The following is a 72,089-nucleotide window of genomic DNA, read 5'->3' as shown; positions in this document are numbered from 1 at the left end:
TAGGTCAAAATATTACCAAACGCGATGTTCATTCAAACGTTCTCTTTCTGTCATCATCAGTTGAGGTTAATGAATTTTTGTCTTTCGTAAACAAAACTTTCGCAGGACCCAATTATTCAAGTGTCCAACATGCCAGTGGTAGTCACATAGGAGAGACACCACTTGGTGTTTCAGAATGGCTATCTGCACTAACCATAGGTGAATGTGACTGACTATTTTTCTGGTTGCTCTTGTTTTATCTAACATGTCGTGGCTATCTGCACTAACCATAGGTGAATGTGACTGACTATTTTTTCTGGTTGCTCTTGTTTTATCTAACATGTCGTGGCTATCTGCACTAACCATAGGTGAATGTGACTGACTATTTTTTCTGGTTGCTCTTGTTTTATCTAACATGTCGTGGCTATCTGCACTAACGATAGGTGAATGTGACTGACTATTTTTTCTGGTTGATCTTGTTTTATCTAACATGTCGTTTAAAGTGTCAATTAAGCACACTAAAAGTTAAGCGTGCCTAATTGTATAAATGGCCTCACCACAATTATGTTCATACATGACTATGAAATTTTAGGGTATTCCCATTATAATGTTTGTAGTATATGAACATTATTTATATCGAGATTATAACGATATCTGTAAATCTTTGGAAAGAAGACCGCGTATTGAGGGAACAGAGCAGAGTGTCGAGATGGAAACACTAAGAATATTTTTTTACTTCTGGATCTCTATTGTAAACCTTTTTGCAAGTTCCAAAGACCAGGTTACGTTCTCTCTCACGGATTATGTTTTCATCTAAATCTGCAGTCTGAAGCGATTGTTCACAAAGAGACGGACTCATGATGGGAGAAGACAGCAATTAAAATGCAAATACACGTCAAAATACTTCCATAAGATATCCCTCGAACAAAATTTGTGTTTTCATGAACAGGATAATTTGTAGTTTCTAAAACGATTTTCTAATTGTATATCTGAATTCAAACGTTCAGCAGGGAATGCGTGTGAATTGAATTATCAGATATGACAATACTGCATCTCTTGTTTAGACTGGACATTGGGAACTAATTCGCTGTTGTGGTCTCTTGTACATGACATGTCTTTCAGAGACGCGAAAAAACTATATCATCTGACGGTACCGATTGCCTTTTGTATGTCGGCTTGACCTTACAGATTCTCTGTATCCACGGCCATGAAGGGAATGGCACGGGGGAAACGAATTTTCAATATCTCAATAACATGGTACCAATCAAAAGTAATTCCATCACTCTAAACTGATTTCGACAGTGTTAACACGGATCTTGAAAGGAATATCGAGCAATAATGTTCTCTCAACTAAATTGTCATTTTCTAACGACGAGCAGTGTGAATTTGAGGAAGCATGTTTTAAGCAGAGTGATTGACTGCTGAGTGCGAGAGGTGGGAAAGCCGTGATCACTTGCCAGATAATATGAAGGTTATATTTTCTGACTATTCTGTTGACAACTCAATAATCATCCTTTGACGTCTTTAAGTGAACTCGTTAGAGACGAAGAAAGAAACGCTTTGGAATTCAGTTGTAGATACATCTTCCACATCTGATCGTTTTTCTTTGATGCTGTAGCCACTTGATCAAACGATGTTTCATCTGATGCCTCCTTAATCGAATCAACATGTGACATGGAAACTCTATCTTAGCGTAACCTATTTGTCTTTGGAATTGCAGGATATGTTCATCTAGAAACATCTTGTAGAATAACAGTTATATCTCAGTTGTCATCAACGAATTTGGAAATCATTATGACGAAACTTGTTACGTTTTTAATTGCTTTTTGTGATAGAATTGGCAATATACAATGGAGGATAAACATGGGAGTCACCTATTGGCAGCGTTATCGCAATCTGTCTAAAAGCTTTGGCTCAATCATTAGTTGCAAGCAAGGTGTGTCTCCATTGATACATTATTATTATTTTTATGTACTTGATAGAAATGATGTCCCATTAACAACATCAAGATGTGTATTAATTACACAATAGATAACAATATGAATAGATAACACTTAGTCATTGATTGCACAACAGATCACTCCATGATTCACAACAGCTAATGCAGCAGAAACACCCATTGATTACACACTATACAAACCCCACTATTCACACAGCTAACGCAATAGAGACACCCATTGATTACACAATATGGAAACTCCACTATAACGCAACAGAGACACACAATGATTACACAATAGATATCAACATGATTCACACAGCTAACGCAATAGAGACACACAATGATTACACAATAGATAACAACATGACTCACACAGCTAACGCAATAGAGACACACAATGATTACACAATAGATAACAACATGATTCACACAGCTAACGCAATGGAGACACACAATGATTACACAATAGATAACGCCACGACTCCAAAGCTAATAGATAAACAATAGAGGCGCCCATTAATTACACAGTGGATAACGCGATTCACACAGCTAATACAGTAGATACGCCCAATGGTTACACAACAGATCACTCCATGATTCACACAGCTAATACAGTAGATACGCCCAATGGTTACACAACAGATCACTCCATGATTCACACAGCTAATACAGTAGATACGCCCAATGGTTACACAACAGATCACTCCATGATTCACACAGCTAATACAGTAGATACGCCCAATGGTTACACAACAGATCACTCCATGATTCACACAGCTAATACAGTAGATACGCCCAATGGTTACACAACAGATCACTCCATGATTCACACAGCTAATACAGTAGATACGCCCAATGGTTACACAACAGATCACTCCATGATTCACACAGCTAATACAGTAGATACGCCCAATGGTTACACAACAGATCACTCCATGATTCACACAGCTAATACAGTAGATACGCCCAATGGTTACACAACAGATCACTCCATGATTCACACAGCTAATACAGTAGATACGCCCAATGGTTACACAACAGATCACTCCATGATTCACACAGCTAATACAGTAGATACGCCCAATGGTCACACAACAGATCACTCCATGATTCACACAGCTAATACAGTAGATACGCCCAATGGTTACACAACAGATCACTCCATGATTCACACAGCTAATGCAAAAGAGACATCTATTGATTACACAACAGAAAACGCCATGATCCCAAAGCTAATGTAATAGAGGCGCCCATTGATTACACAGGATACACATGGATAACATGATTCACACATCTAATATCTGTGACCTGATTACAATAAAAGTAATTACACAATAATTAATTACACAATAGGCAAGCCCTTGATTTTCAGAGATTCACGCACCTACTGCACGAGAAGCGTCCATTTGTTTTCACAATAAAGCCTCCCATTTGTCCATTTCCTCCATTCCTACAAGACTCAAGGATGGGATAAGATTCGCTCGTCTTGATTACTATCTTTTGCACCTCTTGGTTATGCAAAGCATCTGTGCCTGGGGTAGCCACTCTACATTAAACTGACTGGCACTGATATAACTAAAAGTCAGTTCAAAGCTTCTTCAATATTACTAATGTCTAAATTACCATCAGCTATAAAATCTTTCTTGCCAAACTGCGCCTCTACGAACTTTTATTTTCCAACCAATCGCCATTCGCCCGGAAGAATGTATGTGACAAAAGCTGTCTGTATTCTGTAACATAATTGTTTACCATTCCGTATCATTAGATTAATTAATAATATCTGAATTTCTGTTCAAAGCTGCTTGAACACTACATGTATCTGAAATGCCATCATCTATAATCCCTTTGACTGTTTCGTCTCATTAGACTTTGAAATAATCAGTACCTTAATCCCCAGCGTGCAAAAGAGTAAGCATTAATGGTGACAGAGATTAACATGTGGCTTTCTGCTGGTTGACCTAAGTCGCCGAGTTTCATCATGGGATCAGTGGCATTTTTATCAAGTATGGCCAGTCAGTTGTAATGGTGAAACTAACCCCACTCTGTTATAAAATGAAGATTTTTCTGTAATGTTTTTCGGTTCGTAATTAAATATGGAATGAGAGCCGATACCCAAGAACCTAAAAGGCTTATACTGTTACGTGAAACCCACAATTACAGTCTGATGAGAAAGCCTGATTTACATAACAGATGTAAGTCAAATATGTTCTTAAATAAGTTTCCATTATGTATTCCTCAAAATCAATGCATGAGCTATCATGTCATCAATTTTCCGTTCAGGGGATACTTCAAATTCTCGGGAGTCATACCCAGTTTTATTTGTTTCCAAGCTGTCAGCTCTAAGAAACATTGTAAGACAATGACAGTAATTCCACATTTTCAAAAGTAGAAGCGACCAAATCCTTTCCACACCCAGATGAAAGCTCTGCCAAAAGGAGAGTCGATTGTACGAGTTTGTATATATCATGAGTATATATATGAGTATATGAGTATGTATATGAGTATATATCATGAGTATATATATGAGTATATGAGTATGTATATGAGTATGTATCATGAGTATATATTTGTTTCAGTAATATTACACTTGTACGATGGTATGTGGACCAGACAAATACAGTGACTGTCAACGTGCGATACGATGACAAAGCATTTGCTTATGAATCACTGTGAAATACCGATGATAAGGGGTGTTCGCAAAAAAAAAGATTAGCGTATCCTGCTCCACGGGTAGCAATCGTCATTAACACTTGCAAAGTCTAGTCAATTGTTCACCTGAAACAGTTCGGGAACGTGTGGTACGTGTGGTACAATTCATAAATGGGAACTGCATCGAAAACAGTGTTTGAAAAAATGTGGATAAACTAATGATGTGAAGTTAGAAAATTCAAAACGAGTACACTTCATCGGCATCTCTGGGGAGAGGTTTTAGGGGTGCAACACTGCAGAGATTACTGAGAATACCCAATAAAACACTTTGCACTATCTAGTCTGTAACAGCAAAAAAAAACGTCCTTTCACAACATGCACTGGGAAATTCATGGTCCCCGTTCTCTTTGATTTTATCTCGATAGAATCTGATTAGAACATCCTAGGGGCTGTGATCGAGTTTGCATTAATCGACGGTGCACTGTCAGATATAGCAACCATTATTGGCCTGTTTGTGGTGTTCCGGTATACAAAGTCTATACAGTTCTCAGTGTCATACATGGACAAGCTAAATGAATATATCCAGTGACTTACAAATGAAACAAAACATCTTCAAAGTTAAAAGAAGGGTAATAAGTGCACGACTAGAAGAGAATCCATTGATTTCATGAACAGGGAGTGTCATTTTTGTAGCAAAAAGAATACAAGTACAACATTTTTCAGAGAATTAAATCTTGCATAAGAGGCGTCGCATCGACATTAAAAGTCGGTACACAAGAATACCAAGTCTGGACTATTCACGAAAGAGATTCTATATATTGTTTAGGGCAAAATTACTGTGAAAGTGATATGAATGCAGCACAAAACATATCGTAGACTTACGCGGCACCGCACTGCATCGCCACGCCACACCGTGGTATATAGGAGTGAAAAGTGTGTCTGCTTGTGTAAGTGTGTGTTTGCACGCGCACATGTTTGTGTGCGTGTGCGTGTGCGTGTGCGTGTGCGTGTGCGTGTGCATGTGCGTGCCCGGTGTCGAGTCAAATGATACGCATTAGTCTTTACCGATTTTTTGTGTATTGTTACGGTTAATAAAAAAAGAAACGTCACAAAATGCAATTTTTAAAAATAATGAATATTTTTTTCTCTGATGATACATCTATGTATACGAAATGGGATCCCAATCTTTCGACTCTGAAATAAGGTTAGCAAAACCCGCTCAAACCCATTCATTCGTCGTGCAAATGACGTTACTGTCAAATCAGGTTTTGCACGTGCAGTCGATCACGTGATCTTCGCATTGAAGTTTACTTCATTTGCATGTGTTTGCATTGACCTCAGGACTTGAAAAAACACTTTTAAATCACAGTTCTAACGGTACTTTAAATGCCACGATTGTCAAGTGTGCAACGTCAACATGTCGTTGGCATGTTGCAAGCAGGAAGATCAGTTATTGACGTCACAAGAGCAACGGGATGCAGCTGACGTACTGTGTATTACTTGCGAGGTCGCATACAGCAAACTGGCGTCACTTCTGATCGCCCAAGGTCGGGTCTTCCACGTGTGACGTCACGAGCAGACGTCAAATCGTCCTAAGTCAACTACGTGACAGATTTCTGCCGGCTACACGAACTAGGGCTGAGATGTTTAGAAGTCAACTGTCCTCACAGACCATTCGAAATTAGTTGCGGGCTGCCAGTCTCCATTCTCGACGTCCATATCGTGGGCCAATATTGACGCCGTTTCGTCAACGTCAACGTTTGCTGTGGGCAAAGCGTTACCTCCAATGGACCCAGAGAGACTGGAATCGAGTCGTCTTTAGCGATGAATCCAGGTTTACCCTCAGATTTCTTTTTTGACTCAGTATAATTTGCTGCGACAAAAGGAATAAGAAATCCCCTCAGAACCAGCAAAATATAACACTGACACGTCTAAAATAGTTAATATTATGTATTGAACAAAGAGCAAGATACAATGATTAACAATACAGCTTTCTAGTACAATGCAACTGAGTCAATTCTAAAGGAATGGGTCACAAATATAATATCAACTCGCCAAAGTTTTCAGTGGAAAACAGTTCTACTAAATCTTTCACAGAGAGCTTCTTGAATGTAGGTCAGCTTTGGCGAGGAGGCAGTCAGATATTGATAAGTCGAATGATGACAGAACTCCAATGTAACTGCAAGTGTAAGTCAGTGTGTGTGTCCCGTCAACATAACAAGAAGCCTTATATAGACACAGTCCCATGAGCATTCCAGCGAAGTATGGAAGATTCGCAATCGGCCGCGTGTTTACCAACAGTCAAAACACACACCAAAGGGAGGCAACTCTAAAGCGCTACCTTAAAGGCGTGCCGCTAAAACACTATTATCGCGATACAAAATGTGACCCATAATAACTATCACGCAAAACTCTTAACATTGTGACCCAGTAATATATATCGCTTATGTTACGGTTACATTATTGTGTTAAGTTTGTCGTGACAAAAGGTGTAAGAAATCCCCTGTGAATCAGCAAAACAGAACAAAGACTAAAACATAAGTCCAAATCATTCAAATATTGTTTATTAAGCAAGGAGAGCAAGTTATACAAAGTCAAAAGTGAATTTCACAATACTGATTTCAAATACAATACAAAAGAGACAAAATCTAAGGCAGTGGGTCACAACATATGTAGCAAACTCACCAAAGTCTTGATATGATAGTGAGAAACAGCTACGCAGAATGTAACAGAACGAGCGGTCAGGCAGCAGTTACGTTGACGGGTATTGATGATGTATACTCCAATGAACGTGTTCATGTTCGTGTCCGTGTCCGTGGTCAAGAACTTTCGAGCACTTACGACCATCGCCACCAACGTTTTAGAGCTCTAGAACACTCTTGGTCTCGTGTGTATGTTTTTGAAAGGGAGGTACTGCCTTAAATAATTTTCTGTAGGAAATGTGACCCATAATAACTGACACTAAAACCTTTAAGATTGTGACCCAATTACAACTACAGCAAAAATAATTGATAACAACTCAAATCGCGGAAAATACACTCTCGTAGCAATATAGTTTGTTCATCAATATAAGGTCGGCACTATTAACATCACTAATGTAACTTAGAATCAAAGAACGATGCCCTAAATAACTTAACAGTGTCAGTATAGTCTTTCTTTCAGTAAGTTTTCTTATGTAACACAGGTTAAACTTTATTAGTACCGTGTAAATTGCTTTTAAGACAGCCATAGCCTGTGTCGTTACATCACTGGAGTGCAATGACGAGGTTCTTTCATGTCCCTGTGGTATAGAATTTATATATACTTGGATCTTGTACATGTCAGTCTGATGTGGTATTTTATATATCGTATGAAACTGAACACCATTTAATCAGGTGTTCTTCAAGTCAGCCTGTGTTAGACAAAGTGAACATATTCTAAGAAAACATGTGTGTCCTGTTGTCGTGTTTCTTGAACGTAGGTCTCCAGAATCATATGCTTGTCGTTACAGGCGACTTAATGGGATTTGCCCAGTGTCTTGAGTGATGGTGTGTCCACAGACACAAATGTCACCATTTACCGACCGCCTCATTCAACTGAGTTGCGGTTGAGTGCGGTGTAAAAGAGCAACTAAGTGACTCCTTATCAAGAGCGCGTGAGCGTAAAATCACACAACGTTATGGTGCATATAATAATACAAGTATATTACACATATATTCCTGGTGTTACATTTCACTTGGTTTGGGCAGGACCTTTGGGTAATAACGGACAGATGTCTGTACAAATGTCCTCATTTGCTTGTGGAAAGTGTCCAAGATGTTTACGAATGCCAGTGTGCATTTAGATGTTGCACACATCCGAAGATATGTCTTGATGGTTTCCTGACCTGAATTGCATCAGTTTTATTTCGGTATATTTTATTTATATTCGGTATATGTAAGATAAAAAACGATGTGCTGAGTTGAGATTATCGCTTTCCGAATCATCATGTTTCAGATGCGCAGAATGTTTTATCTAAACGGAATGATTATTGTTTCTTTGTTAATACCTTGTTGGTAATCTGAGAACAATGTTTTGAAGAAGTATTCATGAACGGTGGATTCTTTGGAAAGTGAACACACGAATGTAAGTGTAGCTAGTAGTACTCACTTCGGTAAATGGTTCTGATTTTGCAAGTACTGTTTACACATGAACTGGTGTATTGTAAAACAAATTGGTAACGTTGTAAAGCTTCTTGTCACGAGTTCAACAAATAATGACACTCCGTGAAAATGGGCGAAGTTTTAACAAAACCTACACCAAAACGCAACTGTCCACATGCACGATATTTGTAAAAGCTTTTCAGCTATTTGATGCATGATCCCCGTACAGTTCATCTGCATAGGGTTTGCAGTTGGTTAACCCAAGTCAGTGGACAAAATCATCTTCGATGTAACCATACATGCGTACATAACATATTAGTGAGTGAGTGCTTTAAGTGAGTGTAAACCTTTGATACCCATGAAGGTCCTGTGGTAGGGTAGGCCTTGAGCAACCCACGCTTTTCCATAAAAAGGCGACTATGCTTGCCGTAAAAAGCGACTAACGGGATCGGTCATTTGATTGTCTGGTCCAGACTCGATTATTTACAGACCAAATTTTCCATATGGCTGAAATATTGCTTAGTGCGGCGTAAAACTAACCTCACTCACTCACTTACTCACTACACCTTTGTTAGGTATATAACCAGATTTGCATCTCAAGTGATACATGTAATATATGTAAGCTGAAAATACATATGTACAATTATAGGATTCGATTGTCAGTCTGTTGCAGTAATCTGCTCCGACCAGAGGAATTTATTCAACAGCATATCCGTAACCGGCATTCTATAAGAGCCATGGCCGTATTCCACATATTCAAGTCAAGAACATGTCTGTCGCCTACGCAGGTAGGTTGTACATCTCCTGTTGTCAGCTATTACGTGCTCCAGTATCCGTAAAACATCGATAACATCGTAATGTTGCTTCCCACTCGCCATGCACGTAGTGCGCTGCCATCCTCCCATTGTGCTTTGTGAGTAATGGTGGCATGTCACAATGACAGGTCTGAAAGTCAGTTGGCCATTACATAAAAGCAAAACACTGAAATCTCAGTTCCGTTACACCTCCAGAACATCTTGAAGGTCAGTTTCCAATTTCTTACATCTCAAAACACCATTTTTTGCAATATCTTTTTTCTACGAAAGAAACAGTAAACTCGGACGCACTTGAAAGGGTAAAAGTATAATGGTCATTTAGGTTTTAGGCTTCAAATGCATATGGATTATAATTTGAGATGCTTGCAGGAAAATGTGATCAGATTTATGACATTTAAACATAATAGTCAGTAAATGCATATTTGGAATGTATTGTGAAAGTATTGTGAAAGTCTCACAATCGTGATCTCTTCCGATATTTCTGACATCTACCAAAATATCTGTACTCCGTCTACCTGTCCATGAACATGTATACAAATAAACTTTTGTGTGAAGCTATAACAACGTTGTTCCCTTCTACAGGTTATGCTTATATCATTTATACCTCATTTTATACCGTATTGTCCACTATAGTTAAACTGTTTCAGATTTAATTACTAGATTACTAGTCTTAAAATGATATCTATGACATACCAGTGATTTTAGTGTTCTTCGTCAACAGGGTAATAGTTTCTAATTTTCATGATACACAAAGGAATTATGATTTGTTCTCGTCACGATATGGCTGCAATATTGCCTGTGTGACGATAACTGTTAACTCACTCACTCCACAAAAGGGTCGGTTTTCCTAACAAATTCCGGGTACATGCATTCGTTTGTGATCAGATTACTTGCTAATAATCACATGTTATATACATACCGTCAGAACCAAATATCTTAAGGAATGGAATACATACGACAAGCGAGATTTAAGGATATTAGCCTTTGTTGTTCATCAGGATCAAGCATACACTCCGAGACGTGGTATTATACACCATAAATAGTTGACATCCTTAAATCTCGCTTTTCATAAGGTCAGTAGTTACTTCTTTTATCGTATTAACTGCTTAGAGTCAGAAAAATAGCTTGTCTCCTAAAGATCACCAAAACGACATAAAGCAATGTAAGGTGATTCGATTTGCTAACTGATTTTATCTTTTGATACTGTTGAACCTGAGTCTATTTCAATGTGTTTCTATTTCTATTTGACCTCCAGGTCAAAATAAATACCGTTTTGTTTGTGAAGGCAACAACATCTTAAATTAGTATATATCTAATGCTAACTGCGACCTGGTCTAGACATATTAAAGGAAATATGAGAGTTAAATGACTTTGTAAGTAAGTCGAAGTTCAATCTCATTAACATATTTCTGTAATAAACACAAGTGTTAAATATCCTATCCATTCGTCTTCAGCATTTTGATCTATGAGCAAAAGAATTTGTGGAGAAGCTAGCTTTCTCGTGAGCGAGTGGCTTTTTTAATTTATTTATTTTGATATTATATAACGCTATAACTACTACCCAACCAACCTAACAAGGCCTTTGTACCTCCGCTAGAGCAGTCTTCTGTGTATATTGGATCTGGGTTTGATTCCCAGACCGACCCTAGTTACAGTTCTATCAGTAACATTAATGTGCTAGTGGGTTTTACTGAACTGGTAAAATTCTACGACCTGCTTCAAAGGAACCTTCATTCTCTATCTTCCACATAAACCAAAAGATCGCGATACTTTTTCGGTTTAACCAACGGGTGCTTGTGGCAGTTTCATTCTCCCTATTTATTCCTTACAGAATTCAAATATACTCGTAGTCCTGATTGTAACGTGTTTAGAAATGTACATTCAGCTGGTATCAGATTAAATTATGTTCAGCGATTTACAATAATTAAACACAGTTTCCCTAGCTGAAAAAAAGAAATGCGTCTCAGAACAGATGCTGCCAACTGCTCATAGGATTGCCTGCCCACGAATCATGGTTTACAAGTTGCATTTCATGATCCCTCGCAATGAGCACGGCACGAAGAAAGTTTCCTTTAATATAACTTCATTTCGAAGCTTGATTGATGTTTATGATATGTGAGAAAGGTTATGTGTCGCAGTCCTAGCCATGTTATCAAACGGTGGCATTTTAAACCTGTAAATAGACCTACAAAATCCTTTCCACAACAGAAGACTCAGCTGAAGGATGACAACATCTTATGGGTATCAAACTCAGCTGACTGGGAGCGTATCTTGTCCCACCAGTGGTACCACTGCAAACAAGTGCGTAGACATGTCACTTGTTTACCTGAAAAATCACGGAAACGTATGAAACACAGGAACAAATGATATAAATGTGACTAGGTTAACATACCGTATATATACGTAAAATGCACGGGAAAATATGACACTTGGAAGATGTATGATCGGTTGGTTTGTACGCTTTTTGTTTTGACACCGTAGTATTCCAGCAAGAGCATCGACCAGATGTTACGGATAGGAATTTGCCGTGACAAACGATGTAAGAAACCCCCTGTGAACCAGCAAAACAGAACAAAGACAAACCTAAAACATTTAGATATTGTATTATTTTGCAACGAGATCAAGGTATACAGAGTCACAAGTCAATTCCACAATACCGTTTTCATAAAATACAAATAAAATACAAGTGATACACAATGTAAGGCAATGGGTCACAAAATATAATATAGCAAGCTCACCAAAGTCTTAGTGCGAGAGATAAACAGTCATGCAGAATGTAACTCAGCGATCGGTCTGACAGCAGGTAATGCAGATCAAACGTTGGTTGCGATTGATGATGATACTCCAGTGAATATGAATGTGTGTGTCCCCCCTCCAACTCGGCAACTAGCATTATGCATATATACTCAGTCATTTCCCGAAAGCTCGGGCACATACGACCATCGCCAACATTGTAGAAATCTCTAGCAGCCTTCCGGAAGTACCAATAGAAAACCAAGGGCTGATAATTTCCGGACAGCCTGGTACCAAAATCATAAAAATGCTGGCCATCTATTATACGAAATGTGACCCATCATAATTATTCAAAACACTAAACGTTGTAACCCAATAATAATTATAACTTAATTAATGACAAAATATACAGAAAATACACACTCGTAACACTGTGCAGTTGGAACCGATGACATGTATCAACCAAGTCAAGCAGCCTGACAGTCCGATCCCTTTAGCCTTTTCCTACAAGCATGAAAGCTAAAGACCAATCCTTACCCGGACCTGTACGGGTAATAAATGTTTGACTCACTGGGATACACTATAAACAGAAGCGTAGCATGCATAAATTATAATGCAAGCATATGATATTCATATCATATACTGTGCATATGATCCAAGGTTACATATTGTAAGGTATGCATTGATAGAGGGGAACACATGACAAAAATATGTTAGAGGTATCACAAACATTGTCAAAAAATGATCATTCTCCCGTTTGTATTCAACACCACACACTGGTGTATACGTTAACTACAATTAGACATCAGAAACATCATCAAATATCACACACATCGCCATCAAATATCACTGTCAAATATCACAAACATCACTGTCAAATGTCAGTATTAAATATAACAAACATCATCATCAAATAACATAGCATAGCATAGCATATTTATATAGCGCACATATCCACGCACTAGTGCATGCTCAAGGCGCTGGTATTTTCCCCTTCATCACCGGATGTCAATCTCAACCGCACATCGTATTTCAATCTCAACTCCCTGCCTCTAGGCGCACCGAGTTTATCGTGTCTCTCTCATCCTAACGAGGTACCCAATTCACAGCTGGGTGGACTGGAACACGGAGTCACAGTACTTTGTCCAAGTTTACATCACGTTGCTGTACCCTCAACTAGGTGTATGCACGTATTAATGAGGCCACCATCTGGTCATATACCAACGGATTCGTGGGTTCTTTTAAGTGCGCAGGGTTGTGTACTGTACACTAGGGGTTGTGACAACACTGAAAGAGTCTACGCACAAAGTTGACTCCAAGGTTTTTGCACAAACATCATTGTCAGATATCACAAACGTCAACATCAAATATCACAAACGTCACTATTAAATATCACCAAATATCACCAACATCACCATTAAGCTTTCTCCTGTTTTTGTTCACTATCAAACGTGTGTATACGCTCTTATCCGTTCATGCCTCTCATGAGGTGTGAGCCACATTCACTGTAAACAGAACATCGAGATTTCATGGTCTTCGTAAAATTAAAATACTGTTTTCATATAGATTCAATGGGTGAGCACCTGTGAAATACGACGATGAACGACATAGTACTCAATCGTGGATGACTGACCACTGCAGTTAAATTTGATGAACACTACAAGGAATGTCTACCACCGGTGAACTCCGACTCTCAGTCGTGGTATTTGAATGACGTGCTTAAGGCATAGATCGATGACCTTATAATCGCTAGCTTTATGCGTGGTCAGATACAGTATCTCACATTGCAGGCGTGTTCGATGTGCTGGTAATTTACTGGAGCAATCTCCAAACACACGTTTTCCTCAAATACTTCGATTTTATACATTTTTTATTCACGTATCATACAAATCTGGGTAATTGCTCTTTTCTCTCATGTCAATATCACATCAGATTTGGAGGGTTTCCCCACAGTCATTCCATGGCCATAATTGATTAACTATCAGGGGATCGGACCTAACTCATTATCTTATTCATTTTATATCTCAACCCATATAAAACAAGCTTATAACAGTGTGCGTGTTGTTTGCATTTGAGTGTTCTTCAAACTATGTATTTGTGAATCCACCGCTGTTCTTGACTAATGTCAAAGGTACAATTAAGATTAAACGAGCTTGTGCGCCTCTCTCTCGTATAGGCAAAGATTGAAATGAATGATTCCTCTGAAACAAAGTCATACATACACACGCATAAACACACCCATGCATGCGTACACACATGCGTACAAACACCCCTGCAAAAGCCCATACACAAAGACACGCACACACAGACTCACACATCTACGTGTGCACATACTCATGTACAAACATTCGTGCATAAACACACACCAATGCATGCACAAATACATGCAAACTAACAGCCCTGCAAAAACCCATACAAAAATGACCACCCTTGTTGAATGAATTATGAAAATGAAAACAGTAGAAACTAAAAACAAAACTCACCGAGAAGGGTGCTTCTTCCAGCGACGCCATGTTTTGATGTGTGAGTTTCAAAACGCGACCGACAAATCACGGAACTGAGCCGAGAAATCTCCGAAGGTGGCTGATCTTGTTTCAAGTATTACCGACATTGTTTCCGATAGAGGCGTTGTGTTTCTGTTATTACCGCTAAACTTCCGATATCGTTGCAATTGTTTTGCGAGTGGGATGCCTTTGTTTACATTTGAGATGCAATTCCTTCAAATTTGCCGTAATTCCTTCCATTACTTAGGGTGGCCTGATACACATCTATGCATATCCACACAGTTACAGACACTCATGCATAAACACACACCTATTCACGCACGCACATATGACCATAAACACACGCAAACACACACCTATGTGTACACACGACCATCCGCACGGATACCCAGTTGAACACATGTATAGACACACAGAGACACACACACGCACAACACACACACATACACACACAAACATGCACAACTGCATCCTTATGGAACAATAAACCTCTTTAGCAATAAAAGATGCGTGTATGTTAAATGTTACTTACTGGTATTGACAAACCTAAATCCAGCCATCAGTGAACCCCGATGCAGTCACTATATCGTGAGTTCATCAATGCTCTCATGTCTTAACATCGAGTCTCCCACTGGCACTTTCTCTGAATGATTTCGTAACGTTTCGATGAATATGACATGTCACTTAACGAAAGCTGAATAGTAATAATGAGGAACTGGCATGTAGTCCCATTGATCTATTACGTAAATAACACCGAGACACGATCTCTGGTCACCTCTGCTGCCATTCACTCGGTTTGTTATTCAACACGTGTTACGTGGTTGTGGCCCTTGGACGTCCAGTGACCTTCAATCTTGTCCAAATCCATTTCAAATTAGCTATGTCAAAACCACCCGCACACGTTTCTATATTTTGCAACTGTGAATTCCAGTCCAAGAGGCTCCTTATAATCAGCAGCAATCAGCAGCAATCGGCATTTTTGTCGAAATGGTCTTCTAAAAAGAATGTTCGGGAGATTTCAGTGTGTGACTTTATTGATTTTGTAACTGCACCAACCGAGAACGTGCAAAAGAAAAATGGAAACGTTAGAAAACGGGTAACACCGTAGCATTTATGGCACACAGTATTTGCCGTCCTTTCAATTATATCTAATCCCTGGAAATAACTCTTATGTGTTTACGAATCTGTCAAATATTGTCCCTAGTATGGTGATCTACCTTCAGTTGTTAGCAATAGTCCACTTTTATATTGTATATTGTCCTCCATAGATAACATGTTTTAGGTCTAATTACTAGTTTTGCATTCTTTTCTGAGATATTCTTATTATTTTACTGTCCTTTGTCGACAGGTTTTTATAATACACATATATTCCATTTCTGTGTTATGTTCCCGTCACGATATGGCTGAAATATTGTCGATGTGACGTTAAATATTAACTCACCCACTCATTCAAGTATTGAAAATATAAGATGGCGTCGAAATGGTATCCTTTCCCTGCGGTTGCTTCCGTTATAAACAAATTGTCATGGCAAGAGGTTTTAACAGTCATGGAAGTAGTGAGTGAGATATTGGTTGATTGAGCATGATTTTACTGTGCTTTCAGCAATATTCCAGCACTATCATGGCAGGGGAGTTCTTTTAAATTCTGGCTTAGTCTTTCTATCATCACCAGCAACTGAAGGGATAGCGTAAATCCAGCTGGGGTCCATGCAGGTAGCAAAAGTGATGTAAGTCCCCATGCTCCCTAAAATGGTGATCTACCGTCAGTTGTTCGTGATGTATAGCTCGTGTGTTATGTACGTTTGCCCAAATTAGTTTTAATTTTCCATACTAGTTTTTATTGTAACTGTGATATTCTAGTTGTTTTAATGTCCTTTGACGACAGCTTTTTATAATATATATACCTCTTTCAATATCAATCATGTTCTCGTCATGTAATGGCTGCACCATTGCCAATGTGAATCTTAAACGTTTTAACCACGAGGCGACCCAAAGGTTCAGCTTTGAAATGAACATATAACCAGACATACTCACTCACTCGAACCTGTTTGGAGTTGGGAGTTGATTGGATCAATTGGTCAGATCAGATGATTTGGTTGAGACCTATTGTTGCGTTAACTGACGGTCATCACATGATGTTCTGGTCCATACTTGATGTACATACCTGTGTCACGTTACTCAGTTGTTTAGGAGTGTGGCGTTACATTATCAAAGGAACCAGTCACCTGCGAGTAATATTAGGGCAATTAGCACTTGTCTTTATTAGGCGAATATGTTAATAGGATTAAACGTCTACTTACTGTTGATTAACTTTCTATGCAATGCCACTGACAGACTCATATTTCTTATTAAATGTCTAGACAATGTACGTAAAAGTTAGCATTTGATATATATCTATATATTTGTTGCCTTAACAAACAAAGCGGTATTTTGGCCAGGAGGTCTTACATCAAAATAGATCAGTCTGTCAGCCATCATCCACGTTCAAGTGCAACCGTGTCACATTAAAATCAGTCAACAAATCTAATCAACATACGTAATTTATATTTCTTGTGCATTGGTGACACAAATATGCACCCATGTGGGGAATCGAACCCCTGTGTTTGGTGTGACGAGCGGTGATCTAACCATTAGGCTACTGAAACACCCCACTATGAAAATACATTACATACATAACTGTATACGTGAAAGTCCAGCCCAGGTCCTACCAAAAGTCATACTGAACTATGACGTCAAGCTATCGCATACATACAATGTACTCCTGGTTACTGTGTCCTGTAAATCTATAACTGTATAACATATACATACAATGTACTCCTGGTTACTGTGTCCTGTAAATCTATAACTGTACAACATATACATACAATGTACTACTGGTTACTGTGTCCTGTAAATCTATAACTGTATAACATATACATACAATGTACTACTGGTTACTGTGTCCTGTAAATCTATAACTGTATAACATATACATACAATGTACTACTGGTTACTGTGTCCTGTAAATCTATAACTGTATAACATATACATACAATGTACTCCTGGTTACTGTGTCCTGTAAATCTATAACTGTATAACATATACATACAATGTACTACTGGTTACTGTGTCCTGTAAATCTATAACTGTATAACATATACATACAATGTACTCCTGGTTACTGTGTCCTGTAAATCTATAACTGTATAACATATACATACAATGTACTCCTGGTTACTGTGTCCTGTAAATCTATAACTGTATAACATATACATACAATGTACTACTGGTTACTGTGTCCTGTAAATCTATAACTGTATAACATATACATACAATGTACTACTGGTTACTGTGTCCTGTAAATCTATAACTGTATAACATATACATACAATGTACTACTGGTTACTGTGTCCTGTAAATCTATAACTGTATAACATATACATACAATGTACTACTGGTTACTGTGTCCTGTAAATCTATAACTGTATAACATATACATACAATGTACTACTGGTTACTGTGTCCTGTAAATCTATAACTGTATAACATATACATACAATGTACTACTGGTTACTGTGTCCTGTAAATCTATAACTGTATAACATACACATACAATGTACTACTGGTTACTGTGTCCTGTAAATCTATAACTGTATAACATACACATACAATGTACTACTGGTTACTGTGTCCTGTAAATCTATAACTGTATAACATATACATACAATGTACTACTGGTTACTGTGTCCTGTAAATCTATAACTGTATAACATACACATACAATGTACTTCTGGTTACTGTGTCCTGTAAATCTATAACTGTATAACATATACATACAATGTACTACTGGTTACTGTGTCCTGTAAATCTATAACTGTATAACATATACATACAATGTACTACTGGTTACTGTGTCCTGTAAATCTATAACTGTATAACATATACATACAATGTACTACTGGTTACTGTGTCCTGTAAATCTATAACTGTATAACATATACATACAATGTACTCCTGGTTACTGTGTCCTGTAAATCTATAACTGTATAACATATACATACAATGTACTCCTGGTTACTGTGTCCTGTAAATCTATAACTGTATAACATATACATACAATGTACTCCTGGTTACTGTGTCCTGTAAATCTATAACTGTATAACATATACATACAATGTACTACTGGTTACTGTGTCCTGTAAATCTATAACTGTATAACATATACATACAATGTACTACTGGTTACTGTGTCCTGTAAATCTATAACTGTATAACATATGCATACAATGTACTACTGGTTACTGTGTCCTGTAAATCTATAACTGTATAACATATACATACAATGTACTACTGGTTACTGTGTCCTGTAAATCTATAACTGTATAACATATGCATACAATGTACTACTGGTTACTGTGTCCTGTAAATCTATAACTGTATAACATATGCATACAATGTACTACTGGTTACTGTGTCCTGTAAATCTATAACTGTATAACATATACATACAATATACTACTGGTTAGTGTGTCCTGTAAGGATGAAAATACAATGACGTCCTTAAAAGTAGCCAGAGTCAAGATTGTTTCAGGAGTGAAGTACAGTAGCCAACGTCAAACGTTACCCCTTTTTTGCATATCGTCCCTTTTTGGGGACGGGTTCCCTCCCATTGATAACAGCTTGCAGTGTAGACGTGAATGAAGCTGAGTAAACTGTTTAGTGGTTGAACCATTCACCTCCAGATCAACCTCTTCAATCTTAAATTGAATCTTTCAGTTTAAAAGCTTTAATGGAATACAATGAAACTGGCTTTTATATGCAGATACATGTATTAACAAATTGAAACTTGGGCATTTAATGCGCATTCTTGATCCCATATAATGCTTCCTGATGAACTAAACATCATAGTTGCTGGATGTACTCCGAAGTCCTCTGCCGGGGAATAATAATTAAATGTTTTCTATTCATGAGCTTCAAAAAACTCTTAAAGATTCTCAGGATACAGAAACCCTTTTAAATATTTTTGATAGTATTTGGACGTCAGTGGAATTTCCTTCTTCATGGCTTGATGCTATCACTGTTGCAGTTCCTTAACTTGGACGTGACCGTACCGATCCTTCAAATTATCGACAAATTTCCATAACAAGCTGCGTTTGGAAAACCATGGCACGCATGACTAGTAACTGATTAGTTTGGCTTTCAGAAACCAATATTTTATTAATGATCTACTTACTGGCACACAATGTGATTTATGTAAGAAACAAAAGGTTTACACCATTTAGTGTGACATACTAAGAAACAAGTACCCAAGGTCCTTCACTTCCTCTAGATGTGTGTACCTAACACTGTAAAATATCCCCGAACCCATACTTTACATATGTGAAGAACAGTAGAGGTCTTAGGAATACATGCATACATACATAGCAGTGTAAAAAGGTATGGAAAATTTTCTTTACTGGAAAAATGACACCTCATTCCTTTCATTGCTTGCCAAAAGAAACCAGCTCACAAAACTTGATGAAAATCTAAGACCCTATGCATAAATAGGTTAACTCTCTCTTTTCAAAAATTGCTCTGGAACTCGGAAAGGTGAGCATAACTGATTCATTCGTATGTGTATTCACTGAACACTTGCGAGCATTGACCTTTAATGGAGCCTGCTGAATGTATGTAAAAAGCTGACATGAATCAAATGGTTGGATACTGAGTTTAAAAAATTTGACCAAGAACAAGTGCTCGCCCCTGAGTTCTAGATACTGACAGTACAGTGGTGGAACAATTCGTTTTGAGGCATAACTGATAAAACTAGTTGTTAAGGACGAAATCATGTTTCTGTGGCCATGGAAACACATTGCTGTCGACAATCCAGTGCATAATAGTCTATTATTTTGATGACGCACGGGGGTTGTGAATAGTGGTATAACTTATTGACACGTTCCATTTGCTGAACGATGACAATGTCCAAAGGAGAGACCTTTTAATGGGTCTCAACGCAACAGGTTGCCGAGTAGAAATGTTGGCGCTGCGCATGATACACGCACAAGTGATTAATTACATGAGCTCCTGTCATTATTCGTGACAAGATTCTTGAGAGGAAATTAGAAGTTGTTGAATATGGAAGACAAGGATATGTTTGGCAACCTCTTTATCTTGTATAGCCAGAAGTAGTCCTGAAACGTCGATATGCAATAAAACGGAAGCTGATAAACCTGTTTTTATATCATTCGTACATAAGGTGATCTTTTAGATATATTTTGTGAAACATCTAACACGTGTCTCATTATTACACTTTTCTATCGGACACTATTTCAGATTTCGTTATAAAAATAAGTGACTGTATGGTTATTTTCAGTTTTTGTTTTGAAAATATCCACAAAACTCATTTTCGAATCAGAAATATTCTGACATGTGTCAGTGATTCAGAAGAAATTGGCTAACATTTATCCCACTGTCTCAATAACTCACATTTTGTTGGTATCATTTACACATACATTGGCCTTCAATTATGGCTCTGTCCAATTTATGCAAAAGCCTATTATAAGACGCCTTTCAGCTCCTTGAACCGATAGATCCGATCCTACTCACCCAGCAGTATAACCGGTCATGCCTCTCTCGTTAACCATTCTTGACAAACAGTGTTGTTATCGCCCATGAATGGAGGTCCCTTCACCTAACAAATCATCCCATCAAATTAACGTACTGTCAGTTTCCTAGTATCGTTCATCATGGTCTATCCAACAAGCCAAATACACACGTTGTAAAGGTTATTTGAAGGATTGCAAATCACGTCTTGATTGAAATGAAACATTAGTGTCTGGATGAACGATCGGAACATCCCATTCCAATTTAACTTATTAAACACACTTGATATGATTTGAACATCTCTCATCTTTAAGTAACTCCCTAGTGTTGGAAGGATGGTTTATCTATGCAAGATTCTGTGTTGGACAGATAATTACATACAAAAAAAAAATTTCATATATTGCTTCAAATGAAAATGTTTGACAATGTCAAATTCTAAGAAAGCATAAAAAGCATATGTAATATGCAAAATTTTCCTACACAAACAAATTTCAGATTTTTGTCAAAATTAATTGTAATCTATGTAATAGAACAAAGCTGCGTTTCAAGATCCCAATATCCCTAAACATCCTACCTTTTTTATATTAGATACGAAATAAGTAGTGAAATAATGTTAAAAAATACCTTTTCCCAACTTGAAAACACGGTTCGTCTGGTCTCTACATTATGTTGGCTGAGTAGATTAAGAACAGTGTTGCGAAACAGCACAGGAAAGTAGATAAACCAGAGCCTAGACAATGATTTATTTGTGCCATCCCAATTGGCTTTGTATAGATTCCGAATACATAGTGAACCGCTCATGATAATTACTTTAGCTGCCCATGGGTCGGCGTTCCCTGGCCAAACAACATCAGTCCCTATGTAGAAGCACAGTTAGCGTCCTTCAGTAGCATCATTAGTGTTAATGAGAGGATTTCCCTACTGCCAGTGTGTTCTACTCCCTGACCAGAACCTATTATGGATGAGGATAGCCCGTAATAGGTAGCTTAACTCTTCACACTAAGACTAGGTAGCCTGGCCAGAGGTTCTAGGGCACTCACTGACCCGAAAGATTATATACAGGAAATATGTTGCAGCTTGTGTGTGGTATTACCATTGTCATAGCAAATATTTGTCATCATCCGACTTGTCAACATTCAGGGACTTGGTTAAGCTTTCCGAATGTTTCGTGGTAAACATATGCATGTGGACAACACATTTCTAGATCTCCTGTATAATTTTTAAAAAAATGACGACCAATCAACTTTATATATTTTGACATGTAAATATTCCACGTATTTTTCGGGTGAGGGCTAGGTGTATCTACCAACCTAAAACACACGGGCGTGATAACGTCATCATCTTTTGATGCCATTTTGAAGTTTTAATATCAAGTACTTACTTTCAATCTTCAATACCAGAACGAATATGCGCATAAATGCTCGTATATTACCTCACAGTGTCAGTGGTCAGTCCGTGGGACAGTGGCAAAAGAGTTCCAGTTAGACCTAGAAGTTAAGACAATGACCTAAATATCATTTAGACAAAATATGACAACAGTTAATATTTCTTTAATTATTTATTTGTCAGCGAATACCTTTAGCGGCTGTCCATCGGCCCGCCCGTCCCAGTATCTCCCCTTTATCAAAGGGAGGCTACTCTGGTTATTCATGTTAGTTTAGAGCGTGCTTGTAAGTAGAGTGCGCTTGTATTATCCTTTCACTTTGTGACTCAGATATGCAAATAGTGAGAAAATAAAACATGATAATATTAGGCAGGATATTCGCCTTTTCCATTTGTTTAATTCCCGAAAAGACTACAATCCACAGATGTCTATCAGGACAGGTGTGTGAACTTGTATCAAGCACGTTCTCGGTAAATGTCTTTGCAAATTTTATTGCCAAAATTGTGGAAGGCCACCCAAGCCCACGGGATCGGGTCGTGAGGCTCGCTAACTTAGTTGACACATGTCATCGTACCCCAATTACGTAGATCGATGCTCATGCTGTTGACCTGTGGACTTTCTGGTTCAGAGTCGATAATCAACTGACTGCTGCCGTGAGGCTGGAATATTGTCGAGTGCGGCGTAAAACTAGATTCACTTACTCAACGTCAGCTCCGATCCAGTGATCAGCAGCATGAGCATTCATCAGTTGAAAACCGATGACATGTGTCAACCAAGTTAGCCTGACCACTACATCCCACGAATCTCCTCTTACGACAAGGTCACGATGTGGCTGAAATATTGCCGATGTGACGTTAAATTTTAACTCTCTCACTCTTACTACAAGCCTGGGTTGCTGAAAATCAATTCTAACCCGGGTGTTCACGGGTCCCTTGAATATGTCACGAATGAGGTACGATTTACGTATGCCGCATGTGCCAGCGGCAGCATATGAGCAGGGCAATGACGGTCTATTTATAAAAAGGTATCATTGTTCTTAGTACTAAATTTATGTTCCTTATTGTTCCTTATTGTATTAAAGGGTAATACTATGATATCCGTGATTATTACTCGTGACTTAGCACGGGTGTACACTGATTTTAGCACTGCTGAAGCAATATCCATTGTGGATACATCAGCAATGGACTTTGTAGAAATGTGGCAAATGGAACTCTGGTCTTCGACGCGATTAGAAACTTGGCTACCCTACTGTCCGTAATATAATATTACTGGAATTTATGGGAATGAATATTAATGTAACATTTCTAATACTGCTTTAAATAATGTTATAGGGAAGATGAAATAGAAGTGAAACAGATATCAGTTCAATCAATAATTTATCTTGGAATACACTGTACAATTTGTCAAACAAATCAACAAAGCACAAGTATAAGGTTCTTGACACGGCTCATTGTATTCTCTATAGTAGCTGCTTTCAACTGACATCGCAACATGATGGCAACCTGTAAATATTCAGTCTGGATGACACACCCGGTGACAGATAGAATGAACACATATGCGCTGAATCACGCCAGTGATCCTCACCACCACAACCCTTTAAGTTGCATCTGCAGAGCATGCTTTGCTTGGACGAATTCTAATTCCATTTTGGCCATGGTTATAGTAGCAACACATGCTTTATTTTCACTGTGACAATTTCTTGATTTGAGCAAGATATGCAGAAAACGGTTTGACGAAGGAAACTTTCCCAAACCGCTTTTGAACATGAACACATGCTTTTCAAATGCACATTGGGTTCTCTCAGTTCAAAATAACATAGCATTGGACGACGGCCAAAAGTAAATCCATCACAAATTATAGGGGTAATATGTCATAGTGGCATTTTAGAATCTAGAAACAATGATGCAGATGAAGTAATGTATCAGTCCAGGAAGAATTTAGTGTGACATCCTTAAATCAACCCTGTTCTTTAAGAGGATGGTGTTGAAAAGAATATTGATTTTTAACAGAAGACGGGCTTAATATCAAAAGGGGCAAAGATGAAATCACCTAAAAATCAACCAAGGACGAAGTAGGGTACGTGTACTTCAGTAATACTTAGTTGTTTTTCTTTGCTTATGTCCTCTGGGCACGATATCCCGTTATGAGGATTGCCTATTTTTATTCAGTCATGCCGATTTCTTGTCGGACCAAGGTCAATCCCCACATAAATATATTCCGGGAAGAGCAGAACTTCAGGTTCACAGAGTGTGGTAATGGAACGCGTAAATCCTCTTCGAGCACGTCGTCCACGCATAACAGCTGGAGAAGGAGGAAATGGCTTAATGGTTGTCACAGCACCACCATGAATCAGTACCATACCAGCATATTCTACTTAGGTAATGCAATCTACCTGACAATACATTCCCAATTTATGTCAGTTATCACTAAAAACAGTCACTTTTAAATGAGATAAACAGCAAAGAGATTTTTCAAAATCGATTAGGTGAGTCAGGCTGGTAAATATGTCAAGGACATGTGTAACAAAGGTCAACAAGCGAAAAACCTTGTTTTGAATCCTTAGGATTATTTGGAATGTTGAAACTCTCATGTCCCAATAGCCTCTTTCAAAAGGCGGACAGTTTATACAAGAGGTAAGAATCCTGCTAGACAACTGATCCGTTACCTTTTAAAACATCATTTAATGGAGACTGTTGCAGAGCACAAAATCCTTTTGTTAACAACGCTGTCCCATCCGATGTCATAAAACCATTTTGGCGATCGTCACAGGTCTTGCAAGTATTCACATCTTTCACGCCATTGCTTCTTGATAAACGACCAGCTTTACCATCAAACGAACCATCAAGCAGCTTGGCTTTAAGGATTTCGGCAGCGTTTCCATTGACCACTGGATGTGACAGTGAGTTCCGGTTGTGGAATGTCGAGTTAGAATCCCTTTTAATAACCGTTGGTTGTTTCACCGGTTTATCTGAGTTGCCTCTCAGGACACTGCTCGTGTAGGAGAATGTCCCACGTTTGTAATAGCAGAAGCAGATTGTCTCCTTGAATGCACATCTGTATCGGCGTGAGATGACATTGTACAGTATAGGGTTAACGGTGCAACTCACGAAGTACAGGACACCTGCAACAGGATCAAGATAAATACATAGACGAACAATTCATTTTATCAGATTTACTAAGCATCTGACTCTCTTAAATTCATTTTCCTTAACAAACAGATGGCGTATTCTCAAATTGTTGGTCATTGAATACCAAATATCATTTTCACAATTGATGCGTATCTTATACATAGATCAATACAGAGTGAACATATTATGCTTAATATTAAGCAAATAGTAACAAACAAACCATTTCCATAAGAAATCGTTATTTACATACATTTATATAATTCAAATTGTGTCAGATGGTCAAAGGTGTGCGTCTCCCATACCCATCAGCTGTTATCCCTCACGAACGCATTATTTCAAAAATCTGTATTCACGTCCTTTCAGAGAGTATGCTTTTATCGAACATAAGGGGAAAATGTAGTAAAATGTTTCACACACAATTAAAACACTGTAGATTTCAGGTGTTAAATTCAACCTTTGTACCAAACAGACAGAGAATACAGACTCCAAATACTGTTCAGTCCAAATGAAAGATATATTTGTTTGCACAACTGTGCTCTTCACAGGACTTACGTAAGCACACAGTTTAAAGAAACCGAATGTGGCATGCTCGGAGCGGTAGCACGGTGACAGTTTAAAGGAAAAAAATCAGCGATACTCCGCGATATTCGCCAAACGTATAGCATTGACCTGCTGCTGTACTATCTTCTACTCACATACTTTACATAGCTTATTTGTCTTATGCTTAATGCCGCACAGTAGTACACCTGCGATATACTAAGCAACGTAACGACCTGTCGTAACTCCAAAGGTTTTCAGAGATTTACGAATGCGGATCTGGGCCCTTATTCTCGAAACGTTCGTTATATGCCGCGGTTCAGGCTAGCTATTCTCGAAACGTTCGTAGCCCGAAAAATTCTTAACTTTGATTCTTAGTCTATGTGTTAAGAATGGGCTTAAGAAGTTCGTAGGGTTACGAACGTTTCTAGAATAGCTAGTCTGAACCGCGGCATATAACCACTCTGCCAACAAACGGACGAGGTCTCACCAGACCAACCAGTGATGGACATGGCGATCCATTGATCCTAATGATCTGCTGATAGTTATTAGGGAGTGGTTTTGATTTTCAGCGTTCAGTTTTTTTTCGTCATTTAGGTAAAATGTTTTGCAGTGGCTAAGGCGAGTGACGGGTGGATGTTAATAGGTCAGGCAGAAGGAAAGGTGAACCGGAATACATCATGTAGATTTTCCTTTTATGTGGCCTACTTACCTGAGATGTAGAAGAGAGTACTCTGCACTTTCATCAACAATGGAGTCCACACGGAGACGTACAAAACCATCAACCTCTGTGAGTGGAAAGGCGCCCAGCACAGAATAAAGGCCACGGTTACAGCCACTGAAACAATGAGTGCAAGTTCCCAGCATTGGTGGAGGCACATCACTAATATTTACCAGACAATCAATTGCACTGCAAGGTGTGCTTCTGTCATGTTTCTTTATTCCTTTCTGAAAGGAAATTATGCAATCTCTGATATCACAGGGTTTTTGGATTGTACATGTGTTCAGGGGGTTTTGGTTTTCTTAAATAGTGTTTTGGATATTATTTCAGTTGTATCGTCTATGATCAGCTTAGTTGTGAGTTGAAATCATATAGTACATGATTACCACTAGTGACCCCTCTTGCACTGGTACCGTGTAATGACGAGGAATACCACACGGACAACTTAAAACCACGTTCAGGGGATCTTAAAGCCACTGAAGCTATTCATTCCCGAATGGCGCATCATTGTGATCCTTGTACCATCTATAATACCCGTTTTCACTAGTGCAAGTATTGCCACATACTTCAGTCAACTGTTCTAAACTAGATTTTATATCTATATATCTATATAACTATTCCATAGTATTACGTTTTCAAGGTTTACACATGACCGAATGTATTGCGAAGCAAATATGTAACGTTGAAAAGAGAATAGTCACAAAATTTGGTGAAAATTGACGAATTCTTACCAAAACTTTAAACAAAAGTGCAACCATTTGTGTATATTAACATTACATTGACCGAGTCAAACTTCTGATGGGTGGTATACATCACTTCCACATCTTCGGAGTATAGTTGCGGAGACAGGTGTTGGCTTTGGTTATCATTGCATCTCTAGCCATTCATTATATATGTTCTCAACTCAAAAATAGATTTCACTGATTGTTATTCAGTTATTCAGTCAGTGCTTTGTCTAGACAGAGCTCTGTTCGCAAGTTACAGACCCTGACACCCTTGAGTAGACATGGGATTCTGGAGTCTCTCCTTCCTCCAATTCCAACAGGATGCCCGTTCCTAATAACCTTCTAATGGTGACATGAAGATCTCCAGGTTTAGACCCCTGTAGTTACACCACCTCATTGGTTTACGTCAAAGAGGTGTCTTAGTACATGTTTCATCTGATCAAGAATTAAATTACTAAGTACCCTCTACAGGACTTGAATTAAATTTTGGAGGAGCAGCGCCCGTGATTAAAAGCTTTTAATGTTCAACATTGCTTAAAATATCTGGTAATGGTGTTTTGGAACCGTAATGATGTTTTGACTATATTCGTTTTAAATGCAATCTTCATCAACCATTACTGTGAGATAACTCAATCTTCAAGAAACTATTGTGGGCAGTGACAAAAATAACGAAATTGGCGCTCTTCTATCTTTCTCGGGTGATTGAGTTTACTTTCAATAACATGTGCTCCCCAACTGATAGCAGTTTGTAATGGATATCAACAAAGAGCAGTACTTTCATTTTAATGTTTTGATGTACAGATGTACAAAATTAAACCTGCCCCTTTAATTACTGGCTGGGAGAACTTGGCTGTTGCCGTCATGTCATTACACAGTCGTAATCATACATGGAGTTTACTATTTAGCATTTACTCCATTGTATGATTTCGTTTGGTCCATTGTATGAAGTATACAAGTGAGTGAGTTTAGTTTTACGCCGCACATTTGGGAACCGATGGCGAGCATGACCACCCGATCCCGTTAGTCCTCTCTTGCGACAAGCACAGTCGTCTTTTACGGCAAGCGTGGGTTGCTGAAGGTCTATTCTACCCCGAATCTCCATGGGTCTCCAGTATACACTAAGAATAGTATGGCTATATAATGTGTTTATGAATAATCATCAAATAATGATGGTACTAGTTGATAAAGTGAGCGTTTCCTACCCAATCGATTGTTCAAAATCATGCCATTTGCATCAGTTTCGAATATAAAATTGGGGGTATGCTCATACGACCAGTATCGTTCCAACACATATACACGTACACAAGTATGTACAAAATAAGCTGACCACCACGTGCACACAAAGCACAAAGGCGCATACAGACACCCTACACAAACAATATTATATTGATATGTTATGCTCTGGCAAGACCCCTTAAGGTCCCGGGGTAGAATAGGCCTTCAACAACCCATTCTTGCCATAAAAGGCGACTGCTTGTCGTAAGAGGCGACTAACGGGATCGGGTGGTAAGGCTCGCTGACTTGGTTGACACATGTCATCGGTTGAAACTTCCCACTTGCGCAGATCGATGCTCATGTTGTTGATCACTGGATTGTCGGGTCCAGACTCGTTTATCTACAGACCGCCGCCATATAGCTTGAATACTGCTGAGTGCGGTGTAAAACTAAACTCACTCACTCACTCACTCATACAACAATAACGTCCTAACACTTCCATTACAACCCGCGAAGATCCGGGCGAGAAATGGTCTTCAGCATCCTATGCTTGTAAGAAGTGGCAAACGGGATTGGGTGGTCAGGCTCACTGACTTTGGATGACACATTTCATCGTATGTCAATTGCGCTGGTCGATGCTCATGTGGTTGATCACTGGGTTATGTGGTCCAGACTCGATTATTCACAGACCACCGCCATGTATCTGGAATATCTTCCATACTGCGGCGGGTAAACCAAAGAACGAATATCTTATTACTGGCGCCTGGCAAAGAATGAATGGTTTCATTCTCACGGGAAAATTGTCTCAGGCTAAGCAAGAACTCTTAAGGTAAACATCCCATCAGAATCGCCCCTAAACATCTACATCATTTATCTGTGACTGCATCCAGGCGGTATTCTTGTATGAGAAGCAGCATCAAAACACATTCTATCCAACTACTTTATGCATGGGGATACTTTCTTCAAGTGTTTACGAGTGTCATAAGCTCTGTCTGAACGTCATTAACGTCAACGTCGTAATCATCCCTCATGACCTCAACAGCCACGTTCTCTTCCCCGTTGAATGGTCATTAGCACACCCACGTTTAGTTTGTCCTTGATCCACAGGTTTACGTCATGGATGTGTTTAATGTCCAATTTCCTGGATGTTTATTCGCGCTATTCCTGGGAAGAATCTGTTATGATCTTGACTTGGCACATGTTACACAAAATGTAACGTTTTAAGATTCCTTAACTGGCCTGTCGTTTCTATTTTCAATTTCTATTTGCGCTTTTTGTCCAGCTTGAGTAAACAAGCGTTGATAGCTTTCTCATGAGATAAGATAAATATCTAACCCATGAGTAAACGGCAGTTAAAGGTCACGATTATTAATCCTGAAACGAAGTAAACATGATAGGGGTATTTTGGTTTTAATGGAATGACTATTCATCATCTCTCATTGGTAACTTCCATATGCAGAAAGGAAATCCCATCGTTAAGTTGAAGTTTACTTGCGTTTAGGTACGGATTGAAAACCGTTTGTCACTAATTCGTAAGAAGCATAAACCACAAAGAACGCTTGTCTCACAGCAAGTGGACGAAGGTACATGCGAATGCAGAGATGAATCTTTCTCCACATTCAGAAAATTTGGGCTGAAACCAATTTCATCATGCGTTGATGAACCAGTATCCAAAAGTGATGAGTGAGTGAGTTATTTAGTTTTACGCTGTTTTTAGCAATATTCCAGCATTATAAAGACGGGGAACACCAGAAATGGGCTTCACATGTTATCGACTTTTGGGGAATCCCGATTCGGCGCAAAGATCCAAAGTTTTAATAAATATGAAGATTACAGGTATTCGAAATGTTGCACATTTCTTCGTTGCAAAGAACAGGTTTTCAGAAGCTATGGAAATCTAGACTTGCCACATATTCTAGACTTGCGTGGGCTTTCTTGGATATTCATACCTCAGGGGTCTGTACGACAGACTAGTCAACCGGAAGTTTTGCATTTGTACGACCTGGTGCACTACCTTTGAAGACAGCTCGACAGGATCGCAATATCCAGTTGCGAAATCGGTCCCAAACAGCTGCTGATACTGCACAGAGGACAATGGGACAAGACACCGTCACGTCTGCGCCCAGGGTTCGAAGACGCCGCAATGCAGGTTTACCCTTTGCAAATGGACGTCAACGGATTTATCGACGTCGAGAAGAAAGACTTGCGCTAAACTGCGTTTTTGAACATGGTCGTTTTGGAAGAGCTAATGCCATGACCAGAGCTAAGTGCTGAATTGACATCAGTCCTTCACCATCACTGGCAAACCATTCCACAGCTGTTTCCGAGAAATCTGTGCCTTCCAATGACCCCGGAGACTGTCTTGCAGTGCACGGTAAACACACACGATATTGACTGCAAGTGACCCCTCCATTTGTCGTTGTTGCGTCACCGATACTGTTGTTGACTGGACCTTTTCCGATTTAGTTATCCACAGATGTTCATTTAAAACATATCTGCCAGTAATATCTATATCTGTTGACATTTGCGTGGGTAAAGAAAGCATAAATGTCAAATTGCGTTTTTAATGGCTCTCAATACTATAAATATGTTCATATTGTTTCTTTTCTTTTTTTTTCTTTTTTTTGCTTTTTGGTTGTTTAATGTTTTGAGAGTCATTTTGAGAGTGAATTAGCGAGTCTGTTTCGTTTTAACACACATTTAGCAATATTCCAGCAATAACATGACAGGGACAACCAAAACTTGCCCCTACACATTGTATCATGTGGAGAGTGGAACTGGGGTCACGGGACGAGTGAATGGTTAAGCTACTAGCCTACCCTCATCGAACAGTCTTTTGAAAGGCAAGACTCCGTATACAATATTGATTATCTGAACAGCTTACAACATCAACAGAGAAAAGAGGGACATGAAGCGTACAATACTGTAATGATACTGTACCACTAACGAGTCACAAGTTACACTTGGTATTAGTTCCTGTGATCCCTTGCCTTAACAAATTATTTCTTTATTCCTTCTTGACGGGTTATTTGTCAGTTCGTAATTGCCACGCGAAGACGTTCCTGGCTGGACAACCACACCATTACCGAGAACAGAGACGTTGGATGGATTGAGACATCACTGCGGGGACCCTGGGACTCACCACGCACGACATAACGAATTAGATCAATCAAACAAACCAGGCGTACAGCTCACGTATTTAGTCAGCGGACATTTGAATTCTTACGACTCGTTCCAGTGACATCTATTAGTTGTTGTATATATACATATATGAAAACCTCAGAGACAAGTGCCCCGTTTGTTCGTCACGTCAGGTGTCGGCTTATACATCACTGTCGATTCAGAATTATAGCCGAACCTCACTTTAAACATTAATTAGTAGTGATCGTCTAAGATCTATATTGCTTTTGAGTTTTCAGACCACATGACATAATGATTTTCTATAAATAAAATAGCTTCGATAAAGACATTGAGGTCACCAATTTCATCACTCACAAAAACAAACGCTTGCTACCTACCTAACATACGAATAACAACTCTTTTGGGCTGTGATGGAGGTCTAATTTTGCCACTGCCGTACTTAGACTCTTCCGACGTTCTTCGTCCTAACTGTGACTTTCTAAGAGCGATGCCGATGAGTATGTAGAGACAGATGATGACGGCGACGGGTGTGACGAAGAACAGGAAGGTGGAGATCTGGAACATGTAAGTCATCCGTCCTCGCCACTCAATCCGGATGTTGCAGATGAGGGATTCTGGGATAGGTTCTTTCGTGATTGGATGGTGCAGCTCGTGGAACACTCGGGTGTGGATGGAGAAGGGAAGAGCCACGAGGATGGAGACAACCCAGATAGCGACGATGGTCCGGAGACATCGAGACAGACCCGCCATACGATGTGCCTGAAGAGGACGACAGATGGCCAAGTAACGCTCTACGGTGAAGGCTGTGATTGTCAGAACTGACGCATATGACGTCATCTCCATCACTGAGTGACGCAGGATGCAGAAGGCTGCCCCAAATCTCCATGGATATGACTCCCATATGGCGTACAACTCCGGGGGTAGGCCTGAAAAAGAAATCTCAATATACAATTTCAAGTAATGTAACTACATTACCTTACGTGTCATTCATTCATGTACTAGTAAATAATGAAGGATACTATTGTCTCTGTTTTCAGTCATTTAGTGGTTTTTATTTACGACACTTTGTTCAAAGGTTCTATCAAGATTCTGTGGTCCAATCACAACACCTACAATTAAGACGAAACTACTGTTCAGAAGAGACGGGATGGAGCAGTTTCAGAGATGGTCAGTCTGTGTTCCCCATTATCTTTCATCTTCACTTTAATCTTTGACAGATTGTTTAAAATTATATGAACTCACACGTTCCTATTTTCAATGACAGGCATAAATGCATGTGCTTTTAATGTAGTTCTGTCTGAATGTATTCTAGGTTGTGGCAATATATTACAATAGGTGAGTCAGACAGAAAAGAACACTTTAACCAAACTTTGCATTTTGTCTCACGAAATATCTCTCAACAACACAAGTGAATAAGAACACAGACACAGACACAGACACAGACACTGACACAGACACCGTTTATAGTTCTCATGGCAGGACATGGGCAATAAATAAGCCCGCGTCGTAAGGATTATTCTGATTATTCACAGATCGGAACATAATTTATAGCTGGAATATAACTGAGAGATGCGGTAAACTACGAACAAATGAAATGAATGCATGGTGTACAACTCCCTCGACACACACGCCAGAGAGTTGCCCCAAGCTTTGGCAAGTGGCTTCCAGCCAGCAATGAATCATGGTTATCAGATCGCAGGACATGTCAGAGTGAACCCAAACCTTCAGCGCAAGTAAAGACAGCATAGGTTCCCTACTGAGAATCCAGAATGAAGATGTATAAGTGGGTGAGAGACAAGACATCTAATACTGGAAGGACTGGAAAAAAAATTTTCGTCCCAATGATGGCAAAAGATTGCAAGAGATTGCAAGAACATGATCTTTTCAAACTAACACACAGTCATGTCGCTTTTGGATAAGAAATAACATCTTGGTATTTGAAAGAAAGCGTTGAATCGTCTGGTAATGTCATATTGTGCGTTTTTTAAATAGTCCACGTCAAAATGTGAAAGACTTATCGATCCTGAATGACTGCTATGCCGTCAGGTTGGAATGATCGCAAAACAGGGCGTGTCACCATTATATAATCATGTCATCAAGAGCACATCTATGACAAAACATCTGGCGTCATTACTGATTACTCTGTAATTTTAACGATGTCTTTGGCGTGTACGCCTGTGTAATGTGTGTGATGCGAAATGAACAAGATTAGCAAATATTCTAAATATTTGCAAGATGGTGTGACGTTAAATATTAACTCACTCACTCACAAGATGTTAAAGCTATATTATAATTGTGTGCCTCGAAAGGAAGGTAATAGTTCACAAATGAAATCAGTTTGATTTGCTGTCGAGATTTTAATATCTCGTCATGGGGAATATTTGTAAGTAGTATTGATGGCACTACAATTATTGGCAGAATAATACTGTACTTCAATAGTATTTAGTATTTCAGTATTATTCTGGTGCAGTTATGAAGATAACTGACAGCCATGCCTCATTGAAGCAGATGAGCGCCATAAAGTAAGCGAAAGGCACATCCTCCCTTTATTAACCAATATTTCGTTCCAGAAGTGACATGTATCTTCATTTCGGTCCTTTCTTTCCCAGAATACAAGGCAGTCAGGCTGAAGGAATCAATATTACCGGCCACAATGTACTGAATAGAATTCTGGTACATATGGGACTATTATGTCCCTCGCTCGACCAACGCTTCTTTCTGTTCTCATTTAGGGAATTGCCTACTGGACCACGATATATGTGGAAGACGGAACCTTGGGACGGCGTCTTCATTGATCTCCAAGTGACTGCCTGACATTACCGTATCATGGTCAGTACTGGCTCCATCCAATAAACCTACGTTTCGTGAAGGGGTCGGTTTGAGGAAAGCCGTAATCGACCATTGCCTTTAGTGAGAATGAATTCATTGTCAAATAGATTTATGGTGCCCCCTCTGTGTTAGCATGAGAAAGCGTGTGTTGTTATCACACAGATGGAACTGTAATTGACTTATAGCTTCTAACGGGAAACTCGTGTACGTTTCATTAGCATATTTATTGTGAACATTACACGGTACAACCATGGGTTATGATATCGTGTTGGAGAATACACAGTACAAGCATCTGGTATGATTTCGTGATGGAGAATACAGTGTACGAGCATGTGGTGTGATATAGTATTTGAGAATACAGGATACAAGGTTTAGATAAATTAGATTCTAGGAAAACCCAATTCATGAAGAAACAAAACTAAATGTATTTTTTAAACTGTCAGAAAATTTCACATAGAAACTGGATATGAGAAGGCATAATATTGTGTTGGACAATACAAAGTACAACCATCAGGTATGATATGGTGTTGGAGAACACAGGGTACAAGCATCAGATATGATAGTGAACAAGCGTGCTATATGATGCAGTGTTCGAGAATACAGGGTACAAGCACCAGGTATGATGTCGTGTTGGAGAACACAGGGTACGAGCGTGTGATATATATGATATCGTGTTGGACAATACATGTGGTATCATTTAGTATTGGAGAGTACAGGATACAAGGTTTAGATAAATTAAATTGTTGAAAAACACAATTCATGACGAAACAAAAGTACAGTGGAAGCTGTCTAAACCGGCTCACAGTGGGACCGAAGAAAAATTCCGGTTTAGACAAAGTGCTTGATTGTAGAGCTAATGGTAAATGTTCAAGCAACGGATGGGGCTTAGATTGTATGCCGGTGCTGACAACTTGCCGGATTGGACAGATGCCGGTTTAGACAGCTTCCACTGTAAATGTATTTTTTAAACTGTGTGAAAATTTCTTATAGAAAATGAATATGACAAGGCAGAACGAGACTCGGGTAAATCAGAAACCGAAACCATACTAAAACAAAAATGTATGTTGTTCGTATCAGTTGAAACGCCATTGAATAGATACATTGGAAACCTGATAAGTTAACTTTCTAGGGACTCATCAAAATTGTTTACTTATCAGGTTTTTTACTTATCCAAACTTATCAATATCTGCAAATGAGACAAGATTTGTAAGTAATATAATGTTTTATTGCACAACATTTCACTGATTAAGTACATTAAGTACATAAAGAAAACATGTCAGTCTAGCTTCTGGCTTAGTTCAGAAAAGCTGGTACGAGGGACTGTCGCTTTGAAAAACATCTATTCATTTCCTTCTCTGCAACATAGTTGGTCACCACGTTGAAGCCTGTCTTGTTTGTTTCTGAACAACTGTCAGAAAAATCACACATGGATGGATGTTTTCTTCAGCCTAAGAGTTCATCTCATGTAAAGATATTACGTATGGAATATATGATAATTGCAAGAGGGTGAGTTGAAATTGCTTTCACGTCTTTTTCACATGAAATCACCTCTGTATTGCCGTGGGATAAGGAAACTTTACAAGAAATCGATTCATCATTAGGTGTTCAGATTTTACGTCGTTATAGATAGTGATTATAGACATCGGTGCAGATCAGTACAACTCCCATTGCATTAACAATCCGTAGTCCGCATTCCGTATCTTGTTAACTGTCTAAAAACTCCCTTGACATTTGTGTTCTTGCTTCTAACATACCATGTAGGATATATCGGCATTAATCAGTTTGATTAAAAATATATGATGGCTTCTTAGGAAGAATGTTCGATTGTGTGTATTAACTTCCCTACCACAGTACATTATAAGACCGAGTAACAGCGTATATGGAGACTGTAACTGCTTATCATATTTGTAATGCTATGTTCCTAACGAGTATAATATAGATACATGAACTTCTTAACCGAGTAGAACACACATCACATGAGTCGTCTCAGATCTTTCCTGGTCAATCGATCAGTCAATCGTTTACACACTAGTATAGTCAATGAGCGCATCACAGTCTTGAAAAATTGACGATATTATTGCACATGATTTGGCGTCATCTCATATATGCGCAAAAACATAAATCCTTAATATTATATTATTACTACTTGTCTATTTGCTTCCGTGTCAGTTACTTTTGGCATATTCTCTGACTGAAATAAAGCGTGTTTCTTATTCCGATTGTGGCATTTGAGAATCTTCTTTCTGTCGTAACCAATCACAGGGCATGAATATCACATTCACCTATCGGTCATTTCAGTGCCATACGTGATTTAATCCTTCACATAAACCGAACTTCCAGATGAAGTCGTGGGTTACAAAGTGTGCGTCATGATAACTGTCATAGTGAGTTATTTAGGATATCCATCGTGCAGATATTTACATAAAGGATGTAGCCAAGACATGAATTCTTAACTCTACTTGTTTATGTGACGCCAACAACATAATTATCATTCCTAATCCTCATTCCGACAGCGTGTTTAGGGACGACCGCGATCAGTATAGTGTCGCTCACAGGAAACACCCTAACTGTGATTTGATTCGCTCACTTCAGTTATGCCTGGACCAGAAACCCACCTCATTGTTGTCTTGTATATTTTGTTTTTGTTTTTGTTGTTTTGTTTGTTTGTTTTTGTTTTGTTTTGTTTTTTGTAGTTGTTTTTTGTTTTGGTTTTGTTTTTTGGGGGGGTTGTTCTTGTTTTTTTTTTTTTTTTGTTTGTTGTTTTTTTTTGGGGGGGTGGGTTGTTTGCTTGCTTGTTTGTTTTTATGGTGTTGTTTTGGAGGGTTTTTGTTGGGTTTTTTGGGTGTTGTACTTGTTTGTTTGTTTGTTTTTTATTTTTGTTTGTTTTGGAATTTGTTTTTGGGGGGTTGTTTTTTGGTTTTGGCATTTTTTGATTTTTGCTTATCAGAAATTGTACAGCCGACTAAAGAAGTTTGATCTCAACGTATTCCTTCGTATTCGTCAATGTATTAGTCTGAAGTGGTTTCCCTGTTGGCAGATACCCGTTGACATCACTATAAAGAAGATGCAATACAACTCCCATGCTGAAATCCTGTTTAAATGGTTTACTTGTATCTTGCTAATTGGCACTACAAGAAAGTTGCCTCAAATCGTTAAATCTCTGGGCGTTTTTCAGCTACATCAACTCTTTTGAAGAACATTAAACTATCAGTTCCTAATGTTCCCAATAGGCTGAACACCCGAATTATACAGAAACCAAAAAGAAGTGAAATACTAACTATTCATAGCTTTGTTAACCCATCCCCCTCCCCATCCCATTCCCTCACCTCACCTCCCAGCATTTGTTCAAAGAGTACAGAAGAAGGGGAAATACGCAAACAAAGATAAGAAATCGTAAAAGAATCTCTCTGTCTGTCTCAGAAACGTGTAATGTACACAGAGGCATCTCAACACTTCGCCCTCTTGTACCGTGTGCATTTGTCTTCTGCGTTACGGCTCGCACAAATGCTTGCCTCACAAGGCGACTGCTTGTCGTAAGGGACGACTAACGGGATCGGGTGGTCAGGCCTGACTTGGTTGACACATGTCACAAGTTCCCAGTTGCGCAGATCGATGGTTATGTTGTTGATCACTGGGTTGTCTGATCCAGACTCGATTATTTAAAGACCGCCGCCATATATCTGGAGTATTGCTGAGTGCGGCGTAAAACTCAACTCAGTCACTCACTTGAGGGAGCTGAAAGACTGCTGCAGCAACTTATTACACGGCAATGTCCACGCAGGCTGAAACACGGCACTACACAGCGAATACCAAAACATTGCCATCATACAAGTCCGGAAAAAAGCTAAAGCTGGTTGTATAACGTTTTCTTATGTGCACAATGATAACTGGACAATAAGCATTGAATATGACAAACTGACATTAATGTCTTTCAGCATCTTCTGAAGGTGTTTGCAACAACTCTGTGAACTATGGTTTAGAATATAATGGAATATGTGTATTCGGTCTAATGTGCAATGTGTTTGTATCATATATACGTTCAAAACAAGATATTTGTTAATCTATGATCTCTGGATGCGCTGATAAGGGCTTTCAAAACGAATTTTTCAAAAGACAGGTATTCGGGATCATGGTCCCAAAATGTTCTCACAGCACCAAGTGAGAAATAGAACCATGATCTGAGGTGCAATGGGCAAACACGTTTACCACACGCTAGGTGTTAATCGGCATGAATGTTATTGCTAAATGCACTCTCAAGAAATGATAAGGGATATTTACAATATTCATTCACGCTATCAGTGCAGTTATATATTACAGCCATATCTGGTGATTTAACCTAATTATACAAACAGTTGCTTGCTGATAATGTAAGACGTGTGTAATCCTTCTCACGACAGCGAAGTTTGGTCTCCTTGGCAACGGGCCTTGAAAACGCTGGTTCCGTATCAGTTAAAAAGTAACTGTAACTCGCTCTATGCAGACTGTAGAAATCAAAAATAGTTGGTCAAGAACGCTTCTTGGCTGTTTCCCATCCATTTACTTCAAGTATTATTCAACAAGTGTTTCAGTGGTGGGCCCATTTGTGTTGATGGATATTGACACAGCGCAACTTCTGGTGCGAAGACAAGAACACGCTGAGGTGAAAACACCTGGTTAATGCATAAACACAAAGACGCGCAAAAAATAGCAAAAATGTTAATTATGAAACGCTCCACTAACTGTAATCCTCGCAGCGTTACCTCATAAAACATTACGATATTGCTTCAGCAGATTGTGTGACGATAAGCTGTGGAATCATTCGATTGTTTGTTTGATTGCTTGCATTCTGACATGTTTGTTTCCATTCTGGCGTGTTTGTTTACAATCTGACGTGTTCAGTTTTGGGGTTCTTTGCTTTTGATTGTTTGTCTCGCATGTTTGTTTGCAGTCTAGTATGTTTTGTTTGTTTGCATTTTGGCGTGTTTGTTTTTATTCTGGCACGTGTATTTGTTTAACACCTAATTGGGCTCTATTCCAGCTGTATGACGACACCGTCTGCATGATCGAGTCTGAACCGGTGACTGATATTGTGAGCAACAATCCACTCCAACCAGGTAGGGTGACACACAATCAACCATATCACAGAACCTGACCACCATTATTTTGTCCCTATCTTCCCTAACTGGGGAACTGCCATGACCCGATACCCTATGTGGCGCGTTTCCTGTTATAAACACACATATGTCAGATCTACCTACTGTTATCTTATCTTGTCCATGCCAGAACCTGCTTCTTGGGAATGTCCTAATGCTGGTGGGCTCACACAAGTATCTTCTGACGCTATAAACTGACTCTGGGGATAACCTAATGACGATGGGGTGATATTTTAAACGTCTGACATATCCTATGTACGTTGCGTAGATAAATATTCCACTTTAATTCGATATTTTCTGGCGGAATTTAAGGTTCAGAGGAGTAGACAGATGATGCGCCTTGACTGACCTTCATCAAGTGCAGACGTTGTTCATGGCGTCTCGGAGTTGTTCGTATGTTTATGCAACGTGGTAATCACTATTTACATTGACTCACAAACACATGTTTAATGGTATATTCGGATTTGTACAAGGGAATTACTTTTAGCAGAGTTGTCTGATAATTAGGAAACTGTTCTTTTTTCCCTGTTGCATAAACAGATGTGGAAACACGCATACACATGTGATGTCTATCTCATTACATATTATGTCCACGTGGGTACAATGTGTGTAGCCCATTTCGGATGTCCCCGATAACTCGAATATTGCTAAAGGCGACGCAAAAACACACTCACTCACTCATTCACATATTATGCACAATGCAGAAATGTGGATGAAAAACAATTTCATATACCAATTTTTTATCAACAATAATACACACTGCATCTAACCCTAGGGACTTCGATTTATCCGCTGTTCGTGAACTACTGTATGATGACACGTCTAGTGACAACTTCGAGGTTCGCGGTTATTAAATATAATGACTGCATAGATTTCAATGAAATCTTACATTTACATTGCCGAGTCAGTGGATTATACCGAGGTATAAACAGTCAAAACAGATACACATGTGATATTATGAAAAAATACTTTGATCCTACAGACACTTATCATTATTTGTGCTCAAACCACTGGTTTTACTTGGTCTGTACATCACAAATCCATGTTTGATCCAACTGAAACATTTTTGATGGTTTTTACATATCTGTGATGCATGTGTATGTCAGTGTAAAGCATACCTACCTGATGATGCCTATCCTAGTGAGAGTATTTTTTGTACAATTTACATCAGTATTACATTAAGTAGGTTGATGATAACCCTCCTAAGTGGAAACATCTGTTTATTTCTGACCTTTATGTTCACCCACAACATGAAAGCAGGATAGGAAAAATGAGCAGTTTTATGAGCACTCGCGTACTTCACGCAACCAAAGCGAACAAAACACCCCACTGATACAAGCGATTGTATGTCTGATCATATCACAAACATGTGTTAACGAATTAATCACGATCAAATAATAACGATCCCATGTGTCCGAGAGCTGTCATGCCACGCCGAGGAATTTGTTAGAAACACGATCAAAGAAAACTGTTGATCGTAAAACATACGATAAATGAGGAAGAAATCAAAATACGGAATTGCATTGGACGAACGTAAGGGTTCTCTAATGTGTAATAATGTCCATATGTTTCGCATAAAATAATTCTGGCTTTTGAGGATGATATGACACCTCTTTGAAATCCAGGTAGAAGGAAGATGATCAAAGGTGTCTAAGAAGGCTGTGAAACGAAGACACCAAAGGATCTGTCAGGAGCGAATGAATGAGTATTTTAACGGTTTAATGATTAGAAGTTGAAGTCACCTCTCCCTTTGTACACCCTTGTGGGGAGTATTTGGTCACCTTTGTTTGTAGGTCTACGATCGAGGCGGGTTTATTCGTCTTTTTTGGCTACTTCAGGTGCTTTAATAGGCTTACTGACAAAATGACAAATCATCGATATGCTAGAAGTATTGTTACATTTCTTGGAAACACGTTCTGGTCTTAACGCTTCCAGTCCGAACAGATATAGCGATTCAGAAAACACCAGGCTCGTAACACAACTACTCGCTTCGTAAGCATCAGTAAAATGTTCCTGTCACCAAAATGTGTGACGAGCACCCATGTGTGTAGGCCTGTCTAGTGAACACCTGATGTAACAGCGATAAAGTTACTCTAATGAGGATAAGTGTAGTGGTAATATTATGAAAAGTACAGACGAGATTATGTTTGGTTATCAATTAAAGAAGGGCAACATTGTGTTCTAGGACACAATAAGACAATTAAAATTAAAACACGACTCCAACTTTCACAATACACGATATTGTGTCATGCTCAAATTCCCATCGTTCATGCATTGTAAACCTGGCGCCGTTGAGGATGGAAACGTCTTCAGCTGATGGTGTTGATGTCACGGGGTTTACGTCCATCACACACACTGCTGTCATGTTTCTTATTTCTGGTGGTATTTTTGTCTTTTAGTTAAAAAAAATATCCGGTAATGAGAAGACATTTTTGTATCGGTGTATCACTGCGTTCTTGCTCGTGTTACGTAATATCGTATTCTAATTCTAAATTTAGAGAAAACGATCTTTCTAATCGGAATCAGGATATGGAAACTTGCTTATTATCCTGTGCATGGCGTACAGGCTATGTACGCATCAGTAAGTCTTATATTTACGGCAACTATAACAATTATCCACTAAAACGCGGAAGGAAGCACTAGATGTGTGTATTGTAGCCTAAATGGAAGCCGAACCATCGACATGCCGAACTAAAGCATCAACCACTGACTTACAGAAAGTCAAATGAAAGCATTATGGTTCGTTTGAAATGTAACAGTGACTCGTCACAGTTTAATTCTGGAAACCCCAATTTTTTGCACCGTGGTCACTTTCTGACAAAGAGTTTGACAAAATGCAACAAACAGCTGTCATAAATTTATGCAAAGCATGAAAAAATGAAAAACAAATTTAAGAAACTATAGTACATATATACAGTCATAGTGTTTAATATACAGTGAATAATGTCATTGTAATGTCAAGGAGAGAATGACTTTCTCGTAGGCCATTTAGAGCTATTCCTCGCATGTTACAAGTGAGTGAGTGAGATGCCTTTTTAGCAATATGCCAGCAACATCACGGCGGGGGACCCATGTGATTAATAGAAACCGTGTCCTCAGCGTGACTAGAGAACACTTTAACCACAACCATACAGTCCTTGATACGAAGGGCTAAGGTCAATTATATTATATATTTCACTTGCATTGCACTGCACTGGATTGCCTTGCCTTGCCTTGCCTTGCCTTGCCTTGCCTTGCCTTGCCTTGCCTTGCCTTGCCTTGCCTTGCCTTGCCTTGCCTTGCCTTGCCTTGCCTTGCCTTGCCTTGCATTCCAAAGTGTCCATAAATAAATGGAATTGAATGATGACACAAGGTGCTTGCGAAATACCATTCCCGGCCTCAACAACCACGAAAATAATTTGCATAATTGTTCGTTTGTTTGTTTGTTACATGGTTCCGAACATCAGCACGCTTTCCATACCAAGACAAGCAGGCAATCAGGTGGCAAACACAACACGGAAAATATCAGTCGTGAAAGTAAAATGGCTACACGTATCTTATACAGCTAAGCGTATCTGATATGTTAGGCGTTGCAATAATTGCTCTCTGTGTGTCATAGTTTTGCGATCCAGACAGTCATGAACCAATGCATTGACCGCACATGCAGCTATAATTGACATATTTCCTTGTAGGTGATAGGAAACACGTGTAGATCTGTAACACATACAGGTTTGACATCACTTGCATACGCTGTAACGCTGGAATGTAACGACACTGCCTGTCACTTAACCTTTAAGGGTCACGCGATTTCAAAGAATCCTTTTCAATGGCAGATACGTACCACTGTCTTGACAAGTTAAGTCGCAACCTATATGTCTTGAACCACGTTTAGGAAATGAAGTGTCTCAAGAACTAGATGTTTTCCTGGCAAAACGATATCCGTCCTTGGGACTAGATTTTTCTGGATAGCGTGCCAAAATGCTACAAGAATGTTAAAAAGACTTGATGATCTATGTACCGTATTCAGTAGCTTCTCTCCGGAGTTTCTAAGTTTTCTGTCCTTTCCTACAGTGAACCACAATGTCATGTGTCACATTGACATTTCTTCTCCCTTTATCTGTTATCTTTAAAAGTTTCCTGATTCCAGCGTTTTTTTGATTGTTTGTCGTAAATCAAAACAAATCATCGATATAATGGTTTCAGTGAATGTTTGTATGTAAGAAATAAAACTCCAGTTAATATCAATATCAATGATACCAACATCGTTTAAGTTTATGAATTTTCACTTTAACTGGCACGCTGTTCATCCAGCAGTAAAGGGGTACACAGCAGGATGACATAGTAATCACGGCGGGTTAGCGACTTTAGTTTACTCAGCAATATTCCAGCTATATGGCGGCGGCCTGTAAATAATCGAGGCTGGACCAGACAATCCAGTGAACAACAGCATAAGCATCGATCTGTGCATTTGGGAACCGATGACATGTGTCAACCAAGGCACCAAGTCTGACCACCCGATCCCTCTTACGACAAGCATAGTCATCCTTTTATGTCAGGCATGGGTTACTGAAGGCCTATTTTACCATGAAACTTCACGGGACACATAGTAATCAGAAGCAGCTTGGGTGTATACTTTCCAGGGAGACGAGGTTTACTCAATGACAGGGTAATAATACAGAATCCTTAAGAGTAACTTTATTTGGCTCACTATAAATATTGCTATCATTTTTATCACCATCATCACTAGAAATGCTAGTTACTTAACCCATAAGATCTACTCACTGCCGTTTCGTTAGAGAATATAATTAATGAAACCCACGTTAAGCAAAATCCACTGTAAATGAAAAGAATCACACACTACGCATATGAGCGGGCGGCGAGGGAGCCCGGTGATGATATTGTTTGATGTACCATATGGGTACAACGTGTGATCTCCATTTCAGGTACACCCCCAACCCCAACCCAACTCGCCCCCTCACCCACCTATATTGCTTGAACATTACTAGAATCGACCTCAAACCACACTCACTCACTCACTCACTCACTCACTCACTCACTCACCATGAGAAAAATGAGTTCAGGATATTGGGGTCGTTACTCTTTTCCAAATACCTAAAAATAATCCTAGATATCCCGTTACGTTCAGTAAATCCGCGGTACGTGATGAAGGGATTGTTATTTGAGCACAGGCAGCGCTTCTGTCCCAATGAATAATGGTCCCACTTCGTGTATTGATTTCCTAAGTGAGTAGATAGGGATTAAAGACTTAAACCGCAGCAAGGCAATATAAAAAGTTACTGTGTCGTGAAAGATATATTCGTTCGATACATCATCGAAAGTAAACCTGTCCTGAGTTATTAAAATGTGTGTATGGCTTTCAGTTTAGTGTTAGATGTTTTCCTGGCAAAACGATATCCGTCCTTGGGACTAGATTTTTCTGGATAGCGTGCCAAAATGCTACAAGAATGTTAAAAAGACTTGATGATCTATGTACCGTATTCAGTAGCTTCTCTCCGGAGTTTCTAAGTTTTCTGTCCTTTCCTACAGTGAACCACAATATCATGTGTCACATTGACATTTCTTCTCCCTTTATCTGTTATCTTTAAAGGTTTCCTGATTCAAGCGTTTTTTCTTTGTTGTAAAACAAAAACAAATCATCGACATAAAGGTTTAAGTGAGCTTAATGTGAATGTTTGTACGTAAGAAATAAAACTCCAGTTAATATCAATATCAATGATACAGCATCGTTTTAGTTTACGAATTTTCACTTTAACTGGTACGCTGTTCGTCCAGCAGTAAAGGGGTACCCGGTAGGATGACATAGTAATCACAGCGAGTGAGCGAGTTAAATTTACTCAGCAATATTCCAGCTATATGGCGGCGGTGAATTTTAACTGGTACGCTGTGATATGACTCACATCACTTAGTAACTTAGTAGCATTATATCTGAATATTGTCAGACTCAAGTCAATGATGTTATCAAACTTAACTGTTGCGCGTTAAAGGGGCGGTGGGGTAGCCTAGTGGTTAAAGCGTTCGTTCGTCACGCCGAAGAGCCGGGTTCGATTACCCACATGGGTACAATGTGTCAGGCCCATTTTCTGGTGTCCCCCGCCGAGGTATCGCTGGAATATTGCCAAATGCGGCGTAAAACCAAACTCGTCGCTGTGCCTTAAATAGCATATACAGAATTGAATTTCTTTCCCTGTTTGAAACTAAATACACTGTTATTATCACTCATACATACATGTGTAATGTAATCAGGCTGCAACAGAATGAAATCAATAGAATGAACCAGGCCAACACACGACCTTACGTTGTCGATCGTATTAAAATTTATGCGGATCTACAGTGAATCAGACTGACAGTGAGTGAGGGAGTGAGGGGGTATGGTTTTTACGCCGTCCTTAGCAATATTCCAACAATATCACAGCAAGAATCCAGAAATGCACTTCATACATTGTTCAGACCCCCCAAAGCAACTGAAGGAATTACGGCAAATTTGAAGGAATTGCATCTCAAATGTAAACAAACGCAGACCATTGCAGCGATATCGGTAGTTTAGTGGTAATAACATAAACACAACGCCCCTATCGGAAACAATGTCGGTAATACTTGAAACAAGATCGGCCATCTTCCCAGATTTCTCGGCTCAGTTTCGTGATTTGTGGGTCGCGTCCTGAAATTCACACATCAAAACATAGCGTCACTGGAAGGAGCACCCGTCTCGGTGAGTTTTAGTTTCTACTGTTTCTAACTGCTTCCGAGGTGTCTGATTGTTCCTTCATGGGAATCGAACCCATTTTCTGAATAGGGATCGAACGCTTTCATCACCTGGCTACCCCACCGCCCATACCAATAGGTTGTGTTCCATGTACGGATTGTAAAGGTTCCGGACAAGAGGGTGCATTGTCCTGTCGTTTTTATCCATCCTGTATTCTCGAATGAAGTTAAACACAGGGATTTATAGATAAAAAAAACCTCTCTAATCCGGACAGTATGTATACCTTATACTCTAACCCTCAGTACACGGAAGGAAAATAGCCCTTTTCGCCCATTAAGACCTATATAATTAAGGGACTTTGTTTATGTCGTCACTAGGTTTTGTTAAACTCTACTAAATGTAAACGTACTCATAGGCCGTGCTGCAATAGGTGATACAATCTGGGTGGCAATGATCATGATATGTTGTTATCGGTAACTTATCAGAACATTTGAGTGAGTGAGTGAGTGAGTGAGTGAGTGAGTGACTGAGTGACTGAGTGACTGAGTGAGTGACTGAGTGAGTGACTGAGTGAGTGAGTGAGTTTAGTTTTAGCGAATTTAGCATCGATCTGCGCATTTGGGAACCGATGACATGTGTCAACCAAGTCAGCGAACTCGACCATCCGAGGCCGTAAGTCGCCGCTTACGACAAGCATAGTCGCCTTTCGTGGCAAGCATTGCTTGCTGAAGGTCTCGTCTTCCCCGGACCTTCAAGGGTCTAGAACATTTGAACGTGAGCGAATTGTTTAGCGCTGTTTCATGAAAATAGTCTCATGATTATGGATATTGCTGGTGTTGCTGAAGGTACCAATAGTTGATCTTACAATGATCTTTTCGGAATACTCTTGGCTCATAGCTGAAACTGTTTTTCAAAAATACAAAAATCAAATATGTTCAAAAAAGGAAAATATAATAAAAGTGACTATTTGCTTTCCATTGTAACATATCTAACAATCTTCAATCCAATATTTCGCAGTTGACAAGTCGACTGTCCCTGAAGGGCCTTAATCATACTTGCTCCTGTTGGAGTGTGTGAGAGAGTATATTTTCATGCCGTTTTAGCAATATTCCAGCAATATGACAGTGGGTGACACAAGAAACGGGCTTCACACATTGTACCCATGTGGGGAATCGAACCCGGTTTCAGGCGTGATGAGTGAACGCTTGAACCACTACGCTACCCCACTACACTATTTTCGGAGATTTCAGGGTAGATAATACTACTATAGATAGATAATACTAATCCTTCAATGATCCCAATTCTGACTGTAGAACTCGAGAAAAAATATAAAAAAGTCCATATCTAAAACATTCTTTCACAGAGACAAAACAACCCTCTCGGCAGTGTTTAAGTATTATTAAACACACATGTACATCAAATGATCTTCAGGATCATATTTAGACGTTCTTTAGGATGAGGCTACTGGCTACAAGCTTCTGGCTACTCATACGCGTTGTTACATTTCTATCATTACTTTCCCCAAACTAATGAACCCAGTTAGTTCACCACCTACTCGCCAGCCTGTTGGCGCTGCTTCTGTGATATCTGACATTTGATAACGTGGGTGGCAAGGTGATTAAAATGCAAAATCAAATCTAAACTTTGCCAAGAACTGGGAAATAAAAGATCAGACAAGATCCAGTAGTAATTGATAGCATTTTCTTTTGTACCATAGCATGGTTTAGAATTCTCACTGATTAAATACACAAGTATTGCTTAAAGGATTCCAAGGACTGTTTTTATCAAAATTCAAATGGAACCCTAGGTATTTTCATATCCTACAGTGTGCTGACTCATCAAAATGTACTTTAAATTTAATAACGGTTATAGATAAGGGCCAAATTCCACGCATTTGTGCTTGTTCAGGGCCGTACATGTTTACCATATATATTACTTTTCCCATCGGGTACCCATTCATTGCTGGGTGAACAGGGGTGATTTCTGAAGAAGCTGACTTGCCAAAGGTGAGGCTATATGTGTCACATGTGCTTCGTTGTGTAGCAGGAAGGTCTAGAAACTCTCTGAGGTTAAGTTGCTAAACACGATGACACCCATCCAGTCAACTGTAGTTTGACCTGGGATATATGCACAGGAGCACCCACCACTACAATTATTTCAATTTTTAAAAGCATGATTGCGTAATAACACATATCTGAACGCATATCAGCATTTCCTCTCCATTAGCGTTGTAATAGGTTCCGGGGGTAGTCTTGTGGTTGAGGCGTTCGCTCTTCACGCCTAGGACACGGGTTCGATTCCCCACATGAGGTCAATGTGTGAAGCCCATTTCTGGTGTCCCTCGCCGTGATACTGCTATGACCGGATTAAAACTAAACTCACACACTCACTGCTATAAATGTCAAACAGCTAGAAAGCTGAAAATATCATATTACAAAATCACATTGATAACTGCCATATTCATTTGTGATTATTATCCTACTTCCTGAAGTAATGGCGTTTTCATATCTAGTGGGCTAATATTGTACCTTGTCTTATCCAAATGATTGCTTAAGTCACTGGTACGTACGTCCACAAACATTCAAAGTAGATTCTAAATTTCCAGGTTTTTAATCGTAGAATAAATGTCTTTTATTGTATGGCTAGATTTCACAACTTGCTGACGGCTGAGGGGATGATGTAAATCCAGCTAGGGTCCATGCAGGTAGCAAAGGTACTATAAGTCCCCATGGTCCCTAGTATGGTGATCTACCTTCAGTTGCTAGCAATCTATAGCCCATTTTTATATTGTATTGTCCTGTATAGATAAATCGTTTTACGTATAGTTATTAGTTTTATATTCTACTCTGTAATATCCTAGTTGTTTTACTGTCCTTCGTTGACGGGTTTTATAGTAGACATGTGATTCATTTCAGTATTAACTGTTCTCGTCACGATATGGCTGAGATATTGCCGATGTGACGTTAAATATTAACTCACTCACTCACTTAAGTCACTTGTGTCAGCAACAATGAAATAAGTCAGTTATAGCTGTATGTAATGTCTCGCCATTTCAATCACCAAAGCACACTTGAATTGACTTTAACAAAGGCTCCAGAAGTTTAAAAAAGGAAAAAATGTGCACAATCATTTTGAAAACGCCCATAGCCTTTAATCAATGCTTCAAACAATCATAATAATCCTCGTGATTTATAAACTATTGATCGTGATTTCAATCAAACAATAGAGATTAGGTCTCAATAGCGCCTTTTTCAATAGAGTTCGTTCTTAACTCATTCCGTATATCATAAAAATCTCTACCACATGTTGCCAGCTGTTATTCCACAAAACGACGGAAATTAAATGTCAAATGACAAAATGAAACCTCGAAAGCAATCAATAGACTACGATGATGACAGGGGTGTGCGATACATTGAGACTAAAGCTTTGTCGCTGAAAATATTACATAATTTTGTTATAACAAATATTTCCATTTAAATTTGGTAATGGGCTCCAGGGAGATGGGAGATTTCGGAGATCTCTGAAGCGAGTAACGTTACTGCAGATGATAATTAACCCTAGGCCTGAACCTTCGGAAAACATACTTAGCCTACTGTACAATAGTTTAGTCTTTTTGGATTTCAGGAAAGGCTGGATGGAATGGAGATAATTTTCAGGTTTTCTGATGTAAACCATGTACACATTCAGCGTGTTTAATTAAAGTGACCATAAACGTATATGTATATAGAAAATATTCTGAAATTTGAGCTTGAAATGAGGCAGGGTATATAGGGAACGACCATACCCTATGTTCCAATATAATGAAACCCCGTTAATCGGGACAGCTATATTATTTAAGTTCTGGACTAATTCACAAACAACACAGAGGTATCTACACGTGGCTGGTGCTACCAGTTACGTTGCAGTATACACTGAGCAACAAAAGAAACGCAACTATGGCTTTTTGTGACGTTTTTTCATATAGAAGACATAAACATTAACACTTTCTTCTGTGAGAATTCATTTTTTACAAAAATGCGTTTCTTTTGCTGTTTAGTATATTTTCACAGTCCGACTATCACAAGAGAAAGCGTCTCCACTGTGACAAGGTTGTAAACTGAACGGTAACTGGCAGTGACTGGTTTCTTCCAAACCCTAAAACTGGACATTTTTAGCAATGAATCGATGCATATTTTTTCATGACGGTTGTAGCGCATTAATACATAACACATGAGTGACTTCGCCGGGTTTCATTATCACTCATTAATTGTGGTGCCACGGGGAAGAGTCTCAGTCTCATTTGCGGATTGGCAAGGCTGACTGACTAGGTTTGCAAACCATTTTTGAAACATGATACATGTTTTAAACATAAAACAACATCATGCTCTACATGAGAGAACTAGAAGATGAGACCCTATTCACCTCGCCATTACACACATGTGCTGGTTCAGGAGCATAGACCATATCTCTGTCATTATTAACACGACCGATGATGCCATCTGCTTTCCCAACCAGCCATATCCACACATGAAATTCACAATGGATGAAAAGTCGGATAACAATAACAAACCATTCCTCGGCGTTCAAGAAGCTGGCTATCCCTATAAAAACTCTTTCTCTTCGTCATACCAGCTTCAAAATGCACTAAAAAGGAGTTATTTATGGATCACCCTAAACGTGTCTCCTTTGCCATAAGGTTGTAAATTGAATGGTATGTGGCTATCCCTATAAAAACTCTTTCTCTTCGTCATACCAGCTTCAAAATGCACTAAAAAGGAGTTATTTATGGATCACCCTAAACGTGTCTCCTTTGCCATAAGGTTGTAAATTGAATGGTATGTGGTAGTAATTGGTTTCCTCCAAACCCTGAAACTGAATGGACAGGTGATGACCATTTCCCAGTCTGACACAATACTGACAAAATAATGTCTATTGCAACCCTACCCATTGCATCGTGTTACTGTTTTCCCACATGAAAAAATGACGTTCCTTTGCATGTGTTTGTGTTGGGGTATCAAAGGGAGAACAGAATGCACTAAGCTTTTGAGAACACCACTATCCTGGCTATTTGATTGTGTCTCATTACAAGATGCTTGTGATAAAGTATTGGTCGTACAATGGATCTTTCAGAAATGTCTTATGAATATGGAAATATGTTTTCCGCATTTATTTCCGACCTGACTGGCTTCGTATCAACCTTGCTTCGGAGTACTAATAAGAAGCCAACACAGTACGCTACAGAAGTTCATGGTTTGTACTAAATTATCGGTAGTGGTGTAGACATGGCAGGAAGACCTTTCTGTCTAGACCAAGTAATCGCTTGTATTTGTCAAGACTTGTACAATTAATAGAACGTTCTCAGCTACTTATATGCCAGACGATTCATTGAAGAAAGGTAATCTAAATTCAATACATCAGTATCTGTCTCGACTGTTTAAGACCACATATCGATGTAGATATATATTTGTGCAAACCATTACAAGGAATTTACGGTTAACGTCAATGAGCAACCATTAAATGTTATTATGGAGTCTCAAAAGTCATGATACATCTCAACTGAAGTTTTCTAATGTTCAAGTTTAAATGAAAATACTTTTTTGTATGAAAAAGAGAATTACAGGCGGTCAGGCATCATTCAAAGAATGCTAAAATTTGTTTTTAGCTTTAAAATATATAACTTTATAAACATTTAAGAAACTTGGCACAAAACACAACTGCTGATTGATGTCTCCGACGTCTTATCTTTGAAAATCAATAAAAATTGTTGCTTTTTCTGTCGGCATAAATTTACAACATCGCAAGGATGGCGAGGGGCAGATGGTTACAAATTCATTTCTTACCCATGCCATTATTTAACCAATTTGTTTTACTGGAAACGAGACAGCTAGACATTACGTTTGACAGACTAGTACGGAGATGGTTGAATGAATGATGGGTAAATGGACATTACCGAAATTACATTTCATTTTTCAGCCTCATTAAAACAAATTAGGTAATGCTGTTCTTACTTTTGCCGCTCGGTTTAGATTTACTCCGTAAATGAACAGCTGTTTCGTCTTTGGCATTAAATCTGGGTAAAACTCAATTCGACCATAATACCGACTAACCTATCCCTCGGACACCAGGAAACATACTTATCCAATACATTTATTGAAATCAACACACTACTAGCTTTCATGGTGGATCATACCGAAGACCCGGGTTCGATTCCCCACATGTTTACAATGTGTGAAGCCCATTTTTTGCTGTCCCATATTGCTGGAATATTGCCAAAGGCGGTGTAGGACCAAACTCACTCACTCTTTTACGTTTCACGGGATTTAATACTTGATCAATGCTGCGCCTTAATAATATATTCAATTTATCATGGTCAGCCTTATTATATTTATCTCAGGTATTGATCCAGTTTGATGGTATGTAATTCGATTCATTCGGGTTTTAAGATACGGTAAGAGTTTGTCATCATCCGAATCTGAATTTTAGATTCGACACATCAGCGTTCAAGACAAACCTGTTCGACTGTTTGGCCTTGACATCCCTACAAACTTGACAAAGAATTTTCGTGTCAAAATATTTTCGCACTTAAGAAGGTTTGGTCTCGATGAACTTACATTTGGGCTTGGGGATTTAATCGTTTCATCTCACATTAACCTTTTCAACTGCACCCTAAAGAAATGACAAACAAACAGCGATAAACCTCGCGAGAAGAGTAATCTCCCTTGGATGTTACAGTGGGTGTGTTATCGTTGATGTGATCACTTACCACCGCTGAAGTGGTAAACATTACCGCTCCCTATTTCTACTTGCAATATGCGTTACTGTGTTCTGAGGTGAACATTGACCTGTCCTTGCATGGGTTTGTGACGGCTGCCTCCGGTGGGATCGTTGCTAGTAATTGATAGACACTGTCACAGGACAGCGAGTTTACCGCAAGGCTTCCGAACTATACGTAAACGCGACTGAATATGGTTTTACGCCGTTTTATCAACGTTCCAGTAACATCACGGATGGGGGATACCGAAAATGGGCTTCACACATTGTCTTCCGCGTGATGAGCCAACGCTTTAACCACTAAGCTAAGAAAGAGAAATACATTAAATAATGCTCCAGGGGTTACTATTTCCACCTTCACTGCTTTCACTCACAACGGATGTTACCAGAGGGACAGCGTAACCAACAAAGGGAGACAGCTGGTGTCAGAACCGTAACGTCATCTGAATAGAAACACAGCTGCCACTGACTTATTCAGTGACTTACTCACACGGTCAACCACCTTCCTTGATCATAGGTATAAGTGGGGGGTTATTTACAGAATAATTGCGTCGATTATTTAGAGACGAGGGCTATCCGAAATGGTTTGGGAAATATTCCAATAACGTTAACCAACCAGTGACCGCGACGTCTGATTTTTCCCACAGAGTTTCCTGTGTAGGTAGATATAGCTATTACGAGTGGGGGTCCAGATCGTATGCATTCCGTGCTTCAAGTGCAAAAACGATATCCCATTATCTTTCTGTTGACATTTGTCGACCCTTTTATCCAGTGGTGAAACTCACAAATAGAGATTGAATAACACTTGATGATGATGAGCAACTATGGTATGTTCTCCTGTATTGACGTAAATGTCTATCTGTCTGCCTCTAAGTCCGACGAGGTTAGCTTAAAGGTGCGTACGGTAGTAACGTAATGCTACTCAACGTTTGTTAAGGATAATCATTTACGCCAAATTCATATGTTTCAATGAAATATAGCAGGGTTGTTTTGTGCGACGCGCAAATGTGAGCCGGGTATGGACAATTATAGAAAATGGACGCAGAACGAATTCACTGCTGACAGAAAGACGCACAATATTATTCATTGTACCCATAACGCCTCTGTGACTTAACTAAGTGATTAGTTGTGTCTCTCACAGCCGTTACGCGTATCATTCCATCCACTAGTCTATTAAATCATTCATTCCAGGATATAAAGAATTATCAAAACATACAGTTCTCTTCACCGTTACTTCACATGACCTCACAATGCTTGCAAAGACCCCCAAAGCTAGTAATTGAGGGTCCCTGGAAATATAACTAATTAATAGTGTTATAGTGTCTAATTCAGGACAGCCAACGTCCAAATATTTTTAAAAAAACCTATGTAGCCAAGCCACATGAGACGTAGTTGTTATTATTCAATCTGCATTCTTAATCTTTATCACTACCACAGAGTACATTGTCTTGTCAGACACCCTGTTCCTCTTTGTCACTCCCATTGATTACTGTAGATGACATTTATGACCTATATTGGTCATCCCCCTTGGCTGCGTCTGTCATCACCTCAACTGTAGAAGGAACTGCTATTGTTTCTCTATCTGCTGAACCTTTGCCTGTCCATTGTTGTCAAAAACACACACACACACACACAGATACACACACACACACACACACACACACACGTACGTGTGTGTGTGTATGTGTGTGTGTGTGTGCGTATGCTCACATCTACATTAGTGGTGTGGAGTCCGGTATTCCGACTGTCTGTGTAGGGACGACAGCAAGCAGGGTTATACCGCTCGCAAGAAAGGCCCTGGGGTTGAGCTGGAAGTCCAATCACCACACATGTCTTGTCCAAGCAACTAAAGTACATCGAACTAAACTATGCCTTCGTCTTCATCAACGTATTCGCTTTTCATCGTCAGCGTACTCTTCATCTAATACCGAACTAATTCACCACCATACTCTATGTTTTGACAAAAGCTAAGGTGACAGTGCTCATCCTTGGAATGCACTCTAAAATCAGAAAATCGACGGATTGGTACGCACCCCTGAATATATACTTGTTTCTGTATTCAATACATTTACACTTGACAAATTACCCAAACCTGAATCACGAGAAGGTAGAATATCCCTATTTTAAGTTGAGCAGTATAAGAAAACATATCACATACAGATACATACCAAACAGCAGCAGCAAGAGGTCTGACACCGCCAGACTGAAGAGGTAGTAGTTCGTCGTCGTCTGCATGTAGGAGTTGCGGGCGATGACGACGCACGTGCAAACGTTGCCGATGGTGCCAGAGATGAAGATGAGGCTGTAGATGATGGTGAGAAGAATGCCGGCTGTGCTGCCCATGTTCTTCGGGCCAAGGTTCGTGAGGATATAGTCTTCGATGGAGAAGTTGCTCACAGCTACGTCACTGACGTTGCTCGCGTTGAGCACAACGGACACGCTACTTACTCCGGACATTTTTCAGTTAGCACTGTTCAGCATGTATACCACAAACCCAGATGACCCACATGGCTCATGCTCACTGAGGTACACTGCATATTGCCATATTCGTAAAAAAAACTTTCTGATACGATCAATTCCTTGGGCAATGTTTTACTGTTCCAACCTTTGAAAGAGAATAAGCATTAAAATCCGTCCCATTATATCCGATAAATCATAACTGGCTCATCCCCTGGTATGCGACAAAGATCACTGATAACAGAACACACTGAATACGTGTTGTTTCCACAACGCTGGTGTCATGGAACGCGTACTGCATTATCCGCTGTGTGTCACTTTCACGTTTACACACAACACGATGAAGTCTGAGTTTTCTCCACGTTTACATACACTGTTTCCACTGTAGTGTGTGACATTCACATTTCAACTTCGTTTGTCTGACTTCCACATTTGCACACAGTATTGATTTGACTGTGACATCTGTGTACTGTCAAACCGATTGTATTTTTGTGCAGTTGTCTAACGCCCACGTTTACACACTAATAGTCATTTGACTGTAGTATCTGGAACATCAAACCAGTTGTATTTTAAAGTCTAGTTTGAAATTCACGTTTCAACAACAACGTAATGTAATCTCCATGTTTACACACAAAAGAGGCATTACGGTAGTAGGTCTGACATTCACGAACTAACATACCACAATGTAATACATCACTTCCACGTTTACACACTGTTGACTTGCAAACACAATGTACTTGAACATCACCGTTTTCACATGATTCGGTGTAGTTTCTCCACTTCCAAGTTTATAATCAGGTTGAACATTACTGTAGTTTGCGTGATAACGACGTTTTCACACACAACCTTACAGCGAATGCAACTGACTGTATCCATGTAATTGTAGTGTGTCTATCATTACTTTTAGGCACATGGTGAACTTTATTATAGTTTGTGTGAGATCAAGGTTTTCACACACAACCTCGTAGCGAGTGCAACTTCCACTTTTGCACGCCGTATCGACGTAATGGTGGCGTGTCTAACATTCACGTTGTATCTGACACTCACGTTTGAAGACAACATTAACTATATTGCAGTGTGTCCTATATCCAAAGTATTGACTCAGGCGAACGTTGTCATGCACACAATTAATCAATGTTGACCTCAGGTAAACCACATTGGGAAAATATGTATAATCTATTATAAATGTTTCGTTTTCTGATTCAAATGTATACTGAAACACCCAAATTAATGTTTACCTCATTAATGTTCGTTGATTAAGGCTTTTCAGTTCACACACACACAAAATTAAAAAATCCCTTTACCTTGCATGTAAGAAATACTTTGTTTTCTCAACACTCCTCTGGATTCAGAATGGTTCCATTATTGCATTTGGCCCAAACATTTGTCTCCATGTTTTAAGCACTGTAGACAAGTCCTCATTTTCTGTAATTTTCTTACATGCTCAGATGAAGCAACAGGTATCCTTCTCGTCGAATCCAGCACCGAACATTGAAACAAACGACACTGTAGTGTTATCCAGAACGTATAACGTAATTCTGATCACACTGTAACCCTCCCTCCGTGGAAGGTGTGTCTTCTAGCATTTACATGTAACATCCAATCACACGAGATCCTGGGTGAGTTTCAACAGCCGTGAACAGAGCCAATAGGAGTCTGATTGGCCGAACAAATAAGTTGATATGTTTATAAAGAGTTCGCCAATGCCTGAGAAAAATATCACTCAAACCTCCCAACTTTTAATCCAATTTAACCAAGTCGCTGTGACCAGCATCGTCAGCTGCTGAGGCTGACAATGTGGATGCTTGTAACGGAGATTGCAACAGCGGCTGTGGGAAGCTATGAGCCGTGTTGATGAAGCTGGTGTACGTATTGCTAGGCGTTGAATCCCTTCGCTATAATCGTTTGTGTGGTAGCGAGAATATACACTCTGACGCCGGTGTATTCTCCGGGGCCGTTACTCAAACGATTGCCTGGGGGATAAGCTAAATGGGAGCCTCATTGGTAGGACAGCTACAAAATGACGCAGGCTATACAGGTCGGTGTGTGAGTGACGGTTAAAATATGCTAAACGCGTTTGATAATGAAAGCGCTGAGAGTGGCCCTCTATAAACACAAATATAAGCTTCATTTCATTAAATAATTGAACCGATGTTTACTTTGGGATGTGATAAACTATTCTCGTAATTCGTGGTTTGCTCCATTTTCACTGTTACTCAACACACGTTCACGAACATTGATCCGAGGTTTATAAATATTTAAAACTCTCTCAAAAATCGCTTTTAGAAAATATCGATGTGGATGAGTTTCGACGTAATTCAATTAACGCACATGTTTACACTTAAAACCCCTTTAATCGTGACTCCGGGAATGACGGACATCGGAATCCTGATTTACGAGGTTTCATTTCAAATTCACTTTACTCTGTACTTTGGTACAGAATCTTCCATATGGTACATATGTATCGGAATATGTACGTATTTTTATGTCTGTCCTAATATGACTACACAGTGCCATTTAGAAAGTGGTCAAATGCAACATATGTCATATTTGGGATTTCACTCTCTTTGTAAAGTACCCTCCCCCCAAAAAACAAAAAGTGCTAGAATTTGTACTTTGCTAAGAAAGTGAAATCCCAAATATGACATATATTCCATTTGACCACTTTCTAAATGGCATTGTGTAATCATAGCTTTCGGCCAATTTACACTCATCAGACGGGTACACAAAGTACTCAGTCTAGAGTACCAGTTGTCCCACTTCCATCTGTCCTAATAGCTACGTAAACAAAAGACCTACGAGGTGGAACAACCTGGGAACACCTTGCCTTAATTTCATTTAAGTGAGTTTAATTTTAAGCCACTTTTAGCAATAATCAAACAATATCAGGGGGGTGGTCACGAGTAATGGGCTTCACACATTGTTCCCATGTGAAGAACTGAACTCGGGTCTTCAGCGTGACGAGCGAGCGGTATAACCATCAGACTAACCCACCACCCCGTTTCGTTTCAGTTAAAGTGTTCGTTCGTGGCACTGGAGATCTCGGTTCAATTCCCCATATGGGTCCAATTTAGGAAGTTCACTTCTGCTAACCACTGTTGTGGCATAAAACCACACTCAGTTATTTCACTCGCCTGTACATCTAGTACTGTACAACTGTACAGTCCACCATGACATACACACAACGTAATAATGTAAGCATAATGCGTGACTGAATTTAATTTTACGCTGTTTTTAGCAATATTTTACCAATAATAATGGGGACACCAAACGATAGCTTCACAGCACAGCTGTACCGCTCACCTTGCAGAGTATACTACTTACCAACATTAGCTTCACTTACCGATTACAGCTGACCATTTCCTTCAGTTCTAGTGTCTTGTTCAAAACAACCTTACCTAAGATCAGCCTTAAACCCTAAGGTTAGAGCTACGATCACGTTAAGAAAAAGATACGCCCGTTGCACAAAGCAAAATTAGGGAAATATAATTCGGACTCCAACCTAAGCCTTAACCTTAACTAAGGCTGAACTCTGAAGTAATGGAAGCGTCCCTTGTCACTATGTGAATTCAGCGTGTCCAGTTGACTCGTTCTGTCTCTGTACACTGTCTGCTTCCTCAAATATCTCTCATTTCCTTTGTATAAATTAAAAGCAGCTGCCATATTCCCTTCCGAACATAAGGACGCTAAGGTCGGGTCGGCCAACCTTGGTTAAGGTTAACTAGGGTTAACCTTAGTTAAGGTTGTTTCGTGCAACGGGGGGCTAACCTTAGTAAAGGTCTAAGGTTGTAATCTTAGAGATAGGGTTGTCCTTAAGAGATAAGGTTGTTTTGAACAACGGAGCACTGGTCTTTTGATGTTTCAGTATATGGACAGGGTTACAGAAGAATGATCTGTATGATGTACCACTGTGAACAGCTTTGTATAATATATTCGGGGACTACTTTGTTATACAGTAAACACGTGGACGTATTATAATCTGGGGTCAAACATCAGTCACGGAACACAAACAGACAAATACGTCGGCATTCATCAATGTATACTCAACAAAACTAAAAACGTGACACCCATATCACTGGCAGTAATTGTGCTAGATTGAGTCTCTTTCTTCTTTCTTGTAGGGTACGGCCACGGATTTGACATGTATACTTTGTGAACATGGTCATGGAGAGTGAGTGAGTGAGTTTGGTTTTGCGCCGCGTTTAGCAATATTCCAGCAACAGCACGGCGGGAAACACCAGAAATGGACTTCACACATTATTCCCATGTGGGGAATCGAACCCGAGTCTTTGCGTACGAGCGAACGCTTTAACCACTAGACTCCCCACCGTCTCGGTCGAGGAAAAAATTAGGTCATGAAACATGAACATAAAAAGTAAAAATCACGTGCACTGGAATGCAAGCATGCAGACATTACTCAAACGGTAAATGAATAAATATTAGAAGTTTAATCAAACAGAGTGTGTTGTTACACACAAATCAGCAGTATGAGAGTGCCATGAGGTTGATTAATGCTGGACATTCTCATGCAACAGTTGCACAAGCCGAGAGCTGTTATGCACACTGCACACTCTTGGTATTGATACATATGTTCACAAAATGGTATTTTTTTCATGTCCCACTGAGAGCAAGCGTTAAATCACACACAGAAACATATCAACTGTTTATTTGGAAAAAAAATACACAAATCCATACAGGAAAATACATTGTGAATTTCACCATTGTCGTTTAGTCTGTTACATTACCAGAATTATCTTCCTTGCATTATCTGTGACTCAACACATTTACGATTTTACATCAGTCTATATTGATGTACATGTTATGTTACAATTCTGAATTTTACGAGTGACCGTTATCAGACGATGTAGGAATGTGAATCTATACATTTGTCACATCTGGTGTCTCCTTGTATAAATAAAGCGAGCGCGCAGTTGTCATTGAATTATGCATTATGTGTATTACAGAGATGTAGTGTTGATGGGAAGTGAATCATACCGGTTATAAATATTTCACTATATTTCCTGATAACACATTCAGCTACTGGAATATCATCGTTAATAAGCTTTCTAAAACGTTTTAAATTACGCGTTAGAAAAAAATGTCCTCAGATGGCATAATAAAAACCGTTTCCATATTCATCATATGTCCTACATTCAGTCTATTGTACGATTTCCATTTATCACGAGTCCGCTAAGAGGTCAGCTAACTTTCCCTCACCTGCAGGACCCATCAAACATGCATTGGCAAGAAAGCAATAATTAATATAAAGCATTAAACTTAGGTAGAAAATGAGTATTTAATACATTCTGAAATTGCATATATGAAACCATTCAAATTTGCATCTATATGTTCTGCCTATATTTAATACTTCTGGAGAAAGATATTTACACAAACCGTAACATCTATTGCATTTAACATGACGTCATGAATATTGCATACCTCGGCGATGTCATCAGCCTGCAGAGAGCAACTGGTCAGACATGTACTCAATTTAGAATGCTATCATTAAGCTGGGGTGAACTACAGGTCACACTATTTGTATTCCATATAAGCCCTTGTCATGGATTACTGTTAGCAGTATGGGGTACACACAACATACACAAACAGGAAGCGATGACATCCCGGCAAATATACTTCACTGAATGGACCTCTATTCTGTAATTTACTGCTGTGAGTTCCCATGGGGGATCCGAATTAGACTTGTCCCCAGCAAGCCATGATGGCCTAACTAATTGAAACAGGTTTGTGACGTGCTTGACTGCGTGTCATTGCACACTGTCCGTATGGGTCGACAATCGTAACCTGTTCAACTTTACGGTAGGGCCTGGCGTCATCACCTTTTGACGGTGACTCATTAGCGAATGGTCATTCAGTACTGAGAATCGTACAATAAAGTGTCCATTCAGCAGTGATTCCTTATAGATTTGGAAAAGAACTCTATTAAAGCTTCATTTCTTTGTTGACGTTTCACACTGTATTCAGCAATATTCCGGTCTGTAAAATCGAGTATGGACCAGACGATCCAGAGATCAACAGCATGAGCATCGATCTACACAACTGAGATACGATAACGTGTTAACCAAGTCAGCAAGCCTAACCACCCGATCCAATTAAGCGCCTCTTTCGATAAGCGTGGGTTACTCAAGGCAAATAGTCTAACCCGGATGTTCGCCAGCATTCTTATCTAGTACAAGCAAACCAATGACAAGACTGGTACGGTGTTTTCATTTAAGGGGTTTCATATGCGAAACATTTGATTACTTATATATGAATTAGCTGTTTCTTACCTGTGGCATCGATTTGGTACTATATAATACTGGTTTTCTTCTAAATAATCCTAACGGTCAAAACATGCATATGTGTTTAGTTTAGTGACATTCAACTGCTATGTCCATGTGATTACCATTCCTAACGGGTACCCATATACATAAACAGAATTGTAAATTGGGAAAACACAGTTTGTGATATCGTACTGTATTATATCGGTGCCAGTTCTAACAAAATACATGTACATTGTATTATTGCCTCTTGACGTCAAATTAGCCATTATTATGATTTAATTATGGATATCTTCTAAATAATTAAGGTGGAGAATTCACGCAGAGAGACGACGCAGCCAAATACAGTCCAAAAGAGTTGTACAAAAAGGTCTTTCAATGACATCTTTATTTTATAGCAGGAATGAATGTGTTTGAGAGACAATTAGGCAATGGTCACCTGCTTTAGTTGCAATCAGGCCAATGTTGCATGATTAATATCGGACAGATTCAATTTGGTTTGGAACACTTACTTGATTTGATGGAATTTAGTGGAATATATTTACAGAATTCCCACCGTGGATTATAGCTTCTCTTGTCTGTCGTCATTGTTCGTGATGTCACCAGCGTGATGTCATGCCAGCATCGTCACAAAGAGGAACTTTAGGTCATTGGTGGTTGCGTGTGACGTTCTTCTCATCTTTGAAAGGCCCATCTTGTGGAAAGTGGGTGAGTTTAGATTTACGAATCTTTCAGCAATATGTCAGCAACGGCACGACTGGTTACCCCAGAAAACGTTTCATACATCGTTACCACATGTTAAATCGATCACGGGTCTTTGGCGTCGTGAGTGAATGAGTGTAGTTTTACGCCACACTCAGGAGTATTCCAGCTTTGTGAAGGCGGTTTTTAAATATTCGAGTCTGGACCAGACAATCCAGTGATCAAAAAGCATCGTTCTAAGTAGCTGGGGTACAATGCCATGTGTCAACCAACTCAGCAAGCCTGACCACCCGATCCCGTTACTGGCCTCTTAAGACAACCATCGGTTACTGAAGACCAATTCTAACCAGGATCTTCACAGGAACGTCGCGAAAAAACGCCAGTCAAGTGGGCATGAACATCTGTTCCGATCACTATACTAAGCATGGTTCTCGACGTTAATAGGATGAAAAACAAGGACTGGTTAGTATATTGTGATAATCAACGCACAGAGGACCTACACTTCACCTCACCTATCTTTGCCTGGCTTATGCAATGACACACATTAATTAGATCCAAGGCGTGGACACCATGAGGTTAATCTTCTCTCTCTTATCAGCACTATGTCACGTAGAAGTGATCATCTCGCATCACCACGCTTCGTGTGATGTCAATAACGTTGACAGTAGAGTAGATGAGAGAGAAGGGGAGAAGAATAGACAACGCTGAATGTGGATACAAAAATCTGTTACTTTCACTGAAGAATTTTTACACAGAATGGGAAATGTGTCCGTTACAAGTATGTGTTGTATCAGCATCTAACACATGTTGCATCGAATTGTTTGGTTGCTTTGTTTGTTGTTTAATCAGCACATTTCAGCTCTTTGGCGGAAGTCTGTAAATAATCGAGTCTGGACCAGCCAATCCAGTGACTAATTGCATTAGCATCGATCTCCACAAGTGGGAACCGATGACATGTGTCAAATCAAGCCAGTGAGCCTGACCACCCGATCCCGTTAGTCACGTCTTACGTCAAGCATGGGTTGCTGGAGATACACTCCGAATGTGGAGTCTGAGTCGATATAAAATTGTCGATAACAATTTCCCACAATAAGACATTATAGGAAGTGATCAGATCTTATATATATCTAATATATGTCAACATTTAAGAACAAGCACCTAATCGCTTGGACATATAAAATTAGAGTTGCATACAGGATGTGCCATTCATTGTTTTCTGAACTGAGCGAGTGAGCTAGGTTTTCCCAAGCTTTTACCAATATCAGCGGGTTAACCAGAAACTTAATCAGAATACAGAGTAACAATTTGTCGGCGAACACTTAAACCATCTGATATTCCACCGCCCTATTTCTTTCCAAAGGTTATGTTAAATATAAGTCAAGGCTGTTGGTATAACCATTTATCAAACGGAGCACATGAAAGAAAATAATGAAGACATTTCTATATCAGTTCCTAATCCCCCATCAGTATCATCAACATCATTACATACAACACTGAAGACAGATAGATGTACGCCACGGAGTAATTACAGATGGCGCAGTCCAGTCCGTCTAGACACCGTCCTGACAGGCGCCTCAGTGAAATATCACACAATGTCCATCGTATGAGAACAGTATTAATTATCGGTTCCACGCTGCCCACAGGTATGGTCACTATGTGGTCAGTAGACAGCCCGACCCCACAACCATCTCGGCGACTGTAATTGATGTCTAGATTCGTCCTGAACAATCCCAAGGACACCGTGTACAAATCTGTTTGTTCCTGGAGGCAAACAGCATTCTCAACAAAGAGTGCTGGTCGTCATCTGTTACACTAATATGTTTGTGACTCCTCTTTACCTTTCTCTAACAGTTGTATACAAGTATCTACTAATATTTGTAGTGTATTACGCCGACCTGTGAACATTGGCGTCTCAACCAAACAAACCATTGATTGTCATGAACATCGATCAACGTTCCATGGATTCGATCAGATGTATCAACTCTATGATCAAATCTAGAGTCTATGGTCTGGAGGGAATATCCATTCTTACTCGGAATGTACTTGTATGTTAAAAGGGAATTCCGCTTTTAAGTAACTAACAATTAAACAAATAACTAACGAACTAACTGAATGAACAAATGAATGAATGCACGGACGGACTGACTGATTGGTAAACAAACAATACAAAATATAAATAAATAGAGAAACATCGTTGAACGTATTGATGTACATGTATGTTATAACTTCCAATAAACAGCCATGCACATGATACATTCTGAGACGTAAACATTATCCTTTATGTGATCAAATGAATACATATTGATTGCTGCATTCCATCCCACTGTACGTTGTATTATCGATTCAAGCATTTATGGAAGGTCTTTGGATAGCGGCGTTACATAACAAGCAAACACACACTACAGACATTTGGGAACAATGTATGTTCCTCCATTGGTCCTCGAGGATAAGGACGGTGGGGTCGTCTAAGGCGCCATAATTCTTGAGGGTTCTTATGTCAGTACGTCCTGATCAGCGTCACACCACTCCGAGTTTTGTTCTCACACTAGTGGCGGTAGGTCAGCCAAATGGGTAAAGCGTTCGCTCGTCAAGCCGAAGTGAGTGAGTGAGTTAAATATTACACGTCGCCTCAGCAATATTGCAGCCATATCGTGACACGAACAGTTAACAATGAAAAGGGATATATGTATATTATAAAAACCTGTCGACGAAGGACAATAAAACAACCAGAATATCACAATTTGAAATAGAACTAAAGTGAAACATTAAAACTAATATCACAATTTAGACAATGCAATATAAAAACAGTCAAGCCGAAGACCCGGGTTCGATTCCCCACATGTGTATAATGTGTGAAGCCCTTTTCTGATGTCCCCTGCCGTGATATTGGTTTAATATCACTAAACGCGGCATAAAAGAAACACACTCACACATCTCACATTAAACTATCACAATTCAAAGCACCAGACTCACAGACTCACCAGTTAGTTGATTTCAAATACTTGGTATATCATATACTTCTATCATACAAAGCGAGAGAAAACCGTTCAAAACTGTTGATTTCGGGTCCCATATTTCAATAACGTATGGTCCTTTAAGTTTTCTCTTGTAATACAAAATTAAAATTAAATTACATTGGATTTCTTCACTTGGAAAGTTTTTATGTATACATAGACGTAGCTGTGTCATGACTTTCTTACAATGTAAGAATAGCAGTAAATGAAACCAATAAGTTAGGTTTAAACCAATTTGATCAGTAATACTCCGTTATGTTCCATTGTGTCAGCCTAATGAGGGATGCACCCTGAAGTGATCCAGGCCTCAAGCATTAACCGTTTACCCTAACAAAACCCTCACGTACGGCTATATAGCATGGGAAACCTAGAAACAAGGGTGACCCGAGATTCAAATCGACGACCTCTAGCGTCTCCGGGGATGCAACTCTCCTCTAACGTCTCCGGGGATGCAACTCTCCTCTAGCGTCTCCGGGGATGCAACTCTCCTCTAGCGTCTCCGGGGATGCAACTCTCCTCTAGCGTCTCCGGGGATGCAACTCTCCACACCCAGTGGCAGCGTCCCAGACAACTGGGCCCCTGTAATCAAGTCGAACCGATAACTATTCACATTCGAACATACAAAGAAGCTCTAGGCATTTATAGTACCTCTTCATACAACGATATCTGCGGTCATTCAGCATTCCTATTAGGCTCCATAGTACGTCAGGATGCTCCTACGAACGATAGCTGAACACACAGAATTATATACGTTTCCATCAAGTAACACAAACAGTCGGGAGATATATGTGTATTTATAGGCAATAGGTTGGTCGAATAATCAGCTAATTCTGTGGAGTTTCTCCCATTGTTGGCTGGACAGGTCCGTTTCACTGACTAATCCCTTCGAGAGTCCTGTGAACGAGAAAGGATCAGATCTAATTGAAACAAGTCTCTGTGAAATCTGATTTACGCTCCTCCCGTCTGATAGGTACTATTCAAGGTTCTGTCAACAGTTCAGATTGATTCCGGTGGGCGCCATAGCAAGAAGACCTCCAAGTGTTCATGGGATATTGACCCCACGCAAGAAAACGATAACCAAATGAATTCTGATGTAACACTGCTTTGTGGACGTCTGAATGAAGATGAAGTAGGCTTTCACCTTGTGATACATGACGTCGTTGCTCATTCACAGAGCTTGAAGACCAACTAGTTTGACATCACAACCACCTAAAGTTAGATCTGACATGTCCACGTTATAAGTATTCTTACAATTTCTTTAAAATTTACATCTGAAAGGTTTAGTTTGATGGTGGAACATATCTTTCCATCCGTTATAATTTAAGGAATTTATTACGTTCAAGGAATACAGTTGAAATCAAGGTTGAAAAACGGTAAGCATGATGTTTCAGAAACTTTGTTCCAAGACGATTCTTTTCACCTTGTATTAAATGGGTACCCGATATGACAGGGTGGTAACGTTCCTGTAGATTTTACAACACACCAACGGCATTTGGTTTGTGTACCATAATAGTATTTGAATGTGTACACAACTAACAGTAGTGGGCGTAAATTCGGTAGATTGGCAGTCATACATCATTTCACTTCATTTACTACTATTTAAGTCCTGGTTTGGGCACCTGTTAAACTAATTTATAAACTACGTGTCAAGTGAGGCCAGGAACTGCAATGTATACACATGCTTACACAATGTTTTACCCGATGTTGTTTGTATTTTTGCATTGCTTCTTTAGTGGAAGTATAAGCTCGTCACTCCGAAGGCCTGGGTTTGATTCCCATCACTGGTACAATGTATGAAGTCCATTTCTGGTGCCCCCGACCGTGCTATTGCCAATTGATAAAAGCGGTGTAAAACTCAACTCAACACAACACAATCAGTCGATATGAGAAGCTTGTACAAAATTAGATGACAAGGTATTAATGTATTTTCCATAAAGGAATTCAGTATATATCAAACACTCAAACCTGATGTGTGTCCACATTTCACATACACAATAGTTTCAAAGCTGACTCTTTGGAACAGCTCGGTAAGCGCCTCTTGAGACGCATTTCAAATAAGGTCGAATATGCTCAGGTCAGAACCTATTTTGTGTAACCAGTGATATTCTGGGCAACTTTAGAAAGAAGATAAACGGCATTGATTAGTGATAATATTTCAACCACTGACATCAAATGTGTACACTTACTAATAAGCTCTTCATTAACTGTTCGTATCGGAAAACCATTGCTACTTATCCCACGCTGTCTTGCCTATCTTTGTAACATTCATAAGGCTATGGTGGAACAGGTCCTGTAATCAGCAGATCCAATAGCAGTTCCCATCCAAGTAAACCAAGATAGACTCTAGAAATGTCCTCAACAAGGGTTCGGCGTTGCATGAGGCGGAGGATGACGTTAGTCGTAATAAGCTTGCCTGCCCAGTAACAACCTTCTGACATGAAGGTGCTGTGTGATCGCATGTAGGCCTTGGATTTGAAATGACACCAGACGGTTCAGATTAGTCTGTCTAAGGTAATTAGCTAACTGCCTTTTAAATGAGATTGTGTAAACTCGCATGAACCCGCATCGGCGAGAACATGTGTTCCTTCAACTGTCTGCGGCGAGCCTTCAGTGAAACGCGCATACATGTGCACTGCAATGTGACTTCTCGCCCATACAAAAGTTCATCAATCTTGGATTCGAAATAACTGTGATAGTTTAGGATCCTGCGCTTGGCGCAGTAAATTACTACTCATAGTTTAGGATTGCTGCTTGACTTCTTGCCTGTATGAAAGTTCATCCTGTCACTGGCGTTTGTATTTGCAATATATGAAAGGTGTTTCATTTGACTCTTTACTTCATGTCCCAGAGGATCACATCTGCGGTCAAGTGAATACAGAGTCAGTCGGAGTACGGCAGATCCTCAGTTTCACCTCTGGGTGCGTCGTACAAAAGACTAATGAAGCAGATTACGAAACATACTCGACAACGTTGCCATTTTGTAAACCGCCTCTTTTCACGCAGACTGATAACTGCGGCTCCACAAAACCACTCAGCACTTCAGAAAGTTTGGAGCCGTTAAATATCATGCTTTTACTGCCCTTGTGTTACAGGTTAAGATGGTATAAACAAAGACTGATCTCAGAATCAGTATGCTCAGTCGGATTGTCATGTCAAACTGCAGCGGGGCATGTTAGATGTTTAAGTATATAAAACGGGCATACATTTAGACAGAATACAAACCTTCACACATCCATAAGTTAGCACGATGCATGCAATGTAATATGCCCTAAAGTGACGTAAAACCCCACTTCGCCACTTTAAATTAAATTTTATTTTGTTCTGCAAACGACAAAAGTGATGGTTCAAGGACTGTTTGAGAGGCATTCTAGAAGTTGCTGAGATAAAGATGACAAGAATTTTTTATGGAGTTGAAAACGGTATAAGAATCTATACCGAAACGTCGCTACCCTGCAATAAAGAAGTTGATCATCCATAAAAAATTCTTGTCATGGTTCAAGGAGTTTGACACGAGTATTGATATGGTAACACATCAGGAATAAGAATCAGTGCGAATATTGGACTTGAATCAACATTAATAGTTGTTCAAAGCTAAACTACAATACCTTTAATTTACACATTTATCAGTCCTTATATATCAATGTAAATTTATATCATTCTGCAGTATCTTCAGGGTTCCATTTAATGAAAGTTTCAAGTACCCTGCTTGATGATTAATATGTACAAACAAAATCGACTCATCTCATTTCATAAGAAATCAGAGTGTTTCGTTTCATGGTGTTTATTGTACAACCAAAACATGTCCATAAATGCTAGGGAATTTGATGAAATTGTTTACATGCGCTTACATTAACTGACTGCCGTGTGCTGCATCATATGTTGTGTGGACCTATTCATTACCCCTCTTTTTCCCTTCAACCTTTCCACCTTCTGTAACAGTGTTTATGTCCATGATGTTTCTGCCAAGAATGTACGTCCATCCTCGTCCGGTATAGCTTCTGAATTAGTTCAATAGGTAATTGGAGTATCAATTCAACCTCTGATCGATTTGACACCAAATCTGTTCCAATATCAGCACAACGGATCATTTAACATGGCATGTACATTAGGTGTAATATATAGTCTTCAAAAGGAAACTTGAGATTGTGAGTTAAAATTGAATGTTAATTTCAGCGTTAAAATGATCCGTAACTGTTTTTACAGTAAAATCTTTATCTCTTGTGATGGAGAATTCAACACAATCAATCAGTGAGTTTACTTACTGAGTGCGTATAACTGATTCAAACATGGCAGGTGAAGGGAACGACGTGACGTTGAGGTGGTCTTCTGGCCAAATGTCTAACTTCCCATGGCCAACTACCGCCTGACCTAGTCTGTCATTAATACTCCCAGTATTGTTGCAAGGGGTCCATAGGTTTGAAATAGCCTCTGTGGACACGCCGAAGTGCCTTGCCAACTCATGTTATGATACCCGTCCTTGTTATGGACCAATGGCGTTATGTCGTTAAGTTTCTTATAAACACTTCATTCTCTAGTCTGCATTGGCTTAAAGCCAAAAAGCACAATTTCATGATGCACGCGTACGAGCATTTCACGTTTCTTTATTCTGACTAATTGTCGGAGGCAACCATCCAATTCCTCGCCACTTCACCATGAATCCTTTTTTTATTATGATTCCTATTTTTTTTCTCTTGTGTGTGTTGTTGTTTTTGTTGGGATTGTTTTGGGCTTTGTTTTTGATTTTTATTATTATTATTATTTAGGCGCAAAAGTATTGCAGTCATTAAGTTAAGAAACCAGTATAGAATCTACTTTCTTTCTCCTTGTATGTAACAAGGAAGTCTTTCGTTCCACTCAATAACCAGCTTTCACATTGCGACCATTGTCTAGTTGTAAGTATTTTCACGTCGATAGATCTCATCGTATCCAAACTCAGTTGCCGGATATTCTATTTGCTGTCGATAAAAGTAGACCTTCATATGGAGAACCACCAGATGTGCTTACCTACACATAGTTATGTCGTTCTCGTCCAGTCTGTGGGCGTATGCTGGCCATCAGTAGTTACCTACTGACTTCTTTAACCCAGTTCTGTGTTGATTTATAGGGAAATTTGTACAAACGTGATGTAGATCTCTTTAAGATCTTGTCATTTGCTTGATAACGTGGTCAGGATCCACTCCGAAACGTGGCATCCACTGCAATAAAGACGTTGTCTATCAATAACAAAGTGCTCCTACAGATCTGTCTTCCACTGACAACTTCATGTTATAGCGGGAATAAATATGTGCATTTCGACAGAAACTTGGGCAGTAACTGTTGTTGCAATGAGCCCTTCAGTTGCAATCAGAGTACGAACACATATGTCTGTGTTGCATGGTCAGTATCATATAGATGCCATTTGATCTTTGGAACATTGGCTTGATTTAATATTCAGTGACAGATGTTCGGAAATTCTCACAGTATATTGTGTTTCCTGTTTTGAGGTTGATTCGATTGTCATCATTGTTTGTGATGTCATCAACGTGATGTTTTGTCATTATTGTTGAGGCGGTAAAGATTACGTCATCCGTTCTTCATATCAACACAGGAAGTTGTGTGTGACATTCTTCTCATCTCTAAAAGGCCGTATCAAGAGAAAAGTGGATAGTCAGATTAGTTTTACGGCCCTTTCAACAATATTCCGTAAGGACACCAGAAAAGGGCTTCACACACTGTACCCATGTGCAGAATAGTCCAGTCTTTGGCATGACGAGCGAACGCTTTAACCAGTCTTGTGAATATAAGCGTCTCCTTGACGCTCTTAGCACAAAAAACCTATGTTTTGTTTCTCTGTCTGGTTGTTTGTGTCAGTGGTATAAACACAGGGACAGGCAGGCGGGTGTCAGATTTCTCTAGTAATTAACACATCGTGGTACTCTGCTCAATCACAGCTATCATTACCTGACATATCATAATGGCGAGCAGCAGATCAGACTCATGTAGCCATTGTAAATCTGACACTCTGTGTCAGCCCCATGTAAAAAAGATGTTAATACAATGACCTCACATTCCCCGGTAGCTCTAGATCTG

At 39.4% G+C, this 72,089-nt stretch overlaps 2 protein-coding genes across 2 annotated transcripts; one reads left to right on the top strand and one right to left on the bottom strand.

The window, feature by feature from the left end:
* Positions 1-2,514: 2,514 nt before the first annotated feature.
* On the top strand, positions 2,515-3,162 carry LOC137287720 (uncharacterized). The gene has a single exon (XM_067820107.1). The coding sequence runs from the start codon at positions 2,515-2,517 to the stop codon at positions 3,160-3,162; it is 648 nt and encodes a 215-aa protein (XP_067676208.1).
* Positions 3,163-24,047: 20,885 nt separating this feature from the next.
* On the bottom strand, positions 24,048-57,555 carry LOC137286903 (neuropeptides capa receptor-like). The gene is made up of 4 exons (XM_067818925.1): positions 55,738-57,555; positions 32,533-33,081; positions 27,066-27,191; positions 24,048-25,809 (listed from the first exon to the last, which is right to left on the bottom strand). Exons 1-4 carry the CDS (start codon positions 56,024-56,026, stop codon positions 25,334-25,336), a joined length of 1,440 nt encoding a protein of 479 aa, XP_067675026.1. The 5' UTR covers positions 56,027-57,555; the 3' UTR covers positions 24,048-25,333.
* Between the last annotated feature and the right edge of the window lie 14,534 nt (positions 57,556-72,089).

This window comes from Haliotis asinina, chromosome 6 (assembly GCF_037392515.1).
Source record: "Haliotis asinina isolate JCU_RB_2024 chromosome 6, JCU_Hal_asi_v2, whole genome shotgun sequence".
NCBI classification, from domain to species: domain Eukaryota; kingdom Metazoa; phylum Mollusca; class Gastropoda; order Lepetellida; family Haliotidae; genus Haliotis; species Haliotis asinina.
This window is presented reverse-complemented; position numbering and strand designations above follow the sequence as displayed.

Excerpts from the sequence above, each read along its gene's own strand:
- LOC137287720 (XM_067820107.1), top strand. The coding sequence starts at position 2,515 with ATGATTCACACAGCTAATACAGTAGATACGCCCAATGGTTACACAACA.
- LOC137286903 (XM_067818925.1), bottom strand. The coding sequence starts at position 56,026 with ATGTCCGGAGTAAGTAGCGTGTCCGTTGTGCTCAACGCGAGCAACGTC. Across the intron at positions 33,082-55,737 it reads CCTCTTGCTGCTGCTGTTTG|GCCTACCCCCGGAGTTGTAC; the intron begins GTATGTATCTGT and ends TTTCTTTTTCAG. Across the intron at positions 25,810-27,065 it reads TACTCTCTTCTACATCTCAG|GTGTCCTGTACTTCGTGAGT; the intron begins GTAAGTAGGCCA and ends ATCCTGTTGCAG.